The 72,089-nt window shown below is 39.9% G+C and overlaps 1 long non-coding RNA gene across 3 annotated transcripts; it reads left to right on the top strand.

The window, feature by feature from the left end:
• Window positions 1-17,332: 17,332 nt before the first annotated feature.
• Window positions 17,333-66,316, top strand: LOC122225296. 3 transcript variants are annotated; one of them, XR_006205189.1, is made up of 5 exons: window positions 17,333-17,705; window positions 18,722-18,801; window positions 31,390-31,504; window positions 62,554-62,645; window positions 66,052-66,316. It is a non-coding gene; the product is annotated as an uncharacterized LOC122225296 (long non-coding RNA). The 3 variants fall into 3 exon arrangements; XR_006205191.1 differs by lacking the exon at window positions 31,390-31,504; XR_006205190.1 differs by lacking the exons at window positions 31,390-31,504; window positions 62,554-62,645; window positions 66,052-66,316 and adding an exon at window positions 28,346-28,566.
• Window positions 66,317-72,089: the final 5,773 nt, after the last annotated feature.

Genomic DNA, 72,089 nt, shown 5'->3' with positions numbered 1-72,089 from the left:
CCAAGACAAAGGGTTTAATCAACCACTCCCTGGATCCTGCATGCCCAGGGCCTCTAGCTCAGAGTCTCCCTTCCACATCTATGTAATCAATTAAGTATTCAGATGACTTCACCAGAAATTAGCATCTCTCTGTATCATATTTCAATGAATTTTTGGTTGAAACTAATTAAATATTGACTCAGATTAACCTAAATAGGAAGGGAACTTCATTGGCTCATGCATATGAAAAATCCAGAGTCCTCACCTGCTTCAGGTGAAGACTGACTTAGTGACTCAAACAATGTCAATAGAATCCTTGTTTCTCTCTGTCTTTCTGGTTTATCTTCCCTTGTGACATCTGAGTCATAAGATTGTGTTCTTTCATATTTTAAAGATGGAGCCAGCAGTTTCTGCCACATGCTGCAGGAATAAGAATGTATAATGTATTTTTTTCCCAATGTTCACAGCAAAATCTAGAAAAAAATGCTCTTAATATACCAGCTTAAGTTATATATTTATACCTGAGCTAATCACTGTGGCCAGGCAAACAGGGTGTTCTAATTAGTTTAGCCTTGGTTACATAATCCAATGCTGGAGGTCAGGGTAGAGTTGGTTCCCTGAGAAATTGTAGCTGTTGGAATGGAGAAGAGAGGAACTGTCATGTAAAGAGACAACCAGCAAAAGGACCAGGAAAGGTTTCTGTACTCACTGGTGAGCAATTTATTCAGGTTGTGGATGGCACATTAAAAAAAAAAAAAGTGTTTTTTATGCTATCACAACTCTTGCCACCTTCCACTGGCCACCAGAGGATGTAGTGCCTCAATACCTTAGAAAACTTACAGCCATATAGACTTAACATGCCCCACATCTCTTGTAATCTTTGGCCACCTCAAGATGTGTTAGCTGCACTGCCATCTGTCCTTTCATGTACTCTTGCTTCATGCTTTATGCCTGGTCAAACATTCCTCTTTTCTTTCAGTCTTTCCTGCTATGCCCTCTTAAATCTCCACTAGATGAATAACATACTACCCTGCCTCTTCAACTGTTTCACATAATCAGTCTCAGCATTTCTGTATGTCTCTCTAACATTTTTGAACTGAAACCTAAATCTCCTAAATTCTAGGTTTTATGTCCATTATCTAAATATTTGTTCAAATTTTCCACTTGAATATCCTAGAGATACTTAAAACCCAGCATGCTACAAATAGAAATCATTACCCCTCACCCAAATTCACTCCTTTCCCTTAAATGGTTTCAAAGTTTAATAAATAGATAGATAGATAGATAGATAGATAGATAGATAGAGATATGAATTATGTATGTGTATATGTACATCATAGTTACATATTTAGACATGGTTTATTTGAATTGAAATGAATTCCAAGAAAAAATAATTTGGTGGTAAGATTTTAAAGCTGTAATATTCTTGATGTCTTCATACCTGGTATTAATGTAAGAATATTGAATTCTTATGTTATAAGTCAAAAGAAGGTATTATTAGCGTCTCAAAGTGTGATCATAGCATATGTGTTCTGCAGGATTTTAATAGAAATGCTCAGAAGTGTTCCAATCTAAAAAGAGATAGGGAACACTAGGTTAATGACTAGGTTGCTCTACTGAAGGATTTCTCAGGGTTTTTAATATATTAATTCACACTGTGACTATTTCAAATAGGGAAAAACTACATCATTTTCAGACTTTTTTTAAACCACAAAACCCTCTCTCCCACCTCCATCTACATTCTTCTCTACACAAGTACATACACACACACTTTTAGATTTACATACTATGGGATATACTTTAAGAAATATTTGCAGTGGCTTATGTCCTCAACAAACAATATTTACCTTTTCCAAAACCCAGTCTTTTATCTCAGTGATTAACAAGTCACTTCATGGTCTGAAATGAGCTTTACCATCTCAGAAATTCACATCCTTTGGAGTTTATTGAGAGAATGAAGAAGTTACCATTACATGAAATAAATAGAGAAGAAAATGAACAGTACTGGGTAACATGAGTTGGAATCACTGAAGCAGACCAGAGAAGGGTGTAGCAGACACTTGTTGTCCACTCACCATCCATTTCCACTTCCTCCTTCTTAGGGAAACCCTGATTTTGTTTAGGTATCAACATCTTCACATGAAGCCTTGCACCTCTAAAAGGTGACCCCATCTCCAGCTCTTGGGATGGGCCTAATTGGTTTTTTATTAATCGATTTTCCCTTGTCTGTGATTGGTTCCAAGAAAGGCACATGACCCAATCCTGCCCAATGAGACAAGAGGAAAAGACCGCAGAGGGGCTTGTGGTAAAAGTTTCCTTCCTCATAGGAAAGAGAGGTATGAAGAAATAGTTTCTCTTCTTTTTCTAGATGTTGGGTCTTGAGTAATGCCTGGAAATACCATCTTACTTCTAACCTGAACATTAAATTAACACCAAGGATAAGACATAAAGAACAAGGATCTTTGATGATAACACTTAATCCAAACTCCCCGAAGCCTGCCTGAAAGGGCTCGATTTCTGACTAATTTTTGTGTCCATCTGAGTCGAAGTTTCTGTTGCTTGAAATAGAAAGCTTTCTAGTTGAAACTGAGGGTGAGATAAATGTATGATGAGATAAATGTATACTAGAAGTCTAGAGGGGGCTTCTAGTATTTTCTACTTTCATCTTATATCTGTGGCTAGTCAAAACATGCTCTCCCCAAAAATCTTGAGTTGAAACTCTATGGAAATATTATGTGGTGATCTGAAAGATGTTGTCTGGTGAAGACCACAGTTGTTAACCATCTGGATCTAGTGAAGACCAGGATAGTGGAAAGGTTACTGTAAAGATCAAATACTGGGTCAACAGAATAGGGTTTGCTTCTGAGTTCTGCATGTTACTGACTGTGTGACCTTGGATAAAACACTTAGCCTCTCAGAAATTCAGTTGAAATTTTAAAAGGGGGATAAATAATAGTATATATCATAAAACTTTTTTATGAGTATTATATAACGTGACCCATGCCAATCCCCATCACATAGTAACTGTCAGCTTTCGAAGAGCTGGCTCTCAACTGTTTAGGGAGAAGAAAGATATTCATTGGTCTCAGGAGTCAGAGAAGGTTATTAAAATGAATAATGTCTATATTACCTTCTTATTTCTTAACCTGTAAGTTTCATGAAGGTAGGACAGAGAATATGTTGGATTCATTTTATGTCTTCCAACAACACTTAGCCACAGAAAAAGTATTCAGCAACCATTTATGAAGCAAAATGACATCCTGGAGCTTCTGAAAACTTAACCCATTCTTAATTCTGTGTTGTGGAAGTTTCAAAGCATAGTTGTAAATTCTTTAACACTCTTCCCTTCAAGAAGTGATTCTATGTTAACTTTTGGATCTGGGTGGGCTTATGACTTGATCAACAGAGTACAACAGAAGTAATGTGATGTGATTTCTGAGGATGAACAATAAAAAGTCATGGAGACTCCACGGTGTTCACTGGAACACTTATTCTTAGAACTCTGATCTTCCATGTAAGAAGTTTGACTACCTTGATGCCACCATGCTATGAGAAAGCCCAACACACAGGGAGAGGCCAAGTGTATGGTCTCTGGTCAATAGTCCTGGCTGAGATCAGCCTTCAAGTTATGCCAGCCTAGACCTGAATGATGAAGTTTCCAGATAATTCTAGTCCTCAGTTGTTCTAGTCATCCCCAGCTATTTGAATGATCTCAGTTGAGACCCCAGACACCATTAGGCAGAGATAAGACATCCCCACTGTGCTTTGTTTGAATCCTTGACACACAATATTTGTGAGAATGATAAAATTGTGCTTGATTTATGCCCTTCAGTTTTGAGTTAGTTTGTTAAGTAGCAATAAGTAACTGGAATACCTGTCATTCTTAGTTTGATTTCATAGCTTAAGTAGCTCATGGCCCAGGATTCCCTTTCAAGACAAAAACACATATTAATGATTTTAAGAAAAGTTTGCATATTTCATGACTCTCTCTTTCAAACTTTTATGTAATTGGAGATGCTCTGGTTAGAGATGGTGCTTGATATCTTATTTGGTTCAATGTCCTTCTTCTAGAAATCTAAGGAATAAGATAAAACTCTTGATATATCTGAAAACTTGACATTTTTCTGAAATTCTCTCAATTCAGTGTTATGTTTCTGTATATCTGGCTTGAGAAATTTTAATTGCTGGGCAAATTTTAAACCAATTTCTTATATAATGAATAGCTAAATTAAAGTCAGAGTATGCTTACCCTCTAGTTTTGCTTTTCATTATCTTTGCTCTCCTACATTGTAGGCAATGTTGAATAGTGCCAGACTTTTTAGCATCTGGAAATCATATAAAACTCAGTTTATGAATAAAAATATTCTACCATTTCCTGGTCAATTTATTTTGTTAAATACCAAAATTTGGCTTATTCCTTTGTAAATGATGAAGAGGAGCAAACCCTAATGCAACTTTCAAAAAATATATATGTTTTTTAAATGACCATTCTGTTGCACAAAATAGTTCCACAAATTAAGTAATTTAGAAAATCTGTTTCTGACTAACATCTAGTTCTAAAAGTGAAATCATTCATTGATTTGTTAATATAAATACTCATTCAATAAATATTCATTGAGTACCCAGGATGTATTAACCAGTATGTTGGGTAATGAGATTTCAGAGGTGAGAAAACCCAAAGATTTCTCTTAGAGGGATTCTAAAGAGACACAGAAAATGTTTTCCTGATGATTACATTCCTTGAGCTTTCAGTCCCATTTCTGGAACAGCTGCAGAAGGTTCTCAGAAGCATATTTGCAGTATCTCCAACAACTTTGTCACTGTTGGCAACAGGCAGGAAGAATCTTAGGTGGAGCTGTTCTTTTAATAAATTAAACAATGATCAGAACTTTGTTCACTTTTTCCACCACTATTTGTCATCTCATTTTCAATTCCCATGAAGACACTCTGTGTGTGATAAGTGTATACAGAATCCTACATATAACAAAATAAAACATGCACATATACAGAACACAAATATATATACTGGGTGAAGCATAATTCACCACATAGTTTTAAATATGTGTATTCACCCGGTAAAAGATAGTGTCCACTTTGAGCTTTGCAAGAGATATCTGTTGTTTTGCCTAACCAGCACATGTTTGTTTGTTTATTTGTTTTCCTGTAGCATCATCCTAATTTTCCTTGGGGAAACCAATGCTGTTCATTCTCAATCTGTGTGTTTTGAATGTGGTGAACCGTGCTGCCCAGAACCAGAAATGGGCGTATGACATACGCAGCCAATCAGCATACCTCAATCTTTAGACCACAGTTATTGGCTCTGGAGAAGTCATCTGACTCAAGCTAGTCCAATGAGAGCTTTATCCAAGTTGCTCAAAGGGCTTGTATAGAGGCATTTGGTTTCCCCTTTAGGGTTAATAGTAGATTGTGATGTACCTTGGAGCTTCAGGTTACCTTCTTGTTACCACATGGGAAGATTCATTCAGAGAGTAGAGCCAACCGAGAAGGCAGAGCTAAGAGGAGGAGAGAAAAATCACACCCCATGATGTTAAGCTTTTATCCCCCAGGCTGAAATTTCCTTAATTTTTTTTCCTTTTTTGTTATTAGCAAATCTGTCACTTTTAGTAACTTCGTCCACCTCTGTAGATGTTTATAAACTAACCAGTTTATATATAGTACTTAAACACTCACTTTGCTTTAATAAGCTGCCTTTCAAGCCATTAGAGAAAGATTTAGAGGTTAAAGAATGATGTGGTAGGTAATTTATGTTTGAATCAGCCTCCTTTTTTATAGACTATGTTAAAAACTACCTATAAATATTTCTTCTTGGCATCTTCAGTAATCTTAATGGGTTAAGTGCCCAGCATGTTCTACATGTTGCTCAATTCACAGCGATCTACCTGAGCAGGCATGGGCTTCTTTCTCATTTACCATTTCCCTTCTCTTATTTCCATTAACACTCTGAGGTCTGACTCTTCTGCAGTACAGGATAGTGGATCTCCAAGAAGTTTACACACACACACACACACACACACACACACACACACACACACACACATTCCTGGTCTTAACTTTCTGCTTCTACCCCCAGGATTTTGATTTCTATAAGCCCAGATGGAAATCCCATAATATACGTTTTTTTCATTAGAAACCCAGTAATTCTAATCCACATAAACTACTCTTTGAGAGGTACTAATTTAACTACCTCTAGATTAGAATCTCAGAGGATTATAGCTGGAAAGAACTATGATGTAGTCCAGTCTTAATCTCCAACAGCCATTTCACAGTTGTGGAACTGACTCAGACCCAGAGGTGAATGCAACTGGTACCAGTAGTAGAATCCAAGTCTCTCAACTCTGTCCAAAGCCTTTTCCCCTGTGCTTGTGTGGTCTTCACATTCAAACTCCAGGCAGAATATAGTTGTGCTCTCCTCTGCAGTCTGAACTTAAGATACATTTTTATTTATTTATTTATTTATTTATTTATTTTTATGTTTATTTATTTTTGAGACAGAGGGAGACAGAGCGCAAGAGGGGGAGTGGCAGAGAGAGAGGGAGACACAGAATCTGAAACAGGCTCCAGGCTCTGAGCTGCCAGCACAGAGCCCAATGCGGGGCTCAAACCCACGAACCGTGAGACCATGACCTGAGCTGAAGTCGGATGCTTAACCGACTGAGCCACACAGGCACCCCTTTATTTATTTTTTAAAGTTTATTTATTTATTTTTGAGAGAGAGAGAGTGTCTGTGTATATGTGTGCAAGTAGGAGACGGGCAGAGAGAGAGAAAGAGAGAATCCCAAGCAGGATCCATGAGGCTCAAACTCATGAACTGAGCCAAAATCAAGATCATGACCTGAGCCAAAATCAAGAGTCAGCTGCTTAACTGACTGAATCACCCAGGCACCTTTAGATTACATCTTTAGAAAAAGAAAGAGGATAAAAAAAATAATGTGAAATCTTTTCACTGATGTTATGCTATCCTGCTGTGGTCCTTTGTCAGTTATTCTGTATATGGGACAGAGAACATCTATAATGATAATATGCTTATAGTTTTCTGAGGATATAATATATGACAAGCACTATTTGCATAGTGCTTTCTTTTAATGTAACATCATTCTTTTTTTTTTTTTAATGTTTATTTATTTTTGAGAGACAGGGCATGAGTGGGGGAGGAGCAGAGAGAGAGGGAGACACAGAATCCGAAGCAGGATCCAGGCTCTGAGCTGTCAGCACAGAGCCCGATGCGGGGCTCGAACTCACGAACTGTGAGATCATGACCCAAGCTGAAGTCGGACGCTTACCGACTGAGCCGCCCAGGTGCCCCTGTAACATCATTCTTAGGAAAGAGACACTAGCACTGATTCTGGGTGTGAAAAGTGAGGCTAAATAATTTGCCCAAATCACCAAGCCAGGACTCAACTATGATTTCAGTCCTAACAGACACTAGTAGCTTGACCTACTTTCCCCTCTCCTTCTTTATCTTTCTCTCTCCCTCACTCCCTACCCCCCAACCCTGCTCTCTTCTATCTTCTTCCTTTTCCTCCTCTTTTCTCCTCCCCATCTTCCTTTTTCTCCTTCTTCTCTTTCTCATTCCTAAGGAATAGACCCCTGACCTCATGCAGCAAACCTGAAAATGCACACCATTTGTTATAATATAGGAGTGGATGGCAGGGTGCACTATGCCTACACAGCAATTTAGAATGGGGTCAAAAGCTTTGTCTTTGTCAATAGAGGACAACGTGTTTTAAAATAAAGCCCCAGAAAGCTGAATTGCCAGGGACATGTTTGATATGGAGCTTGAATCTCTTAAGGTAGAGGAAAAGTCTGAGATATTCCTAATGATGGTGATGATTATGGCAGTGATGATGATGATGATGATGATAAATAATAGCATTCATTGAGAGCCAGTGATGTCCCAGACACTGTCTTAAAGGTTCTGTATACAGTATTTCTTTTATTCCCCACAACAGTCCTAAGATGTATGAACCATTATTAGTCTAATTGCTTTTTTTAAAGTTTATTTATTTTGAGAAAGAGGGAGAGAGTGTGAGTGGGAGCAGAGAGAGAGGAAAAGAGAATCCCAAGCAGGCTCCATGCTTGTCAGCACAGAGCCTGATGCGGGGCTTGAACTCACAAACTGTGAGATCATAACCTGAGCCTAGATCAAGAGTCAGATGCTTAATCAATTAGCCACCTAGGCACACCAGTGTAATTGCTTTTTTAAATACACGGAGTCAGAAATTGTTTCAGGAAACTGCCACAGTTCTAAGTGGTGAGCTAGGAGTCAAACTCAAGTAGTTGAGCTCCTGAACCTATGCAAAATAGGATAATGACTAAATTAAAAAAAATTGAATGACTTGCCCAAATCAGGAAGGGTAAATCCCCAATTCAGAGTCTTTAGGAGTATCCAGGAAGACTAAATATTTCATGCTTCTTGTGTATCTTTCCAGATTCCTAGGACAGTGTTAGTATGGAGAATAATGACAATAATATTGATTACTAAAACATTCTGATAATGTACTCTATATGGTGGACACTTTAAGTCCTTTGAAAGCATGATGCTGTGTAAACCCATAGTCACCCCATGAGTTGGATACTGTTATTAAATTCCACTTTCAGATGAGAGATCTCATAATTTGCCTAATATCATTGCCCAAGCTGATATCAAAGCTTTCCCTCAGACATTCGAAAGTACTTGTTACAAAGCACTTGATCTCTATCTCTTCTAGGTCTAAAAGTGCAAGAAGATTCTACAAGTCCTTGTCAGACATTATAAGAGCTTGGTTATCCTCTTACAGAAATAACCACAGTCTTAGTGTGGCTCTCAGTGGCTGTGAATACTTCCAGCATATTGTATGCAGAGTTGTCATTAAACATTTTTCTACTGCACCAGAGTACATTGGCACAAACCCAAGTGTAATCCATAGCACAGAGTCCAGAGAGGGTCAGGCCAGGACTCACTTCATCTAAATAGGAATGAGCTTTATATTGTATTCTTCCTGAGCATTCCTGATATGGAGTCCATTGGAAATAACCAAAAGCCTCCCTTTTGGGGACTGGTTTATAATTCCTCAAACATGAATTACCAAAAAGTAAACATTTAAATCATTTAGCTATATATCCTGCAAATATAATTTCAATAGCTTCTTTTCCATTAAAGCTTTGTTCTTTTCTCTCTCTCTCTCTCTCTCTCTCTCAATTCCTAACAAAGCAGCTCCCTAGCTGATTTCCTGTCTGTGGTTTTGAGTTGAGTTGGAGTATTTGGGTCGAGACTGCAGCCCACGGTGAGCTCTCTCTCTGTACCATCTGCACACCTCATTTAGCACTGAATCATACATTCTTCTGTCTTAATGTGTCTCTTGTATTGCAGCTTGTATCGTTATTTAAATTTTTGTGTGTTTAACTCTTGTCTCCTCAATTAGCTTATGAGTTCCTTGAGGTCAGGGACTATAATTTATTATTATTATTATTATTTTTTGCAGCCCCCACAGCACTGTTGAGTACATTGCCAATGAAACCTCCTGAAGGAACTCTCTCACATGCTGTCTGAGTTCTCTGTGCTTTGCACATTGTGGAGACTTCATAATCTTCATCAAGTTGAAGTGCTGTCTTTGTTCAAGTGATAGGTCCCCAGGACAGTGATAGGTCCCCAGGAGGGGTCAATAACAGATGGTGGGTAATGATCAGACTGCTTTGGCTTATATACCAGCTCCACCACTCATTAGCCATCTGACTTCAGAAAGTTTTTAAACCTCTCTAAAGCTAAGTTTCCTCAAATATTATGACGCTAACAATCATGCCTACATTCTAAAGTTGGTTGAAGGATTGAGTAAGCGAACACATGTAAATTGCATAGAAGAGGCCTTGGTGTTTTGTAGATGATCAGTATGTGGTGGCTGTTACTGTCGTAATTACTGTTATCAATGACCTGTAGCCAAAGACTGCTAGGAGCACACTTGTAGTTGAACAAGTTGCGTTTATTAATCATTATAGTGGCAGAGAGTACACATCATGAGGAACCATGGAGCATCTCACTAAGAGGGTGTAGGATTTGGGCTTGTGGTAAGTGATTTGGGAGAGGGTTTAAGGAAGCAGGAGTATGCTCTGGGTGGGCGCTGTCAGAAAGTAGGGATAATCCTATGAGTGGCTACCTAAAGAAATCTTCTTTAGAAGGAGAGATAAGGTAGAGGTTAAGTGTCTAAATAAGTCTTATAAAGAAGTAGGAAATGACAGACAATGCTAAGGCTGTATTGGTTAAGAAGCAATAGTCACTTATTAGCCAGGAAGGGGTGAAGTTTGGTTATTTTGGTGGTTGGACAATGTTCATGTGTTGACTTTATTCAGATGTGATTATGGAGTGGTCTTATTTTTAGCTTTATCCATCATGGTCACCAGAATGGTCTTGTCTGGGGGTTATGCTCTATGAAATTGTTTATGTTCAGTTGGAGAACACTGTGGCCTAGCTGCTAGTACTAGGTCAGCTCCTGGTTGTCTGAGGTGGCTTGTCTCTTTCTCTGTGTGAATAAAGTAATAATGATAGCCACCATTTAACGAACATATTTTATTTTCCAGACGTCGTGTTCTAAGTGTATGGAAGAGGGAGTGATACACTCATTTGTTCAATAAATATTTATTGAATATCTCCTCCAGTATGGAGGCATCATGCTAAAACTCTAGGTCTAGAGTTGAATGAGTGAAATAAATTAAGTCCCTGACCTCTTGCAAGTTATGTTTTGTGGGAGGGAGAAGCATTAAACAATTAAACAAGTAAATACATAATTATACAATCAGATAAAAGGTAGGAAGATAAGGAACATATCTCTGTGGTAGACAGTAGCAGTATGAGGGTAGGACAGATATTAGCCCTAGGTAGGCAGGGAAGGATCTCGAAGAAGCAACTTTTCAGCTGGGACCTAACAGCTGAGAAGGAGACATCTTTGAAAAAAAACAAGGGAAGAGCATTCCAAGCAGAGGGAATAGAATGTATAAAGGAACTATGACTGGAGAAAGCTAGGGAAATCCTGGAAAAGGAAAAGGATCTAGGGTGACTAGGGTATAGTTTGAGATGAGATGGGAAGACAGCTGGGCAGATCATTTAAAGCCTTATAAGTTTAACCAGAGAATCCAAAATCCTTTCCTCAATGCAGTGGGAACTCATTGAAGGCTTTTAGGTAGGGGGTGAGTTAATTTCAAACTATAGCCTCAGAAGGGCTTAATGGCAGAGGGGCATTTAAGTTGGGCCATGGAAGTTGGATATTATTGACAAATAATATTTGACATTCCAAAAAAAGTAGAGCGTGTGAAAAAAGGCACAGAATAGGGAACCTCAGAATATGTGTTGGGACCAGTGAGTGATTCCATGATGCTGGAGAGGAGAGTTTATGATGAAAATGGAGGGTGCAGTGGAAAAGCAATTCTGGAAATTTTGCTTGGAGTCAGGATGTGGGCCTTGAAGACCAAATTTCTGTAGAGAATGAGGAGTCATAACATCGAGAGACATAGGATTGACAGATGGCACAAAAGGTCTAAGTTCTTCTCCTTTTTGATACTTTATTTCTATGGATTGATTTGTAAGTATTCATTGGCCGTTTTCAGATAAAACCCAGTGATAACAGAGCCAGGAAGATAGATTCAATTTGCTTACAAATACAAACAAAACAAATACAAGATTTGAGGTTTATGGTATTGAAGAGATTCATTTTTCTGTGTTGCTAATGCTTTATATAGTGATTATTGTTATTAATGAAGTAGCTCTTCTCAAAAACTCTCAGACTTGTAGGTTTTAGCTGGTACTAGAGAAGGCTAATCAATATTCTGGAGAAACATGTGGTTTTTCTATTTGCACAAGAAAGACTTTTGAGGAAAAAGTCTTTTCATAATACTGTCATTTTTGTCAAAATGACATTTTGACAAAAAAATGTCATTTTTGTCAAAAAAACCCAACTTTTTACACCTGAGTAGCTTTGTCCTTAGTTTGGACAAAATACCAATATGGCTGTGGGCCTACTGTCTCCTCCTGTGATAGGACCATTTGATATTGTAGGGTGGGAGAGGATTTCTGGAATCTCGTGCTCTGTGGACTGTATTATTATAATTGTTAGGATTCTTTTTAATTATAACAAACCTATTTGATATAGCATAGGAGAAAAAAATTTTTAATAAAAATAGGGGACACCACTTATTACTTTTGATCCTACCATCTATCCACCTTACATATGATAATCATATATCAATGCCTTCTGGTAAATCACTTTTTCCCCATTTCAATCATGGACTTCAGTAGAGCTGGCTTTTCCGTTGGCATAAGTCTGACCATGTCATTCAGTTCTGCCAGCCAGAACAACACATTCCTCCAGACCCAACACCTCCAGGTGTTGGCTAAGTGTGGCCAGTTTTAGCCATGGAGAAGCCCAATACTTTTTCTGGCAATCCTGCTTAAAAAAAAAAAGGTCTCAGTTTTGTCACAGAGAATAAACCTAGCAGAGAATAGTGCTGGGAAATCCTGGAGGACATCTTATGAGTATGAGGAGTGAGCCTGCCAGAGAGTTGAGAAGTTCCATCAGGGAACTAGAGCTGAACAATGGAGAAAATGAAACAGTTCATTGCTTGTATTCTCGATCAAGCAGTGCCTGAAGCTGATATATTCTGAATTGTTCACTCATATGAAACAATAAACTCTCATGCTTAAGTCAGTTGGGGTTGAATTTTTCTATTCTTACAACTGAAAAATGCAAGGGGGTGACGAGGATTTTATGGAGCTAAAGAACAGGAATTTTGATGAGGATCAGAAAGGGCATGAAAGCAAAAAATAGAGACCCATGCAGAACCCCAAGCAGCTTTCTTACTCTTTCTCTCCTTCCTACTTCTGCCTGGGTGCCTTTTTATCCTTTTCTCACTGCAGACTGGCTTCCTCTCTTCAACAGTTGCCTTTGCAGCACCTGCCTGCCAACAGCTCCCCAGCATGCATGTTACCCCTCAGTCACTGGAAGAGATTAACAGAGTCTCTCTAGATCCCAATTCCAAATTACCTGGGGAGAAGGTCTGAATGGCTTCAGTTAGGTTGGGTAGGCTTAGGAATAAATTCTATTATCTGAGCTCTGAGCTCTATTATTATCAGGGCTCTGGATGGAAAATGTTCAGCTTCAGAATAGATTTATTATCCCCATCCTGACTCCACCCCTCATTTGTCAGAGGTTTGGGAATAGGCAGCATGAATGGCATGTTCAACATTGACAGAGATGGGCAGTCATGTCCATCAGTGAAATGTTTCTAACTTTGATAGGAGCTTTCTATGGTCAGTCTTGCAAATCTGGACAAGAGAGATGAAGGTCAAGTATTTTCCCAGGACTAGGGGATTCTTAGGACAAGGGACTTTAGTGCTAAAAGCAGGACAAACTTGGACAGTTGGTCACCATAGATTTGCTGGTGGCAGGCTGAATCTTAATCCTTAGACTAGAACAGAGTGCTGGCTGCATGGTACTCCAATTAAAACTGTGGTTTCAGCCACCTTCCCCTTGTTCACACTTCTAATTATTGGCATCCTGTATCTTGTGTCATTGGACATAAATTAGCAATCACTCATTAGAATTTCTGTCTAGCTGATTAATGCACTATTGATAGGTTTATTGGGTTCTTAGAAAAAAAAAACATTTTCTAGTTTTGGCCTGGGATGTAGGGTTCAGTGGAGAAGAGGTAGCTGTACAGAGCAGAGGCAGAGATAGCATATCTTGGTGAGACTTTTCCTTTGAACCTCTACAGGGCATGTAACTGTCAGCAGCACTCTCTGGAACTCCAGGGACCTTCTAGAAAAAAGAAGGATGCTCAGTTATGGTTCCACCACCACCACCCTTTAACATTCAGACTTATATTACCATCATGGAATATTTCAAACTAACAGTCTAGTACTTTAATTTAGGAAAGTGGCTTCTGACCTTGGCTGCCTATTAGCATCACTTGGGTAGCTTTCAAAAAAAAATTCCAATGTCTCCTCATTCCCCCCAGACTAATTGATCAAAATCTCTGGAATAGGAGTTCAGATTTTGTCAGTTTATAAATGCTATCCAGGTGATTCTAAGGGGCAGTGAGGATAAGAATTTCTGGTGTAAGGAACTCTTTACAAAGAATGGGCTTTCTTGGTTGCTGAACCAAACTCATCAGCAAGGCTGCATCCTTGTTTTGATGCTGGGTGAAAAAAGCAAAGCCATTCCTGGGTGTCCTGGGAAAACATTTCAGTCTCTTGTCCCAGGGTCTCTGAAAGCCTGTCTCCTGAACTGGCACTCCTCACTCCACACAGTGCTTAGACACCAATGTTAACCTTTCTTTATCTTGTGCAAATGAGGCTAAGTAAGTAAGGAGAAAAATTAGGTCTGTGATTCACAAAAAGTATTGCATTGCAGAGCGGGGAGGAGTCCAACCTCCTAACAATGTAGATTTTCCAACTCCCCAGCATGTTTCAGCTGCACATTGCGTTCTGGTCAGCCATGGCCAGAGAAGTAGGCATCATTTAGTATGCACTTGGTTACTGGAGTCCCAGCCTTACCCTTGTGGATTAGAGGGCAGTGTCTAGTAAAGAAGAATATTATGAACTGGATAAATACTTCAAAAGGTGTCAAATACAGTATTATCTTTACAAAAAGAAATGCCATAGGTGGAGAAAAAAGGAGCATTGATAAGGTCTCATCACCTATACTTCTCATCAATGAAACCTAACACTTCCTCTAAACCCTCCATCCACAATCTGATGTTCTGTGTGATGAAAATGAAACATTTGGATGAGGACAGAAAGAAATTAGGAGAAATATGGCAAGAGAAATGTGGGAAAGTGTTGGAACCTGCTTAGAAACAAAATGTTTGGAGCCTAAGTTGTCAAAAGAACAGAAGGTGGGAGAAACCTATCTTTTTATCCCAACTAGTACCATAAACTTTAGTGGGGATGGAGAACCTGACTTTGTTTGAACAGCTGGAGTAAGGAGTTAGTATAGTTCACTTGATCTGTCTGGGTGTGCCCCTCTGAAGAGTAATTAAACCTCTAGCATCAGAGAATGACTGGCCTGCTAAGGGCCTTAGTACTTGTTGACTTTACTCACTCACCTTACCAATGGACTAATGGGGAAACAGAGGCCTCAGGAGAGCCCCAAAATTTACCCATTTACCCAAAATGTCTTAGCTAGTTAGGGGTGAGGCAAGGATTAACTACAATATCTCCTGACTCTGGAGACAGTGAATGTTCTCCTTAGAAATAGACTTACCAGAAAGAGTCACAGTGAATTCCCACATCCTCATCCACTGCCAAGTGGACCCAACATACCCTCTTTTAAGACAGAAGGACATTCCCTTTCCAACTGTGACTCCCCACTCCCAACAAAGCCCACTCTAAATCAGATTGTGAGATAACCCCTGAACCTACAGATGGATTTCATTTTGGAAGAAAGCATCACACCCATAATGCTCACAACAAGATTACACTGAGGACTTTCTCCAATTCTGCCAGTCTGCTGTGTGGCTATTTATTATATCATCATATGTCATTTTGGATTGTTCTTTTTTCTTTTCTTTCATTCTTTTTTTCTTTTTCTGAAACAGTAAACCATATTATTTCAGACTAGTGAGACATGTCCATATGGACTAGTGATTATGATAAATTTGACCATGGCTTTAAAGAAAAGTGTTTTCATTATCTGAAAGTATACTCCATAACCCCAGTTAGGAGTTTATTTTTTATTTTTTTTAATTTATTTTTGACAGAGAGAGACAGAGCATGAGTGGGGGAGGGGCAGAGAGAGGGAGACACAGAATCTGAAGCAGGCTCCAGGCTCTGAGCTGTCAGCACAGAGCCCGATGTGGGGCTCGAACTCATGGACCGCAAGATCATGACCTGAGCCGAAGTCAGACGTTCAACCGACTGAGCCACCCAGGCGCCCCAACCCAGTTAGGAGTTTAAATTTCTTACAAGAAGTCCTTAAAGTATCTGCTTTAAGTAACATACATTCAATAATTTTGTGTGTGTGTGCTTGCTATATGTTGCTATGGTCGTTGTTGGAATTAAAAGGTGCAAGCAGTTAATTTCTGCCCTTAGGAAGTTTGCAGGAGAGTAGGGATAGAATAATTAGTTAATTAATATGATAGTTATTTGTAGGATACCAAAGTCTCTAAGATGGTTCCTAAATGGGTCTTTTTCATGCAGTTTATACATCTTCCAATCTTCTGCCTCAGAATTTTCTTCATGCTTCTAATGCCCTCAGCAAATCTTTTCAGTACAGAAAGCATAAAGGGCAAGATCTGCCTAGCTCCAGTTCCATAGATTGCAAATCCTGACTCAGTAACAAGGTTTGATGAGGTATTCCTTGCACACAGCAACCCCTTGCAGAGCACATAACCTTTCTTACACCAAAATAACAAATAAATGCATGTATTTGCTGATCTCATAAAGGCAACATATCTCATTGTCCTAATCTCTGCGAAAGACATGAGGGTGTGTCTTCCTTTGGCTTCATCTCTAAATCACCTCCAGCCCTGAAGTTCCAGCCTGTCCCCAGGCGGCAGGGTGAAGGGGCTCCTGTTATCTGGCTTTGCTGATATGCCAAGCTAATGGCATGAAGCTCTCTTGGCCGTCCAGAATGGAAGAAACAGAACACCAATTTAAATCATGAAAAAAGTCAGTGAATCTATCATCATTAATCTTGCTGTCAGTTTTAATTTTGGGGACATTACCTCACTCAACACCAGTTGAAAAGAGCTGCCAAAACCAATGATGTCATCATCACTAGCTGTGTCTGACCCTGCCTGCTGATTCTCAGAGCTCGGAGCAAGTTAATAAATCCCCTGGCACTTGGACACACAGTGGAGTTTTATTACAATGAAGGTATAACCCATGATGTTGTTTCAATTAAATGGCCTGAGAAAATACTTTCCTGTGTTTAGCAAAACTGTAAAACATAATTATCCTCATGCAGTTGGGTCTGGTCATTGTGCTGACGTGATGATTATATATTCTCTTCCCCACTCCCCCCACCTCTCTCTCTCCCTCTCTTTCTTGCTATCTCCCTCTCTCGTCTCTCTCGCTGTTTTGCTCTCTCTCTTTCGCACACACACACACACACACACACACACACACACGTGCAAGTGTCAGAGAGGAGTGGCAGGAATTCCAAACATGGCTCTAAAGACAGCTGAATATTCCACACAAATATCTTTTCTAGGTCACCACCTAGAGACCTGGCTCGTAGCTGCATAACTACATAGCTACACTGAGGCATCCAGGAACCTTTTGTGTGAGAAGCAGTTGAGGGAATTCTGGGGCTTGGCATTTGAAATCTTAGTGAGAGCGAAACACTGACTCTCTTAAAAAGGGGCTAATACACGGGGGAAAACCTGCAGACCAACAGCTGCTCACTCCAAACTTGGACCTCGTTGCTCTTCAAATATTTATGAATAATTTCCTTCGACATGTTTGCTAACTGTTAAGGATATTAGTTTTTGCTGGTTCTTACTCACGACCCATCTGAAGTACCCTGGCCTGAGCCTCTTGTGAAGTCATCCTGCTGAACAGGAGCCATTGTCTTAGGGGCATTGCCATGGCGTCGGCACACGGGGGCCATAAACACAGGCCTTGGCGGATCCCTGCCATTTCAGCTGGAGGGGCACTGGGCTGTAAGGTGAGAAGGCTCCTTCTTTCCAGCCCAGTTTTCTTTGAAGCAATGCAGCAAGTTTAGAGGACATTATACTTGGTACATGATGTAGAAAAGCAATGTTTTCAAACACTATTTGGCAGTGATTATCTCCATTCTTAAGCGCTTCCTATATGATATTATGCATGTGTGACTGCATGAATGTAAACATACACACGCACACACACATTTTAAGGTTTTCGAGTGAAATGAGCTTTGGTAAACAGCAGAAACCTGGCCTAGTCTCCACGACTCCTCTCCCCCTGACTTATTCCAAGTGACTCCTCCTAAACTCTTCTCCCCCTCCCCCAGCAAGCTCCCATAAATGGCCCTCATCAATCATGCCAAATGATACAGTTGGCTTTGCACAGAGCACAAATGAGGATGAAGGGAAGACCCCCAAGCTCATTTTTCATGCCCATCTCAAATCGGAACTGATCCTAGGTCTCCAGGGGTGAGTGAACAGTACACAAATTCACTGTCCCTTTTGCCCTCCCTGATGGAGGCCCTTGGAGATTCTTCATTATTATTTTTAATAGTCTAATATAAAGTATATCCATTCACAAGATACACTGCCTGATTTGAGAATCCATAACTGCATCCTGTTAACAATTCCTACTGTTTATGGAGTTTTGTCTTGACATGCTTGTTAAACCTCAATAAATATGTTTTTAATAACCATATGGTATTTAACATATAATAACTGTATTATTAGGTCTAAATTAAATTCTTGCTCATGACACTAACTTTAAAGTGTGACAGTCTTTTTCTGGCTAAAAAGGAATTCGAAATATCTACTGTGGGGACACTTCTTTTGGAAAGAACAGAATGGTTAAAAAGTATGTGTTTTGATGATATGATTAAAGCAAAATTACATTTTTTTAAAACTCATACATGAGGGATCTGAGTGGAAATAACCTACAGTGGAGTTGTAACTATACAGGAAATTGACTAGGTAAAGGATCACATTTAGAACTCAATTATTTCATGTGTGATGCTTATAAGTCTCTAAGGTATGCTAAGAGAGTGGCTGTGGCTTCTCTCTCCTTTTGTTCATGTTCCTTTGCGCTGCCCAGCATGAAGGTGTTAGACAGTGCTGATTCTGGGCAAAATAATGAAGGACAAAAATGAGGTTGCAATGCACTCCTCTTTACAAGTAACCTTTTACCCTTTTTATTGTTTTTTGTCACTTCACTCATTTTGTCCCTTGGTCATTCAGTTTCCCACATAAATGCCTGAAAAGGACTTATATGTCCTTTCATGCTCCAATGCTTTCCTTAACACTTTGACAATCGCCAATGTGGAGGGTGAATGGACAGAAAGAGGCTTGCAGACAAGTGGCTGGGGAGATGCCTGCCATGGTTGTATTTTGGCTTATGGAATCTGTTCAGGCAGGGAGGCTGCCCAAAGAGCTTTGGAGAAGTAAGAGGTGGAAGGTGAGTGTAAGTCTTAGCCTAGGAAGCACCTGCTCTAGGGGGCTGTGTGAATGCAGTGCAAGGGAGAGGAAGTTCCAGCCAGTAGTGACAGAAGTGAAAGACAGACCCTGAGGACAGAGGCCAGCTGCTGCAGGAATCAAAGGATCTGAGCTGATACCAGGAGAGGCTCGGTGAAGTGGGTGGCCTCTAAAACCTTAGTTGGGTAACGTTAAGCCCTGTGAACACAGAGGTCCCTTTAGTCTAGACAATGGTTCTGTGGTCCCTGACCAGCAGCTACAGCATCTCAGAGGAACTCATTGGAAATGCACATTCTCAGGCCCCACTTCAGCTCTACGGAACCCAAACTCCAAGTTTTATAAGTTTCTCAAGTGATTGAGTTGCAGGGCACCATTTAAGATCCTCTGTGCTAAAGTAGGCCTCCTCAACCTTAATAGTACTGACATTTGGGACCCGATAATTCTTTGTTGTAGGGGATTGTCCTCTGCATTTTAAAATATTTAGCAGCATCCCTGGTCTCTACCCACAAGAAGCCAATAGCACCCCATCCCTCCCCAGTTGTGAAAACAAAAAATGTCTCCAGGCACTGTCAAATGTCCTTGGGGGAGCAAAATCATTCCCCCTGGTTGAAAATCACTGCTCCAGAAGAAAGAACAGCATATGAAAAATCATGGCATTAGGAATCTCAGGGCATGTTTGAGAAATAACGGGTGTTCCAGCCCAATGAGCATTCTATGTACGAGTGTAGAAGAGTTGGAAAATAAGCTGTAGAGAGAGGCTAGAGCCTGAGTTTGGGAACCATCGAACACTGGGTAAGTTTGTTTGGACTTCATTCAGACAGCACTATGAGGTCACTCAAAGGTTTAGGTAGAGGGTGGCATAACTTAAATCTCTGCTTCGGGCTACATTAGATTTGAGCTATGGCTTTTAAGCTATTGTGAGAGATATATTTACATAATGATGGCTCAGGGCATATACATACACCTTCAGCAAAACTTTTAGAAACAAACAGTCTGACTTTTTCCCCCTGTTTTGTTCTATTTTGTTCTGTTCTATTCATTTTATTTTTAAAATGCTTATCATGTCATTCTACATGATTCCATATCCCACTAATGGGCATGGCCCACTGCTTGAAAAACACTGGGTTAGAAATTAAAGGCATTGGAAACAAGGCAGGGGAGAGGAATATTTCAATTATCCAGGAAAAAGATAATGCTACCCTGATACTAGGGTGGGAATGGGGCAGAAGGAAGAGCTGGAGGGGACATTTCAGATATAGAGACTTTAAGGAAGAAGAAGTCAGAAAAAAATGTCATAGATTTTTGTAATTACTATTAATTACTTTAGTGCAACCAACCTATCATATGCCTAAATGATAAAGTTGGGGAAGGTTGTTTTTGTTGTTATTTCTTTAATAATTTTTGGCAAGGAGGGGATAATGTTTCTACCTATGGGACTGAAGAGTTTGAGCTGCCTAGCACAGTAGAAATGTCCAGTAAACCACAGGAAAGGTAAGCTGTGGCACGGATGAAGGTCAGAGGTGGTGTCGTGGATTTATGAGTCATGCCCATGCAAGGCCTGGTGGATGAGGTCACCAGAAGAGAGAGAATGTGGTTTCTGAGACTAATAGCCTCTCCCTGTATATTGATATCTATCTGAGTAATAATATTCATTTCTAGTGTAATAAAGACCCACTCAGCAGATGGTATCACATCATAAATAAGTCAAGACAAACTCAAGATGTGATCCTTGCCCTTTGAGAGGCTATAATTTATTTAGGCCCCCCAGTTTGAGCTGAATCGTATTTTCATATTTATTGAGCACCAGCTATCAGCCACACACTATTCTAAGTGCAGAGAATAAAGCAATGGGCAAAATAAATATTCCTGCCAGCATAGAGCTTATTCTCTAGTAGAGGGATAAACAAATAAATGAAATATACATTATTTCAGATGGTGGTAAATGCTGTGGAGAAAAATAAAGCAGGAAAAGGGAATGGGTGCCAGATAAAGGAATTCCAACTTTAAATCAGGGATTCCTCTTGAAAAATTGGCAATTAAGCCCCCTGGGAGTCCCTGGTTTCTTGGGATGACTGACATGACTAGGGATAAAAGCATAATGAAACTAGTCCTGATGGTTTCAAAGCAAAGCATGATAGAAGGCTGTGATGGACATGGTCAGGAGGCAGGGGGTGAGGATCTTACTAGGAGCACTCAGCTCTGGGCTCCTCTCTTCATTCTTGCTTTGGAGGCATAGAGGCCACGGAAGGGATCCCCCCAACATTAATTCCTAACTTCTTCATCATACTACACTCCCGTTTATTAACTCTTCATCCCCAAAGCTCCTTTCCATCTTGGTTTTCATCTAGAAGTCACAAGACTCTCTGAACATGGGCATCTCAGAATTTAATCACATGACCAGTGAGAGACACTGGTTTTTGTTCTAGATGTGTCCACTCATAGCTGACTATGGAACATTGGTTCTATAGGATAAGAGCTATTACCTGAAAATAAGATTTTATGGTCAAATATGTTTTGGAAATGCTGGGCTAAACAAGTATAAACATGTTTATATTAAACAAGTATAATGGAATTCTTGACTATAAGACATCACAAAATCTTCAGTGTGCTATTGGGCATTGCAAATCTCCAAGAAGGAAACAGAGTTTGCACGATTTTCCAAACTTATTTGGTCATGGAAACCCTTTGTTAGGGAAAATCTCTCAGGGGACTAGGTATACACTTTGGGAAATAGTCAATTGGCTGTATTGTATGATGATGGGCAAATTACTTAGCCCTCCTGAATCTTACTCTCCTCATCCATAAAATGAGAATGTTGGCCTACTGCCCAAAGAATGTCAACGGTACCACAGGACTCTGTTGTTGGCCTTGAAGTTGTTCAGGATTTTATCAGTGACCTCAGTGAAGAGAAAAGAGATAATTATCACATCTGGAGATGACACAGGGTTGGGAAGGGTGACTAATAGGTCAGATGACAGAATCAAGACTTAAACTTATCTTGACATGTTAGAATGATAGGCCAAACTGATCTGCAGAAAATTTAATAAGGATGAATATATGTTCTGCTTTTAGTTTCATAAAATTGATTTTTAAAGTATAAGATGTGGGAGAGTAGGTTTGACAGCAGTTTATGTTTAAAAAGAGAGAGAGAGGGAGAGAGAGAGAGGGAGAGACCTGAAGATTTTGATTGATCACAAGCCCAAGATGAGACATCAGGGCATGTGGCTGCTCTAAAAATGAAACCAATGAGGCTTTATTAACAGAAATAATTCCATTCTGAAGGAACTGTGGGCCCCCCTGGGGCTGGATCTTCTGATTAGTTGCTCCCTGGAGCATTAATGTCTAACATTTTTTGAGTGTCTGTTAAATGTTTGTCAGTGTATCATACATGTTGTATGTGTCATCTGCTTTGGACACACAATAGACACATGAAGCGCTATTATTATAATAACCATTTCCATTCTACACGTGTGGACACTGAGATTCAGAGATCACACCAAAAGTGAGTTATGGAGCCTGGATTTGAAAGGAAGTGGACTACATCCAGAATTTGAGTTATTCTGGTTTATACTAGGTTTATACTAGGATGGCCAGAGATCTGGGAATCATAAAATTTGAGGGAATAAATGATGTTGTTTAAAAGGATGAAAGAGCCAAAAAATGGGCACAATCTCCTAACATACAAAAGCTCTTCAATTGAAGAGGCATCAACTCTTACTATACTACTTTATTGGATGGACTTAGAAATGGCTGGTGGAAGTCACAGAGAGAAAGATTTCAATTCAATATAAGGAAAGACTGTTTAAGGGTTAGAGTAATCCAAACTGGATTGAGAAACCTCCTTAAATAGCATTCTCTGTCTCTGTCTCTGTCTGTCTGTCCCTCCTCTTCCCTCCTTCCCTCTCTCTCCAAGTGGTGGCTACATAATCACAGGTTCCAATTCTTGGTAAAATGTTGAACTGCATTAACTGGTCTAGTAATTAACTACTCCAATAACTCAATCTGTATATGATGCTTGAGAAACTTAGGGATGCACAAAATAATGTGACACAGTCCCTCCTTTCAAAGAACTTCTTATCAAGTCAGGGAAAGAGACATGTAAACAAATAAAAGGTGATCCTGGACCTACAGTGGCTTAACTTGTGAGCTCTGCTTTCATGACCCTTTTTAGCCTAAATAACACCTTCTCAGAAACTACCAAAAATTGTGTGTGGGGTACAATGGCTGCCAATGACAGTCTTTTGACAGTTAATGGTGGTCAGGGTCTAAGGCAATTCAGGGCACACTAGTTGAAACGGAAGAGCCAGAGATCACTGGTGAAGGGCTGGGGTTAAAGGGGAGGGAGAAATGGAAGCAGAAGCATTAACCGGTGTGCTTTCAGAAGCATTAACACATATTGAAATGTACGGTTTTTGAGAATGATGATTCTAGTTGTGAACACCATGCAGGTCATGGCAGCAAAGAGGAGTATCTCATAGGAGAGTAACCAGGAAAGGAAAGTTTCTCCCATCCAAGCTCATTGGATTCTTGTTTTGAGGAGCTTCAACCATTCTAACCCCTGATGAAACTTTTCCTCAAAAGAACTTTTCGAACATAGCCTTTGTGTTCAGTGTTCTATTTTTATGTAATGAATGCTTCGCAAAATCATTTTTGCAACTCATTTATTTTATATTAGGTTTGGAATTTTTATAGATTTATGGAGTAAGGCAACTCCTGTAACTGAAACATATGTAGGATATGATGGGGACACCAGGGAGGAGATGACCTACTGCCACCAGAGGGGTTGGGTGGTCAGAGAGGGTTCATGGTGAGATGCTACTTGAAATACCAGTAGGAATTGTTTAGGCAGAGTAGAGAAGGAAGAACAAATACTAGCAGGGGAAGTAATGAGATCAATATCACAAAGGCCCACAATAGTATGGCTGCATTTTTCAGATTATTCTATGACTAGATCATTGTTTAACAGAATTATGAGATAGCTATTACCTAAGGCATACAGAATGATTTTAAGTGAGTGGCACAAACTTATGGCATCAAATAAGACTTTATCTAATAATGAAGAATTATTTCTTTATGATTTGTTTTAATCCTTCTGATTATGTCAAGGAGAAAGTCTTAGATTCATGCATGCATGCATGCTCACATAGCATTTTAACAAAGAGAGAGCAGGTCCCAAGTTTACCTTTCTGTGCCTCAGTTGTCTCATCTATAACATGGTGGTGACAAGGTGAAAATAAGTACTATTTCATAGAGTTGTGAAATTAAGTGAAATATTCTATGTTTATAAAGCATGCAGAAGAAGGCCTGGTAACATACTAAGGTCTCAATAAATACTACATGTTATTTTTGTTTTTGTTGCTATTGTCTTCCAAGATAAGCAACATTTATCTGGCTAGAATTTAATAATATGGCTTTGTTTGTATTAAATTTAATTTTGTAGTTAACAGTTACCTTATGTATATTATAACTGATACTGATTTCTTTTAAATTAGATTCATAGAAGTAAAGAATAATTAAAGTGGTACATGGAAAAGGCACAAATCATGCAGGCAGAATGCAAATGAACACAGTTTGGAAAATACAGACCTGGATGATCTCTAAGGGTCTTTGTAGTTCTAAAAGTCAAAGATTGCACTGATGGAGGGAGGCCCAGAGAGGATAGAAATTTTACCCAAGGTCACTGGGCTCATTAGTGGCAGAGCTAGGAGCAGATCCAAGACCTCCAGATGCTCAGGCTCACGTTCTTCCCTCTGAGTCTTGCTCGTGGTCCAAAGCCCTGGGACTTCTCAGCTAAGAGAGCCCTGTCTTGGATTTGCCCTGGAGAAAGGGGCTGCTGACAGGGGTACAGTCCTACATAAAGTTCTGCTCACTCCTGACTGCAGCAAACCCTGAACCATGTCCTAAAACCAAGCTGCCTGCCGGAATCTTGCTGCATTCTTACCGAGCCCTGACACCACGGTCAACACTGGGAATTTGGGTGGGCCTAGAGTGCCTTTAGTATTACTGCTATAATTCAAAACATCCAAATTATTATTTTCTCCACAAGATGAAGCCAGGGGAGTGCTGTTAAGTGGAGAGAAAAGTGTTTGTTACGCTAGGCGTTCCAACAAAATGTCCTCCTTTGCCATTAAATCATAGCATTTCTAAATGAAATGATATTTTGCAAACTTTGGCAGCGCCTGAAATTTGGACATTGTGCAGATTTTTTTTTTCTCTTTCCCATTTTGTGCTTTTTCTCCATGTAATACAGAGAACTACTATTTTCTGGCTTTACTTTTCTTGTTTGTCTTTCCTTATGATTCAAGTTGTCTACTTTCCCCAAAGACTTCAGAGAACTTGATTTTCTGCCCATAACTTATCATTTCCAATAAATAGTGAGGTGAGAAATAGAGGCTCAAGGATACAAACCATTGCCCAAATTGGTTGTTTCTCAGTATCCCCCTTTCTCTAGAATTAATTATGAAGGACTTTATGGAAAGAGATCTGCTTGTTACCAGGATATCCTCAAACAAAAAATTAACGAGGGTGGCATACACACACACACACACACACACACACACACACACACACACTGGAATATTACTCAGCCATAAGAAAAGAATGAAATCTTGCCATTTGCAACAACATGGATGGAGCTAGAGAGTATAATGCTAAGTGAAATAAGTCAATCAAAGAAAGACAAATACGATATGATTTCACTCATATGTGGAATTTAAGAAACAAAACAAATGAGCAAAGGTGGGGGGAAATAGAGAGGTAAACCAAGAAACAGACTCTTAACTACAGAGAACAAACTGATGGTTACCAGAGGGGAGGTGGCAGGGGCAGGGGGAAATGGGTAAAAGAGGTGATGGGGATTAAGGAGTGCACTTATGATGAGCACCGGGTGATGTATGGAAATGTTGAATCACTATATTCTATACTTGAAACTAATATTAAATTGTATGTTAACTAAATGGAATTTAAATATAAACTTAAAAAAAATGAAGTGCACGTAAGATTTTTAAAAACTAATGAGAGTATATCAACATGGCAATTAAGTCCTCAAAGACTAAAATTGACCAATAAAATCTATGAAAGTTGGCTTCATCCACATTAAACTCTCTACTCTTGTACATTCTGCGTGAGCATTACTAATGTGTATTCACCCGTTCTCCAATCACCTCTGCTTCCATGAGGCAGCTCTGGGTAGAACTGACTTCCTCAGGTCCCAGCTTCTTTTTCTTTTCTTGGTCTTCTCTGACACTGCCTGCAAATTTCAGGAGAGTGGCTTTTGCATCCACAGCCCCACTGCTGGAGCTCAAAAACTCAACATAGCTGCTGAGGAAACCCATTGACAAGGCTTGGGTGTGTCTGGGCCTATAGCTGGCCTGCTTTCCTCCTATGAGACCTGAGGGGCATTGATCGAGTAGGACTGAGGTTGCAAGTCAGAAAACTCTCTGAGAAATCTGGCTTACATTAAAGAAAATTCCCCTTGGTGAATTGAAAGGCGGAACTTGACTGTTCTGCTCTCTGGCTCAGGGAACACACCATACCTCTTCCTTCAGAATCTTTGGGCAGTGTCTCTCAGTAGGCTTGGCTGTATCTCTTTTGGGCCCCCTGTTTCTCCCTTTCTTGCCAGCTCTCCATCCTCAAACAATTATTTAGACCTATAACCTAACTTTGGAATGTTTGGACTCAGGGCTCAAGGAACAGAAATAATAAATAAGAGCAGCTATGTTCCCTGGCTTGGCCTGAGACTGATTCTCATTACTTGAGTATCTTGGTATTCATTCATTTACTCATTCATTCATTCAACAAATATTTATTAAGAACAGTGCCCAGCACCATTCTAGGGATTATCTGTGAACAAAAGAGACAAGAATCTCAGTTTACATTGGAGCTTACATTCTTGGGATCAGCACCAGCTTCATAATTTGCAGGGGCCAGCACAAATGAAAATGCAAAGTCCTCGGTTCAAATTGTTAAAGATTTCAAGACAGCAACAGCAAAGTATTAAGCAATATGTGAGAGCCTTCTAAGCGTGGGCCCTAATGTGACTTGCACAGGTTGCCAGCTCTGGTAGGGTTGAGTGGAAAGTTAACATGTATACCACTAATGGAGAACAATGCAAAGGATGGAACACAAGAAATCTGCTATCTACAAGAATGACAACTGTTGGATTTTCCTTTGGTGATTCAGGGATCAACACAGAATTTTGCTGGGTCTCAGGACATTATCAGATTATCATTTGTCATTGCACAATTAAAGCGTTGGCTTTGTGAGCTCTGAGTGTCAGGATGATGGCTTAGGGACAATCAGTGTGCTTGGGGATTCTAAAGGAAATAATAAGCTCACAAAAATTATACATTTTAAGATTAAACTGAGTGGAGTTACTTCTCATGATTACCTCCCACAACCTTCTGAAAATCCTTTCAGTATCCAAGTGAATAAAAGTGTGCATGCCATATGAATACCAAAATTGTTATAGCTGTAGATATCAATTATTCTGGTAATTTAGGACAACCTGTTTGAAAGAGACCCCAGTGGAGTACCAGTGTGGTACATAGGTTCAGGGGTTAGTTTCTCAGATGATCTGTATAGGTCCTCAATGTGATTTTGAATGCACTGACTGCAGATATCTGCGGATGGCTATTCCATCATGTCAGGCCCCAAGCTTGTGCCAGATCCTTCCCTTACCTCCGTTCATGTTTCTCTTCCATCCAAAAGTAATGAAAAGAGAGCCAAGGCTCTGAGAGTCAGACTCTGTTAATTTCATTTCTGGAGAAAAATACCAAGAACATGATTCCCAATTCCAAGCCCAACTGACAAGGAGGGGGATTCAAATGAATGATGTGCTGGCATACTCCTCCTGGGGTTTTGTGAAAATAAAAGAAGTCGTGCAGTCTTTGAAAACGAATACCAACTGAGTAACAGCACTATGTAGGAAAGGTTTTGTTCTCAAGGTGACCATTTCACAACTTGGACTTTTGGGGGGCTATTCTGTTTAACAAGTGATGTGCTCATCATAACTGTGTAATCAGGTGTGTAGAAAGATCACTGAATGAAGAGTCAGAATAACTGCTTTTGAGTCTTGTCTCTACCATTAAGTCAAGTTTCTAGTTCTCTGAGCCTCAGTTCCCATCTGTAAAATGGGGAGCTAATAATTTGTTACTGAATTGCAAAGTTCAGATTAACGCTACATATGAAAGTACTTATAACCTTCAGAATGCTTCACCCATGTAGGGTTGATTATTATTGTTATTAGTTTCTATTTTCCAAGATGAGCTCTTTAGATGGCAAACGTGAAGATGGATGAAAGCGACATTGCAGGTGGAGCCCTCTGACTATTCCCTCGTGGGGAGAAGCAGATAGAGTACAAGATTTTGCCTCGCAGTAATGGTTCAGGGCAGCTGAGTCCTGTCACAGAAAATTTAAAGGCCCTCCCCTTTTTCATTTCCCTCCAAGAACTTCTACCTGTAGTAATAAAAAATCCTGTGTTCGTGTCTGTGTCGCTTCATTTTGGGAACTTGACTTTTATATGAATCTCTGTCCCTGTGTGGGGCTGCTGAGTATTATTTCTGCCTCATCTTACCAGTGAAGAAAGGGAAGTATATGACATTAAATGATTTGCCCAGGTCACCCAGAAGTTTATGAAAGAGTCCATTGTTTTCTTCGTTCTCCACCTTGGTCACCACAAGAAATCCCTGCAGAGTGTCCGGGATAGTCTGATACTCAGCCTTAATTCCTTGCCAGGACCAGAAGCCATGGTTATCCCTGTAGGGACATGCATTCGACCCTCTCCCTGTCCCATATGACTGGCAGACCTTCTTTCCTGTAACCAAGACATTGTTAGCACACAGGGATTATAAGCAATACTTGCCCTATGCAAACCCCTTAAAGCTAGGTACTGACAGACACTAGAAGGGGACCTGGCACCCTACAGCAGAAGCACAAGCCTAGGGAGCAGCACTGGAGGAACCTAGAAAGACCTGCTCTAAGAGCCATTTGCACCTGGTTTTGAACCTCAGGCTAGCCACTTACTAGCTGTGTCACTCTGAACAAGTTACACAACCTCTCTGAACTTCTATCTCTTCACTTTTAAACTGGAGTCTTTAGTATCTACCTCAGGAGGACTATTATGAGAATTCAGTGAGCCTCCACATGCATATATAAGTGTGGGCATACACAGAGGATAAGATTGAAAGAAAGAAGGAAAGAGAAGGGGAGACTACTGGCATATGTTTAACACATGCTGGTAGTGCAAGAAACATCATTTCCAGCTCCCTTTCCTCCAACTGGCCTGTGGTTTATCTCAATGATTCTTGGCTATATGGTGCTTCTCAAGGGCTATCATAAAACACTATGGTTTTAGGTTTGAATTAAGTACTACATTGTTTGCAAGGAAAATTGTTCATTAGCACTCAGAGAGGAAAGTTATTTTATGACTTCTTAGAAGAGGATTGGCCCCAGAGCAGGTAGGCCACAGGCATTGTATCCTTGTAGCTCCCTGTACTCGCCCATCATAACCCTCAAGAGGGCTCGTTTCTATTGCTTACTTCAATTTTTGTCTTTCCTGCCAAGCTCTCAGCCCCCTGAGGGCAGGGGAAGGGTCTGTTCCATTCATTATTTCTCTACTCACACCAAGCCTCCTACCTGTATATTCTAGCAAACCAATAACTGCTACTCATATCTGATTGTATGAGAGGCTAACAGGAATTAAGTTCATGGGTGGTAGGTTTAAAATGGATTATTAACACGCTAAGTAGATTTCAGGCCCATTTCCTCTTTTCGATATTAGTGTGCAAAGGACAATCCAGTTCTCAACAAAAGTTCCTTGTTAAGAGAAGAACCTTGGTCTGGCAGAGCCATGTATTCATTCATTCATTCATTCATCCATTCCACAAAATTCTTCTAGCATCAACTACACACCACGGAGTATTCCAGCTGGGATCCATACATAAGTGACCTCCCAAAAAACCTAAGTCCCTGCATTCCAGTAGATTACATTCTAGTGGGCGAAAACAGACAACAAACAAAAAAATACACAGTGTATCAGGTGGTGCTGAATGCTATGAAGGAAAATAAAGCTGGAATAGAGAGCCAGAGAATAAGAGAGGTGCTGTTTCAGATATTTCAGGTGCTATCTCAGTTTTAGATAGGATAACAGGAGAGGCCACAGACAAAGGGAAGTTTGAGCAGAAGCCTGAAGAAGTGAGGGACTGAGCGTGTGGGTGTCAGAGGCAGCATGTCTGAAGTAGGAGAGTCGGCCAAAGTTGACAGTCATGATTGGCTTTTCCTCTGATGGAGATTGGAAGCCATAGGACTAAGGGAAAGCTACGGGAGCCAGTATGGTGGTTGCAAAGAAAATATTATGCTTCTCAGAGCTTGCTCAGGGCAATCCTGGCTCCTCTTTCAAGCAAACGCAGGTGACCATTCTTGTCTTTGGGCTAGGGAAACAATTGTGGCTTTGTTTTATATCTTGGCCAATATTCTTACAAAGGTTTTAACGATGGAAAATGCAAACCTGCAGATATGATTCCCACACTACCTGAAGGCCAAACACCTATTTACGTTACCCAGGTTGCCGCAGGGCCTGGCCGTGACTCCTTCACTCTGGGAGGCTACTGGCCAGGAATAGCTTTTGGGAGCCAACCAAGGCAGATGCCAGCCCCCCTCTCCACCATCACACCCAGGAATCCTTCACTGACAAATAACAGAAGAGCTAGGGCAGGGAAGAGAAGCATGCCACTTGCCCACCAAACACACACTACAGCAGCTAGACAGTTAATCTTCCATCTAAAGAAATTTTCAGGCAGCTTCAAGATACATATTTCCAATTTCTCCTGAGAGGAGAAACTGATGGGAAAGTCGCACCTCCCAGTCAGTCCCCAGTTCACAGTGAAGAGCTTGAAAAATCACACACAAGGAGATGTGAAACCGATAAACAGAGCTGAGAGCTCCTCTGAGAAACTCAGAAACGCAGTGGCAGCTGGAAAACCTTGTTTTCCTCAGGTTTCCAAACTTCCCTCAACTATCTTCACTGTTGGTCTCCGTCTGGTGTGAAATGATTAATTCTTTTAAATGATGTAGGGCATCATAGAGATCCAGGGCTTCTTTGCTCTGCTCCGAGACTAGAAAGAGACAGATGCCATCTCACTACCTTCTGGTTGGTTTTGTTATATGACCTCTCCCCCATAAATATTTATGCTGGCAATTTAAAATGACCAAGTGATGCTCTATTTACCTGGGGCAAGCTTATCCTCGTTCATTCATTGTTTTTCTTGTACACCCTATCTGCTTTGGCCACAGGACACACTTGTCTGCTGATCTAAAGATAATACTCATATTCCCTAGTCCCAGGGGATGCAGCGCTTGGTAAAAGTTGTAGGAGCTGACCTGGACCAAGGGGCTACAAGAAGGTCAAGTAGGTTGAATGGCTTTTTAGTTTTGAAATTGTCTCACAGTGTCTTGTGAATTATTCATTGATCCAAAATTATTTGTATTAAGTGCTGAAATGTGCTGTGTTGGGGTTACAGAAATGAATAAAATGTGACCCTCAATCTCAAGGAGATCACAAATTGGTAGAAGCAGAATATGAAAATTGAAGACTAATGTGACAGTAGTGTGGGTGGTTAGTGGCCTACCCAGAAGTTTGCCCCCCCTTCCTTCCTTCTTTCCTTCCTTCCTCCCTCCCTCCCTTCCTCCTTTGCTCTCTCCCTACTTTCCTCTCTCCCACTGTCCCTTCTGCCTTCTGTCCCACTCCCCTCTTCATTACATATTATTGATCATTTAACCATAGCAATTACCAGTTGACAAATAGCACATAAGACCAAGTTGTTACCCTCAACACACTGACTCTTTAGTATTACCCAATGTCTTAGTGAGAAGTGGTTTACTTAAGGGGACCAGTGGCTCTCAAATTACTGGGCTTTTTTTTTCTTTATTTTTTTACCCCGTCAGCCACACTCTCTAGAAATATCTCAGCAGCAGACCGTAAGCAGTTTCTGGGAGTAGGAACTCAGTTATTCCAATTCTCTTCTACTTTCTGTTTATCTGGTACAGAGTAACAGCTCAATAAGTGTTGAATGAGTGAGTGAATGAATAAATAAAATATCCCAATTACCACAGAGTGGCTGGGAGACTTAACATCCCACGGGAAAATTGGATCTTTATTGGTGGCCAAACCAGATAACTCAAACCACAGTTGGAAAATTTACTTTGGTGTTTTGAGTTGTATGCCATAGACATAACTCAATAAAAATATGTGGCTCTCTTGCCCAGGAGGTTTCTAGACCCATCTAGGAATGACACTCACTGAAAATATTTTGGCAGCTCTTTTGTCAACTTCTTTCACCACTTGAAAGCTGAGTTTTAGTAGCAAGAATATTTTACCAACTCTTACCTGGAAGGTTCTAATGATGCCCAAAGGGAGCCTGGAGATGACTTGGTGGAGTCCACTGTGCTTCCTGTCCATGCTAATTTCATGCCCTATTGCTATACCTTTAGGACTTAGGATCCTGGTTTGCTCTATGTCATGTGCTTGGTGTGGTGAAAGTGGTGGAAGAAGATTAAATTCGAACTTAAAGGATCAAAGGGCAAGTTTGGAGATAGGCAGTGTGATCTTGAGTCCTGTATTAGTTTCCTGTTGCTGTTATAACACGTAACCACAAATTTAGTGGCTTAAAACAATACAAATATATTCTCTTACTGTTCTTAAGGAAAGAAGTAAAAAATGAGTCTTATGAGGATAAAGCAGAGTGTCAACAGGGTTAGTTCCTTCTGGAGGCTCCTGGGTGAGTTCATTCCTTGCCTCTTCTGCTTCTAGCTGCTGCTGGCATTTCTTGGCTTCTGGCTGCATCATCCCAATCTCTGTTTTTGCAGTCACATTGCTTTCTCCTCTACTGTGGTCAAATAGCCTTCTGCTTCCCTCTCACAAAGACTTGTGTGATCACATTGGGCCCCTCAGATAATCCAGAATCTCCTCATCTCATGATCTTTAATCACACCTGAAATGTCTTTTTTGTTATGTCAAGTAACATTCACAAGTTCCAGGGATTAGGAGGTGCGTGTCTTTGGGGGAAGGGTCATTATTCAGTCTACCATAAGCCCTTCAGTCTTGCTGAAACTATGTATGTAAATTATGGAATAAAAATGAATTGTTACATGGTGTTTTATATCACTCTTGTACTGTAAAGACTATTAAAACACACAGTTTATTGCTGTTGTTGTTATTGTCATTACCACTACTCTACTGAAGAACCCCACTACATTTGCCAGTCAAAGAAGGTTCATGATCCTCAAACAGGATTCTTTTAGTGAATTCTCCCATCCCTACCCAGGTCCCAATAAACTGTGAAACTGCAAAATCTGTTTGATTATTACATTTAAGGTGCAACTTACATTCAGTAAAGCACACAAATTTTAGCTTAATGAATTTTCATGTATGTTTACCTTCGAGTAAACAGATCCAGATCAAGATATAGAAAATTCCTAGTACCTTAGTAAGGTTTCCTCAGGCCTCTTCCCAATCAGTTCCCCCAGGTACTTAATGGTCCTGTCTGGATGGGGGTTTTTTCATTCAAAAATTTGTCCTTGAGATTCCTTTGAGTTTTTGCAAAAACCAGAAGTTTATTATTTTTTTTCACTGTGTGAATATGCCATAATATATTTACCCATCCTATTTTTAATAGACATTTGGGGTATTTACAATTTGGGCTATCATGAATGAAGCTGTCATGGAATATTTTTGTGCATGTCTTTTGTTGGATATAAGCAGTCATTCCCAACAACCAAGGAAGTCCATCATAATGGAGGAAAAATAGGGAAATGAAAAGCCAATTTCACTTTTAAATACAATGTAACAAATAACAAATTGAATCCAGACCTAGATGTGGAGTTTTATAAACACAAAACAGGAGGGAATGTTCCTACCCAAGTTAAGGAGGTTAGCTCAGATACAGTGGAAGAATGTCTGAGAAGTTCACAGTCCATTTCATGGCCATGATTTTGTCTGGGACAAAAACTTTGGTTCTCTGTAGGGGCTGCAAAGACCCATCAAGTGCACTTGCTGACCCGTATCAGTTAGGACAGAAAACTCTGGCAGGAATTGAATCAAACTCTGGCATGTCTCTCTCTCTCAAAGGTGGTTGGGTAGGTGGAAGAGGGCATGGTTCAAAGGCAAGTAGGGAGGACTGTGGTTTGAAAAGAAAGGAGGAGCCATTGGCAGCTTAAGGTCATGGAAATGTGGAAACAATCCATGTCAGTTTATTTTATGATCATTCCTCAGAGTTTCCATCTCACATTGGATTTTTTTCTGGGGCAGATTAAGAAGGGGAATCAATTAATGTGAATCTCATGTTACTGTAAACAGTTGGAGGTCTTAATTGGGCCGGGAGTGAGCAGGTGGTCCTTCCCCAGTCAGCTATCCTTTCACCTGTCAGTCAAATGAGGACTGGGCCTCCATCATTCATTAGCAACCATTTGTCACCTCAAACAGAGCTTTGAAAAGATTTCTTTGAACTTTGTTTGGGATTGATTTTCTGCATATGCTGAGCTGTTACTGACAAACTCTGGGCAACTGCTCCTCTGTAACAAATGCATTAAAAGAAAGGGTGAGAGGATTTTAATAGCCTCCAAATTACAGAGCCTAGAAGGCTGGGATTCTTTCTCCACCCCGAATTCACCTCACCAACCCTTCACTTCCTGGCATTGCATTACAATGAATAACAAGAACTTTATCCTTCTTAAGAGAACTGTCTTACACTTTTGCTTATTTATTTATTTATTTATTTATTTTAATCTGCCACTAGTTCCAGACTAAAATTGATTCTTAATGATGCTTAATTAAGAGCGGACTTTATACCTTGGCTTTGTCTCTTACTTTTCAAGGAACATTCAGGGAGGGTATTTGCATTATCAAGGGCTGGTTTGAAGCACTACCCAGATGGTCCTAGAGATGCGCTTTTAGCCTCTTTCTTCCATTCTTGCCCCTCTTAAGGTCAGGGGCTATGGCTGGTTTGCTCAATACTAGATGTCAAGTATGCTCCACTGTGTCTAGCACAGAGGTGATGCTCAATGAATATTTATTGAGTTCATTAACTGATTCAAAAAAACAACTAGTTGTCACTTTTGCCTTGTAAGGTAAAGACATGTTGTAACTTTCTGTAGCCAAGGAGAGTAGCCATAGTTCATCAGCCAAATAAATTGTTGGAAGGATCCATCTTCTATTTATTGATTTACTTGTTTTACGAGTATACGAGTAAAATTTATGCGTTGTGGAAATTTTGGAAAACATACATAATTCTGATGAAGTTGTGATATCCCCTGCCATAGAGCAGGGTCTTATTTAAAGAAACATGAGTGATCCAGCCAGAAATAACCATCTTTACCTACATTTCTGTCATATGTGGAAAGCCACTGAAGAACTTCCAACACGTGAACTCTTATTTCAATCTCTTCTTCCCCCTATTTCTTCTCTGGTACCAGAAAACATCCAGAGTCTCCATTTCTCTTCCTATCACTCTCTCCTCTTTCAACCTCTCCCTCTCCCTCCCACGCCCTCCCCAATAGAACACTCTTGCCCTGCATGATGGCTCCACCCATCAGCTTCCCAGTCCCCTCGCTTTTCCCACCATGGGAGGCTAGTTCTGCTGTGGCTCTCAGTACATTTTCTAGAGATAATCTGTCTAAGCAACTTCAGTTCTTTCTCAGAGATCAGGGAGGATGAAAGGGTGGATTTCTCCTGTCACACACACGTTAAGAATTATCATCCTATCTCAGGCAAAACTTATTAGAAAATTCAATTTAAATTAAATCTCACCATATACACATAACCAGTTTGTACTTTTTTTGTGACGATACTATAAATTACAGTATTGTATTCCACTGTTTAACTTAGCATTTTGAGCGTTTTCCCATGTAATTAAATAATATAAAAAATGATTTATAGGTGCTGCCAGTACTCAGTCTTACGGAGGCCACATTGTTTTAGACAATTCTTCTATTGTTGGGCATTTGGGTTGATGTGAGGTTTTTATATTTCTCTTCAATTCCATGCCATAGGGAAGGCATTGGCTCTAAAAAGTGGACTTTGCCAGAAGACAGGCACCAGCATAATGAAAGGGGGGCACTTTCATTATGGACCTAGGTCTCAACATTTACTATACACATTTTCCTCTTGCTGGTTTGGCCTCCTGGGGGTCAGAAACTGAAGCTGTAATCAGTGGAAGCCAAGTGTGCGGGCTGCCAACTTGACTCACATTAGGAAGTTCCCAAATCTCCTGGGCTGTATCTTTCTTTAGAACCTGACAGATCCAGGCATAGTGCAAATTAAATAGGATGAGCCAAGCCAAATCTCCCCATCTTTCAAATTTCTGAGCGTAGGTCTGAAGCAGCAAGGGGACTTTTAACACTGACCTCTGGTAAAAAATGATAACACACTTCTGTTAATGGACCTGGAAAACCCCCAATAGCTAGAATCGGTGTGTGTGTGTGGGGGGGAGGGTATTTTGCATTCTCAATTTTATTAGTTTGGTTCACTCTACCAGATTTTTATACTCTGTTCCTTAGGAACTATGGAATGCCTATAAACCCAGAAAACTGCACTGAACTTTGGGAACTGATCCAGTTCTGGTTGCTAAACAGATAAAAAATAGAAAAAAAAAAAAAAAAAAGGAGCTTGTCAGAGGATAAGCCTCATTTCAGTGCTTGCCAGTCTTCATATGTGAAGCCCTGGGACTATTCTGCCTCAGTTTATTTGTAAGGAAGATTAACAAACAATCGTCTTGGGGGGCACTCGCCATGTGTCCTGAACATCCCACTGCTAAGTAAGCACGTGCTGGCTGACACCGCCTTTCAGTGGGCAGAGTTCTTTGGGAGTCAACGCAGATCCATATGGAAAGCTGAGTTCATCCCTTAAGATCCCTTCAGTGTTGGTTTTTGGCCAGGATCATGTTTTTGGATCACCAGAGAACACGTGCTTTTTGGTGTATTTCCTCTGGCTAGCTTTATGCTTTTTGGTTAGGGAAAGGAGGCAGCGTGTCATCCCCCTGCTTTGCTTACAAAGGTGGCTGTTCTGGCATTACATGAAAAATGAAATAATGGGGAAAATGTGACCAACACTGGGATGGTAACGTTAATAAGTAATCAGGCCAAGGTGTATGCGAGACAGGTGTGAATGGGACACCAGTACCTAATGGCTGTCTCTTCGTGGATGGGGCCTAATTTCTTGACACTAAACATGGACAAACCAGAGGTTGTGTTAATTGGGAATGACAGCATGTATCCTGTCTGTGCTAGTGTTTTGTTGAGGTTGACAAAAGTTGACTAAGCCGGGTACATTGTGCTAGGAATTGGGCATTGTTTTTGACACTGACCTATCCTTCTCTACTAATATTAGCTCTTTAATGAGGTCATGCTGATATCAATTTTTAATATATAAAAAGTTGTAAATATCTGACCTTTTAGCTGCTGAGGAGACCTTCACAATCTTGTCATCATCTGCACAGATTCTTGTTTTTCATGTTTTCCTCCTATCTTCTTTTATGTCCATGCTTTTATATTTGTCTTTAAATTTTTTTTTAATTTAAAAATACCAGAATCAATTTTCATGTTGGAATTACATAACATTCCATTGTTTTAAGAGCCACTCTATTGGTCAGCTACCTTGAAGGATGGGACTTACATTCTTCCCATCTCTGTGTTAATACATTTATATTGTTCTTTCTTTAGTGGTACAGCAACTTTGGAACATTGTAGAAACCATAGGGTATTCTTGTAACACACTGTGTCCAGATCACTTACCCAATGAGGACCAACACAAAAAACACTCTTGTAAAGGTTTAGTCTGTTATGATACTATGGCAGATCTTTCTATCTCCTGCACTGAAGGCAGTGTTGAAAGCAATCATTGGAGGTACTGTACCTAAGATATAATGCATCTGTATCTAGCTTGCTATTTATAATTTTAGCACATCCATGGTATCAGAAAAACAGAACAGCTCTGTTTAAAAATCCTTGGCAATCTATGGTAATCTTCTTCACTTACCTCATCACGTTTGCAAGGTAAAGTTGATATTGAAACTAAACTCTGGGAGTCCTGTCTTAGTATCACCAAAGAGTTAAAGAATGAAATTCATAGCTTAGATTTTTCTCATCTGTACTTTGGGAATAAGATTTGAACACATAGCACCAGGTACTGGCAAAACTGTAAGTTAAAAATGACTAGATGGATAAGGTATCAGGAGTTCAGATGATGGCAGGAATTGATGAGGTGGAGTAGGTAGCTTCACAGGACAATTTGGAATGAGAGAGGAAACTGAGGCAAAATTAATAATGGCTTAAAGTATTGAGTCTTTTGAGAATATTTCTATTTAATAAACCAGAAAATCTTCAAGAACCAAAGGACTGACTCTATTACAATGGACTATCAGGCCAAATGACAAGTGGTGAGGATAATTTGGGGTCAAGGATTTTAGCACAGAGCCCGTAAGGCACTGAATAAGCTATCCCTCTTAAAATGCCTCTTTAAACTGAGTTTTGATAGGCAATGCCTTTGGGCACTAAATCTTTGAAATAAGGCAATTTCTCAGAAAGAGTAATTAGTGCCTTGCTGTGGAACTGCCTCTGGGGCCTATGCTTTGGGACCACTTTAGAACTGAGGCTGCTTTGTCACATAGTGCTTCAGGTGACTGTCAGAAACAAATCCTCTTTATGCATCCTTTTTCTTGCAGCTGATGGTTTTAATCTGGTGAAACCTGGAAGCCTGATAAAAGTGAGATTCCCTTGCTTAGAGCTGTGATGGCATCTGCACCAGAGTTTAGTTGGAAGTGGTTAGACCAGAGCATGCGAGGCACAGGCTCCTGACCAGACTCACAAGGATGTGGCTGGAGATACTGAGAGTTCTCAGTGCTGAGTTGTCATGGGCCATTGTCATTGATCCCAGATGCCACTGGCTACTTTGGGAGATAGCTGATGGTGGTACCTGTTAAGTCTGGCAGTAGAAAATGAGCAAAAAATCCAGGAAGGTAGGTAAACACCATCCTTACCATATTCTAGAGACTTCCTGGATCTAGCTCTTGCCTGCTTATCCACCCCATCTCTCACTACCCTCCCCTCATTTATTATCATCCAGCCCTAATGATTTTGGAACAGGCCACCAGTTGGTTTCTACCTCAGGACATTCAGACTTACCATACAAGATGAACCTCCATCCTGTGTTTGGCTCATTGTCTTCCTTCAGTTTCATCTTCTATATCACCTCCTAAGATCATGCTCCCCCGATCACTCTCCCTAAATTACCCTAATATTACTTTAGTCACATGGATTATCTAGAATTATCCCATAAATTTGTTTATTTCTAGCTTATTTCTAGAATATAAATTTCTTTGAGAGCAGGGAGTGTTTCTGTTCTTTTCACACTGTCTTCCAGATGCCTAGAATGGTACCTGCCATATAGTAACTGCTGAGTAAATATTTCTTTCATGGATAAATAAATAAGTGGACAAACAGGGGAGCCAACATAGGAACTGAGAGGTAGAGAAAAAGAAAGCTTTGGGGTATAAGGCCATGAAAAAATAACAAAGAATTAAGCAACAAAATAGTTATTGGGACCAAGTAAAATGTCAAACTCAGCTTAGTAATAAATACTGACCTGATGAAAAGCCACTGACATAGGTCCTTAAGTTTGTTCTAATTAGCAGTCACTTTTAGACTTACAGCCTGTAGTATGGCTGAGCCTGCATGAGGGTTAAGTCATTTTTAGAGTTGCGTGCCTTGAGCTAGAAAACCAAGTGGACATTACAAACAAAATTGGAAACCAGATCAGCAAATCCCAGACTGGTATTGGTGCTACCACATCCCTCTCTGCACAGATGGCAGACATCGCTAATAGATGACAGAATCTTTATTGCCAATCTAGCAACCACCGACCACTAGAATGTAAACTCCATTTGGGCAGGACTTTTGTCTATTCACTGTTTTATTCTCTGCTCCTAGAACAGTGCCTTTTTCTTGTAGAAATGCAATAAATATTTTTTGAATTAAATATTTGATGAGTGACTCAATCAGACTTGACAAATGAGATACATTTTATTTGCCATCCCTGACCTAAAGCAAAAAAGATAAGGAATTAAAATTGGATTCAGAGAAGTGTTATCATAAAAGAGTAACAACTAATCTGGTCATTCTGAGAAGTGTTTCCATGCTGATAATAGGCACCTGCCTCACCATCTCCCTAAAGTACAAAGCCTGGGGTTGTTCCTTCAGTTTGCTATAAATTTGAAGCAACTCAGCTAAGATCCAAGATGCATTCTCTTTGTACCAAATTATACTACTTAGCAAAAAAATGTGATAGCAGTATATCAGGTTATTGTCATACTGCAAGGACATCCATTCAACATTTATTTATTGCCTACTATACACTTATATTGTCCTCCATGATGAGATTTTTGAGCCTAAATTTCTACTTCCAGAGAGGAGAATTTCTCCAGCAAACATTTCTCAAAAAGTCACTGTTCAAAAAGAGATTTGTCTGGCAGTGATTTTATCTATTAACATACTGTTGATCCATCACAGAGGCTATAGCTGAAATCGTACATGGGTTTCATAATTAAGAACATGATCTCTTTTTAATTCATTCATTTATACAATCAATATTTTTTGAGAACCTACTATGTGTCAGGCCTGTGCTGGGGATACAGTAATGAAAAATAATGATCAATAATAAGAAAAACCCAAATCTTTTTCATGTAGATTATATCTTAATAAGGAAAATGGACAGTTAACAAATCAAAGCATAAATATATAATACAATCTCAGTAATGACAGAAAACTTGTTTCAGTCGAGTAGTGGAAACAGGAACTTGATTAGAATGGGTTCAAAAAAGAATGAGATGTTAGGACATAAAATAGTGATATAGGACAATTTTTAAAAATGGGTTTTGTTTTATAGGGAAGCCAAAAAAAAATGGTTGAAGGAGTAAGAGTATTAAGGGCAAGGATTTTATTAAGGTGAGAGATTGTTTCAGAGCTGCTGGCAATGACCCACTGGATGAGGGAATTTCACAAAAAAGAGAGGGGATAATTGCAGGAACAGTGTCTTAGAGGAGACATGAGGGGGCAGGAAGTAGTAAGCACATAGCTTTTATTTTGAGGAAGGTTAAGGCCATTCTATACTTGAGTGCTAACTCATCCAGGAAGAGATAAAATTACCTTACTCTCATCCCCATCTGTGTTTCTTCATGCCAGCCTACCGTCAGCCATATTGGAGAAACTGAGGCAGTTTAGTAGCTGGCTCATGACTGAACCTGGGGATGCCAAGAGAAATGAAGCAGAATTCTTGCCTTCAAGGACATCTCAGTCTAGTAGACTTCTGGAAAAATACACCCCTCTCCTCATATTAAAGAGAGGTTTTCTCCCAGAGAATGACTTGATCACTTAATTGATTTTGTTGAGTCATTTTAAATCCAGATTTTTATTAACCTTTCTTTCTTTTACACCCATTCTTGAGTATCTTGCCTTGAATTCATAAACTCCAATTAGGTATTCTTGGCTAATAACTTTGCCATGAAAATATCTCAAACTATTAAAGTCTTGAATAAAGTATTCTGTGCTTGACACTCCCCACAAACCTCATAGGATTTGAAAAACTTGAAGTATGCAGAGGGAAATCAGACTAAACGCTCACATATATTTTATTAGAAACATTTCTTTAAAAACATGAAGACAAGGGGGAAAAAAAAAGACCAAATTCAATTTTCGAGCCTGGCACTTCAAGTTCTCTACAGATAGCTCTATTCTAAACAGTAAAAATAAAATCAGCTTTGTTCCTGAGCATATGCTTTTGACATTTTTTTTCCTTGAAGTCTGTGAATTATTAATAAACTAATTTCTCTTTATAGTTCAATCTTTGGAGATTTAAAGTGTTCACTCAAATGCACAGGCCAGAGATAGAGCTTCAGTTCCAATCAGCTCCAATCCTCTCCAGAGATGCTGGCCTTGAGGTATCTCTGAGTCTTTGATATCAATCTTTGATCCGACTGGGAATTTCTGATCATTTCTAGAACTAGTCTGTTAATACCACTTAATGCCCTATTTAAGTTGGACCATTCTGCCAGCTGATTTTATGCTTTCACTTTGCTCCTGAGATACTTTATGTGTGTGTTTATGGCATACATATGTACATATATCTCGCTATATAGTTGTACTTGATGGATTATTTCTTGGCAGGTTGTATTAGAAGGCAGAATTTTTGATAACAGAGGATGTCTAGTATATTGGCAGCTCTTGTAATGAACCACATTGGAGCTAAGTACCACCGAGAGTTCTTCTGCCCTCTCAGTGGAGCTTAGTGAAGAGAACTTTGGGCTCTATAGAGAAAATAAGTTTGCAAAACTCAGAACTGTATGACAGTGGAATAGGTGAACTCTGGATTAAGTTCCTTCCATCCATCCTGCACCGGTGACCAATGGTCAGGGTGAGGAGGGAGAGAGGATTCCTCCATTAGCTGAAGCCACTTCCAACATTATTTAATTCTATTCCCTCCTATGTCCTCAATGTATGAAAATTATTCTTTTTTGTTGTTGTTTGTTTTTTTATTGAGGGAGAAACTGAGACACTGAGTTTAATTGACTTGCCTCATATCCTGCATGCTATATTAAGGGACTGAGCATGCTTTCCCATCTATTTAATAGACCTTAGGGGGGATTCAGATTCTGGATGAGGTCTTCTGCCTCTCTGATCTCTGGTCTATATTATTGATCCAAAAGGAAAAAAAAAATCTAGCAAACACAGGCCAAGCCTTATGCACCAGTTCCTTGCCCCTCGCTCCCTTGATACTCTCTGAGGGAAGTGGCTTCATACTGAACCCATCCCTGCCTTTTTCCCTCTTCCCTCTCCCTTAACAACCTGCTAGATTATTACCAAGATACAGGGATCAAGCGAGAGGATCGCCAGGTGACCATGTCGAAAGAGCCGCTTAGCAGGAGCACCAAAGAATTCAGTCATTGCCAACATTGCCAGCTCATGCAGGCAGCAAACTTGCCTCCCTCCTGAGAGGCCTGGGTCAGAACCTGAGCCACAGAAGCAAAGGGAGGAGGAGGAAGGGAAGGCAGAAGAAGAAACGAAAGCTTTTCCTTTTTTATTTTTAAAGCCAGTTCTATTCTGGGACTTTATTTACTTTTTTTGTTTGGCTCCAGGGGTTAAAGGGTTCACAGTAATGGAAACTGGAGGCCACCACTTTATTACTCTTCCTCTGGACTCTCAGGACTGGTTTACTTGGTGCTGAGTATCAGCTTCGTCAGTTTTTCTCACCCAGGACCTCTGCCTCATCCGGCCCTATGAACTCCCTCTGTCCAGGACCTGGGAAAAGTCAGCTCAGCTGTAGCCATTGCCAGCCTCAGCTAATTGGAGGTTCAAGTGGTTGTCCATATGAAGCAGCATTTGCGTTTACCAGTGTTTACGCTTCTCCTTAAAGACCCAGAAAGCTTTGGGATGAAAGAAAATGCTTGTCAAAGAAAAACTTTTTTTTTTTTCATATTTTGTAGTATTTTTAGCCTTTCCAGGTTTCCTTTTAAAGATTTTGGTTCTCCCTCTTCTCTCAAACTCCTGGGCTTCTTCTAAAGAAATATGTCCTTATCCTACCATTATACATATTGCAGAAATGTGTGTCAATAGCATGTCACATTTCTTTGTAGAGGTGGATTTGATATAACATGCATCAGATCCTTTTCTGGAAGGAAGAAGAATATGTCAAGAATGGCATAGAGAGTCTGAATAGGCACCACATCAAGGTTCTCCAGAGAAATAGAACCAGGAGCTGGCTCACATGATGATGGGACTGGCAAGTCTGAAATCTATAAGGCAGGTCAGGAGACTAGATACTCAGGCAGGAATTGATGGTACAGTCTTAGGACACATGTTTTTCTTCTCTGGGAAATCTCAATTTTCCTCTTAAGGCTCAACCATACGATCTAACACTAATCTTCTTTACTTAAAGTCAACTGATTGTAGATGGCAATCACACCTACAAAATTCCTTCACAGCAACACCTAGATTAGTGCTTGATTATTTCACTGAGTTCTAAGCCTAGCAAACTCGACACATAAAATTAACCATCACATGCACCACCAAGTCCTTTCATTTATATTTAATGACTTTCTCTAATTCATTCACTTCCCTCTATAATCCCACTCACAACCCTAATCCAAACTGTTGTCATCTCTCCTGAAGCAATACAACTTCTTAATTTGTCTCCCTGGCTACACTTTTCCCTCCACTCTGCAAGCAGAATAATCTTTTCAACATGTAAATCTGATCCTGTAGCCCTCTGCTTAAAATCACTCCATTGCATTTGCCTGGATCTAGGATCAGTCACCACTTCTTAGCACCATGGAAGAAGCCCTGAAATGTTGGGTTCTTCCAATTTCTGCAGGCTTCTCCATGTTTTGTGCATTCCAGCCACACTAGCCATTCAGTATCTTGTATCCATCCCTTCTGCCATATGGTCTTTGTTGGCCAGTTGCAACCAAACTGTTGCTTCTGCTTGACAGCTTGTTCCCTCCTCCTGGGCCTGGGTAACTCCTACTTATGGCCATTAGTCAACCTATTCTTTTCTCCACTACCCTGACCAGATCAAATCCTCTAATTATATATTATCATAGCCCACACCTCTTCTTTGGAAGATGCATTACATTAGACAGATTATATTCATTTGTATGATTATTTGATTGATGTCTATGTTATCCCTAGACATTGCTCTGTGAAGATAGCAGTGATGACTAACTTGCACACTGCCACATGGCTAATGTCCAGTATGGTGTTGATTCATGGAGGGTACTCAGTAAATATTACTGACTGAACATAGGGATGAATTGTCCAAGTTAAGATGGAGGTCATGAAAGGATGCTGGTTACATCCTGCCCCTTATCCTTACCCATTTCACACTCTTCTCCCCACATCTTGGACACAGCTACAGTTTCCTCTGACTTACAATCTTACCTCACAGTTGGACACTGAGACTAGGAGTTTCAAAAATGGCCAGGAAATCAATGGTAATTACTGCATATCAACCTATTTGGCTGCTCCCTTGAGCTTGTTTGGTACCTAGACCCCTCACACACATCTAGTGTCTTTAGTCCACTACACATTTCTATATTATTTTATTTTATTTTATTTTATTTTATTTTATTTTATTTTATGAGAGAAAGAGAGCACAAGTGGGAGAGAGCAGAGGGAGTTAGAGAGAGAGAGAGAGAGAGATGGAAAATCTTCAGCAGGCTCTATGCTCAGCATGGAGACTGATGCCAGACTCAACCTCAGGAGCCTGGGATCATGACCTGAGCCAAAATCCAGACTCAGACACTCAAGCCACTGAGCCACCCAGGTGCCCCTCCCCACCAACATTTTTGTAGTTTTGAAGATAGTTCTAATATTTTAAAATAAAAAAATTTGGGGCACCTGGATGGCTGGGTCGGTTAAGTGTCCAACTTCGGCTTAGGTCATGATCTCACAGGTCATGAGTTCGAGCCCTGCATCCGGCTCTGTGCTGACAGCTCAGAGCCTGGAGCCTGCTTTGGATTCTGTGTCTCCCTCTCTCTCCCCTCCCCTACTCTCTCTCTCTCTCTCTCTCTCTCTCTCAAAAATAAAAAAAAAAACATTAAAAGCATTTTAAAAAATAAAATAATAAAAAATTTTTATCTAAAATATAAATTTATGACTTTCCACTAAAAAAGAACAAAAAAGTTCTATCTACCCTGGGCCTATCATCTAATATGGCAAAAATGAACTTGAGTTGAGTAGCCACTGTCCATGAGTTGAGTTGAGAAAGGACAGGTGTCCTCCCCTGTGTACATTGGAGTTTGAGGCTCCTGCTATAACTGATGACAAGCTACCAATAAGCTTACTTTTCTCTCTCCTTCTCCTCTATTCTGCAATAAACTCCAAGGATCATGTTGGTGGAGGCGGGGGTGGGGGGGTGGGGGGGGGGGTGGGGGGGTGGGGAATGCAATAATTTAAAAACAAAGAGCCATCTGATGTCCTGTCTACTGATGCTCTCTGCTATAGGCTGTGGCTGACCAAGGCAAGGCCAGCACTCTCTATTGTTCACTTAAAAGCCTTTTGATTTGGGTGGGCCAAGGATGAAGCAAGGCTGTGAATTTACGGGCAGTTTCTCTACAAAAACTGAAACAATTGCTGTATCCGCTTTTGTCTGTAGAATGGGAGTGAAAATACTTAGCAGAACTGACAGCCAAAATGGCACAGTATGAAGGCCATGCACACGAATTTTTTATGGCCTTACTTCTCCCGGGAACTTAAGAAAATTCCCTGAGCTTGTGACCTTCCACTGGATGCAATACAAAGGGTTGTTATTTGCTCGATTCTCATGCTTAAAGGAAAAAAAAAAAAAAAAAGGAAGTCCAGATGAAAGTTAAAAATAGGGCATGTGAATTTAATGCAACTTTCTCTGGGATCATAAGTCTGGTGAAAGGAAATAAAGAAGGAAGAAAAAATAGACACTATATTAAGTGAGCTTCCTGGAAGAATGTTATTTGCTCACAAATATTTATCCAGAGAACTCCTCAGACTAATTCCTCATTAACAAAAGTGTCCTGGAATGTAGGTGGAATCCATCCGAACATCCTCAAAGGAAACTTGATAGCTCAGAAAAATCCCAGGCTTAGAGACATTTTCCCTGTTCTGTAGATTTTTCCCAACTACTCTTATCCCTTACTAAGTATTTTTTTCAGAATATCTAGAACACACACGTATAACACTCCCACCTTTCTGGAAGTCGGAATTTTGCTTTGGGTCATATGGCTGAATCAGAAAAGAACACCCTATCATTTCCAAATTCCAGGGTCCATAGTAAAAGGGACCCTTCTACTTAGCAGACAGGATTCACAGATAATAAACAAACATTGTTTTCTGCAGTTTGGTCAAAGGCAGGGATGATGAGTCTAAACTTCCAATTCTGCCTCTGAAGCATTATTCCAATCAGGGAATTATGCTGCAGGTGGAGACATGTCCCTGGGAAAGAAACCATCTGCTTCCATACAAATGTCATCAGTAATAAAGAAAGATGGGGGAGCCATGTGATTGAGGAATTGGATCGCATCCATATCAGATCTGCTTTTCAGTTGTAAAAACAGTTAAGTTACCCTCAATTATTCTTATGCACTATGTGAAAACCTTTTCTTAGCTTTATCAAGGTCCAGAAAGAGACACATGAGCCTGGTGACTGTTTTCGAAAATGATCATTTCTGAATTCTGCCTCAAACTCCATATGCCACTTCCTGGTTCAGGAGCAAGAGGCTTGGGGGAAAATAAGTTTAAGCTCATAAAAACACTCAAAGGGCATACTGGTCATCAAACAGCTCTGAGCAAACTGCATTTGCAAATGAATCTGAAAACATGTGGATTCAATTTTCCTTGAAATGCCCAGAGGTTAAAAAATTAAAGGGGGAATGCTTGGCAGAAAAAGGCTGGGGTTTGGCTATGTGCACCAGTTTCTGAAACATAAATTGATTGTTTTGCCAGAAAGAAAATATTACCTGGTCCCCCTTCTCAATCACATCTCTAACTTAATTATCAGTGGCCCCATTTCTCATTGTGCCTGCAAAGTGGACAGGAGACTTGAGCTCATTTGAAAGAAAGCAAGTTTTGTTCATTCCCAGGGTGGCCTTGTATGTGGCCGACCCAGGATCTCAGTACTGTCATGGGTTTCAACTCAGTGACACAGTGGCAAGAAAACCATCTGCTAGCAAAGTCGTTTCTCCTCTGCCTATTGCCTCCCATCTGCCTCCACTCATCAAGTTTTACCCCTCTTTTTCCTTCCGCCAACCCCCTAAATAATACCTTTTTTATGACCAAATAAACACAGGCAAATGTGGAACTGCTTTAGAGCAAATCCAAACTGTTTTAAAAGATCATGAAAATAGAGTGGGTGGGGGAAAAACTACATCTGTGAAAAAGCAGTGATTAGCCTTAAAACAATGTGAGGCCAACGGCACAGAGTCCCATTACAAGATGATGTGTGGTGCCTGTAAGTGGCTGTTCCTGGTCTCTGAGGTAGCAAAATTGTCACATGTTTCTGTTGTTGCCATGGCAATAATCTGTAATTGTGCAGAAAATCCACAGAACTCACAAGCAACTCCTTAGTGGATTGGGCTGAAAGAAAATCAAACCCGTGAAAGCCCTGAATTGATGTGGTTATGAGAGTGCGTTGGCCAAGCTGGTCCAGTTTAAGCTGACCTGATTTTGCGGATTTCCTTCCCCTGGCCCCTATCTAGCTATGGTGAACTCCCTCTTTATGTATATTTTTCGCACTTTTATGTTCCTAGCCGGTGAGAGGCATAAATCCTACTCAGCTAGGGAAATGCTTCAGCTCATTGCTTAGAATTCTGAGTGCACAGTTTGGGATCTATAGGGTGGGAATTAGGGCTGCCAGAACTTCTAGACCTTGGACTAGCACTGAAGATGGAGGCCTGATTTGTCCATAAAGGTGAAAAACATTGAGTGTCCACAAGGCCAGGTGGATATTTCCCCCCAACAGGGACACAGTGGGGAGGAGATTAGTGCAGCAAGGATGTGTTTTTCCTGGGGTAGCTTGGCAACTGAGTACACACACATGTACAACACACCCATCTGAAGGCGTGCCAAGACTCGCCTTCTTTAAGGCAAGCTAATACAAACCATGCCCAAAACATGGCCAGGAAACAGAAGGTAGGTAGCACGTCTCCTTTCTGCACTAGATGCTGTATGACGTTTATGTATGTATCAGCCGTCAACCCCAAATGTTTGAGGGCATGAGTGAGTGTGGGGGCCCCTGTCAGAAAATTGAGCAGGAAGAGGGGCCAGACAAATCACTCTCATGTTCCAAACTTCAGTGAGAATCCCATGGGAACGCAGCTTCCAAGTAGATCCCATGAGAACATCTGGGATGAGGATACTCACGCCAGGCCCTAAACCCAGACTCGTTAGTAATAATGCCTCATTTTTTCTCATGTATTTATTTATCCTCTCATATACTGTGAGTATGATTTACGTTCCTTCTACAACTTTTCCTAGTGGGAGCCAGGAAAGCAAGGTGGAGAATGAACACCAAGCTGTCTATTAGGAGGCTTTCTCTTGGATACCCTCTCATTTGAGGTTACTCAATTGCAGGCAACAGAAACTCCGTTTGCTTAATTTAAGCAGAAAGGAACGTATCATAGGAGAGTGGAGGGCTCATGGATTTTGGGAAAGGCTTGAGAATCAAAATAGGAAACAGGAACCTAACAGCTTAGGATTCTAAGTAGCAACAACAACAAAATGAGCAGTTTGATCATAGTTTGTCCCTAGAATTCTTAGCTTCAACTGCTTTACTCTTCTGTCATTTTCTCGAGATTCAAAATCTTGGGAAAAAGAGTCTGAATTGCCTAATTGAAATCAGAAACCCAGTTCTCTCTCTTGGAACAGGCATGAGAGGGAAAGAAGGGAAAGTGTAGCTCTTAACTTAGAGTCTCATCAAGATTCCATAGAGTGGGAGAGAGATACTTTCTCAAAACAAATCCTAAAGTGCGCTCAGGAAGGGAGGAGACTGAGGATTGTGATAGTTGAGGTGTTGGCTTGGAAGAGAGAGTCAATGACTAATGTTCAGCATTGTAGCCTGGAGGGAACGTTGAATAGTGGAAGTGTCGATCAACTGACATACATCCGTATGCCTGAGCAGAGATTTGCTAAGGAAAATTGGAACAGAAAGGTTAGGTAGACGGGGAGTGAGTGAAGAAGAATCTAGAAAATATTTTGTTTGGCATCTGAAAGAATTTAGAAAAAAGGTTGTTAAAAACAACCTGATTTGACACCAGCCATGCTAATGGGGTAGACTTCCTGCTAGTCAGAGCTCCCGGTTAATGTCCACTTCTCAGCGTGTCTGATTACGGGTTGAAGTTGACCGATCAGCAAACTACTCAATTATAAGCCCATCTTCTCCCTGTGGTGCCACTAATTAAAACAGGAACCATGTTGCAGCTCACACTCTCCATGCAGTTCCACCTTCCAAAAGCTGAATCAGTCACTACAATTAGCTGTTGTCAGTGGAATCAGCCTGCCTTTCCCTTTTTCCGATCCCGTTCCTGTTTGGTGTGAATTCATCTCTGAAAAACCTTCCCTTGGGGTGATTGGTCTCCCCCCATACCCTCAGCTGTGAGAAAGGAACACATGTGGCGGGAGCTTTGAAATGCAACCTCAAGATGCAGCTATGTGGAAATCTCAGTGTTCTGGAATGCTCTGACCTTTTGTCCTGCCAAGTGCCATTCTTTTTTTCTGCAATCATGTCGTGAAGGGTATTCCTACATGAATTTAATTTTTAAGAGGAGAGGAAGAAGAAAAAAGACATGGCTCAGTATGGATCCATTTGCAGGAAAGTTGTTCTTCAGGCAGCTGGGACAAAGAGCAGCATTTTTTATTATTATTATTATTTTTCTGTCTTGATGAACATAATGGACCACTTGGGTAATTTCAGCTGTAAATGTACTTCTCTATAACGGGATGATGCTTCCATGTGTAAGAGTGGAGAGAGAAAAGATGTTGAGAAGCACCATGGTGACAGGCTAGCAGAACAGGGGCTTGTTCCATGACTACTGAGCATATCCTAAACTCTCTTGAATGCCAAGTCCATGGCTTCCCAAACAGAGAGAGGAACTTTTGTGAACTTCTCAAGGTCCAGTTCAAATCTCCATTAGTATTAAAATCAATACCCCTGGCCGGAAACAAGATGACATTTCTGGCATCCTTCCAGAGAGACTGCCAATTAGCCTCCAGCAGAAAGGTCTCGGCCCGCACTCCTCTTAATGTCCCTTTTCCCTTGAAGAGGCAACTTTAGGTGCCTTTGTCTTTTAGTACAAACTTTTCCATTCAGTGTTTGATGACTCCGATGTTTTCTCCCCAAAATAAACTTCTAAGTTTCTCTATCAAAAATTTTTCTTCTCAAAACAACTGTGCACATTGAAAAGTTTCTAAGAACATCCCTGCACTCAATTGTAGAGGGGCAGACCAATCTCAGGGTCACTGCACAGATACAGTATCATAAATGAGAATAGAATGTAGCTAAAGGTTTCCTATAAAGCAATGGTTAAGTGCCTTGACTCTGGGGTTAAAAAGATTTTCATTTCAATTCTGAAATCACTAATTAATTCATCTCTGGGTGTCAGTTTCCAAATCCATAAAATGAAAAGTATAATAATGCCTACCTCATATGGTTATTGGGAGGGTTCATTGAAATGAGGGTTAAAGTACTGGGCATAGTATTTGTCACATAGAAAGTGCTCAATAAATGGTGAGAGTTATTACTGAATAATTTGCACCTTGGACAGCATTCCCAAGCAGGTGACCAGTCAAAGTGGGCAAGGAGGAAGGAGTGTCTAGAGCTCTGGAACCCTTATGATATGCTCACCATGCATTAGCATAGGACTTCTGATGGTCTGTGTGTCTCCATATTACCCAGATCTCTTTGTCACTTTGTTTCTACCACTTACATTTTGATATAATCATGCCTTCAGTCCTGAATCTCCTACCTTGGGGAAGATGTCCACAATGGGATATGGGGAGCTGCAGATGACTCAAAACCTCACTTATTTATCAGTGTTCTTTATCCTATGTGACTTCAAGTTACTAGTCAGATGACAAAAATGGAGCAGGAAACACAGACACACACATACACACATTAAACCAGAGTCATCCTGTTCCACAAATACATGTTCTCAAAGCTAAACACTCAGTGACTATCCACGTATCTGTTGATGGAACATCTTGGAAATGGAGATCATTTTGTATATTCCACATTTTAGATTGATTTAGGTTGGGATGACAAACTGATATCAGCCAAAGTTCAAGTCAGCTCAGAGATGGAGAAATGGGGTCCACAAGTGGCCAGTTTCCTCTAACCCAGTGCCTCTCTGACCGTTCACACTCTAAGCAGGGGACAGGGCCTATGCTAACAAGGAGTTTTCAAGGGAGGACACAGTAATATTAGGGAGATGGTGGGTGGGGTTCAGGAAATAGCATGACTAGCTCTTACACAGGCTCAGGTTGCTCACTGTCATATACAATAAATCTGCTGAAAATGTTAAGGCAATTAAATAAAATAAAGAGAATACAAATGTGGAAAAAAGCTATTGTAATTGGATATTCCAGAACTTGAGACCCAGGCATAATGTTTTTATAATAGTGTATATAAGACAGTGTTCTATTCAATAACATAACAAGGATTATGTAATTGAACAACATTATTTCAAAATATTTTCTGGGTTGGATCTTATGTCCCAGCATCTCAAATACACACAGTTCTAGTTATGGGAATCTGCAGTATTAGGACAATGAGCTCCAGCCCACAGAACATCTGGCTTCAACCACTGTTCCCAATCTCTTGTTTTTATAAGCAATAAATTGGGAGAGCCAGGTTTGCATGCTTGGGTGATTTGATTCACTTGATGCACAGATAATTTTGGCCACTTGTTATAGCTAGTAGTCATAGGTACCTGACTTCAATCCCTAAAAGTAAAAATGGTTATAGTCTTTCCAGTTAGTCATTTAAGGATATTTTAGGTCCCTGTTACCTACATAATGCTTCATGATGGGTCATGATTAAGTCATTTACAAAAATATTTATTAAGAACCAATGATGACACAAGTTCCCTGCTCTCACAAACTTACAATCCAGCAGGGGAGACAGACATTAGATAAATCAACACCTAGATGATTATTTGATTACAGTTGTGAAGAATGATTCAGAGGAGAAGGATGAGGTGCCATAAGGATGGATGCTCACTTGGTCTGGAGGTCACCAAGTCTTCTCTGATAAAAACAACACTTAAGACATCTAAACCAATGGCTGTGTTGGTCAAGGGAAAAGGGAAGAGGTAGGAGAGGAGAAGTGAAGTCTAGAGTTGCAAAAGCCTAGAGGCAGAAGGGATAAGATATATTGAGGAACTAGAGGAAGGCCAATATGGTGGGAGTATGAGAGTTACAGGGGAGCTTGGCAGGAGATGAGAGGGAGGAGGTAGGCAGGGCCCATGCTGAGGACAACAATCTTATTTGCAAAGGTACCATCTAATAGAGAAGCAGCTGCTTCTCCAAAGTAAATTTTGTTGATTAGGCTCTCAAAAAATATTTATTTAATGTATAATTACTCCTTGCAATTTGTTCCCACCACTGGTGAAAGGAAAAAGAAACAATTCAATATCAATCCTACTCATTGGGGGTTGGTACAAAGCACAACACATTTCTGTTACCAATATTTCCTGAGTTTCTGCCATTCATGGGTTAGTCAGGATTCTCCAAAGGGACAGTGCATATATCTAGGACTTAAGAAGAATTAGGGGTGAATATGGAGACCAGGAAGTCCCAGCATCTACAGTTGCCAAGCTGGAGATGCAGAAGAGGCAGTGTGTGGGTCCAGTCCCAGTCCAAAGCCTGACAACCAAGATTACCAACACGTAAGTTCGAGTCTGAAAGCTGGCAGGCTCGAGACCCAGGAAGAGTTGATGACTCAGTCTGAGTCTAAAGGCCAGAAAAAGCCTATGTCTAGCTCAACAGTCACACCGGAGGAGTTCCCTCTTACTTTCATTCTCTTTAGGCCTTCAGTTGACTAGACGAGACCCGCCCACATTTGGGAAAGAAATCTACTTACTAAGTCCACCAATTCAGATGTTAATCTAATCCAGAAACATCCTCATGGACACAACCACAATAATGCTTAACCAACTGTGTGGGTACCTTGAGGCCCAGCAAGTTGACAGGTAAAATTCACTGTCACACAACCCTAATGATTTTTGTCACACTCATGTGACACCCATATCCTAGTTTATATAATATTTTTGTTTAAACAAAATCCTCTTTTTCTTAAACACATTTATTTGTAAATGGAACTTTAAGTCACCACTGTAAGTGCCATGTCAATATTACCTGCCATAAGTTGGAAGTATACACAAAAATAGAGTTGTATCAAAACAGTATTAGTATGTACTCGAAAATCATCGTGGTCTACTGGAGTTCTTAGCCTGTGGTCTCCTCTCCATTATATAAAAAGAGAGATTAAAAAGAGATGGAATAAAAGAGATGTATAAACACAAAACTGAGACTTTTCCCCCGACTCTGTTAGTTGGTTTCAAAGAGAATTGAAAAGGAAGCAATTTTCTCACTGAGTAATACAGTGTAAGTAATGTCATGTCAGAGTGCCACATAAAAACATCCACAAACCACTGGTGGCACGTGGCCCACACTTTGGGAAACAAAGTTATTTCCTAGATAAATGTAAGCCAAAAGTGTACAGTCTCAATTCATTGAAGGAAGGCAGGCCAGTCCTTGCCATGGCAGTGAATGTGTCCTCTGCTTTTTGGAAATGAAATAGACACTTTGATAAGTTAGGAAGCTTTTTTATAGATAAAAATCTCAGGGATGCTTTATATGGACCAGGTCTCGGTGCAGGTGGACCTTGAGACTAAAGGGATCGGCCAGAGGAAGTCACCTCAGAGAGGACCTTGCCGTGGAATCAGGCCAACCAAGGGTCATGGAGAAGGGGTGGATGGGGTGTTGGGTGACCACTAATAGAGGTCAAGTGAAGCCTGACAAGCAGCCACAGAAGACTCTTAATGCATATTCTGTAAGCAGAAGCTCTTAAAATTGTTGATGCTGATGTTATCATTTTAAGTAAACGTGCCAGCCTGTTACTGGCATCAGCAGAGTCAAAATGTTGGCAACAGAGACTGGGAATCAAGGACACCATCTCTGACCTGATGAGAACTCATGAGAGCCAAGGAAGATCCAGGTTTCAGAGGGAATGGCCTATTAGGCTGTTATTCAGTCAGAGCCTAAGGCATTAAGGGAATGAACAGGAAGAGTCAATCATCAAAACTAGGCATTTGGCCCCCCATTAGGCAGGAGTTCTACAGCCCTTGAAGGTCAGTGCAGAGGAGAGGCTGACCAGGTGTTAGTTTCTACAAATACAACATAGCTAGCCTTGGCCAACAGTTCCCAAAGTGCAGTCCCCCGGTCACCAGCAGCAGTATCAGCTGGGAACTTGTTAGAGAAGCTTATTCTCTGACCCCACCTCCTACTGCATGTACCAGAAACTCTGGGGTGGGGCTCAGCAATCTGTGTTTGAATACATCTTCCAGATGATTCTGGTATATGCTACAGTTTGAGAACTACTGGTCCAGGGGAACGAGGTGAGTCTAAGTGTGCACAGCTAGAGGACAACAGGGTTGCCTTCCTGGCAGGGACACACGGGTGTCTCTGCTCAGGACACCAGTCAGGACACTGTCCAGCTTTTGTTCTGATCTCTCTTCAGTTGGTAGTGGCTTCTCACACTTCAGCAGTCACTTTGTCTGGCCCGCTCCTCTCTTTGTGCACACAAATAAGCCTCACGGTTGCAACAGGTAATTAGAAGGCTCTCTCATTAAATCATTGTTAGCATTTATCCTTTTTTTTCCTCTCTTTTAGATAGAGACTTCTGGGGGAATTTCTCCTAGTTTATATGATGTGGTAGATAATTTTATGAACATCTCCTAAGGTTCTTTGGTTTGGTTTGGTTTTAAAGCGAGGGCCCCTCTGTACTACCCCATTGCCTAATGAGGCACTCAACTCTTGCCTGACATTGGAAAAAAAGCCTGCAGCTTCTCTCTCCCCAACATTCATGCAGATGTGGATTCGTTCTGGGAAAGAGGGTGATTTTGCAACAGAGGAAAAAAGACCTTGGCAAAGGGAGGCAGCACAGGAGGCAGCAGGAGAGGAGTTGTGGCCGAAGCACAGTCTATGGATCCAGACAGACCTGGGTTTTCTTGACTTTGCTAAATGTTAGCTGCTCAGCCCAGGGAAGTCACGTGAGCTCTCTGTGCCTCAGTTTACTCATAGTAATATAACAATTTCATAAAGTTATTGGGAGGGTCCAAAAAGACAGTGTGTGCATATGAAATGCCAAACTTACATTAGTTGCTCAATATAGAGATGTCATAAATTTGTGTTATTCTCTAATTCTTTCCCAAGTCTCTCAGGATCCACAGAAGGGTAGTTTACTGGGCACGATCTGACAGATAATAGCCAATACTTACTGAATTCTTATCAGTTAAATGATTTTACTGCATGTAACCAAAGTCTGACTCAAAGTGGTATAAATGACAAAAAATTATTACATCATATAACAGGAAATCCAAAGAGGGGTTGGATGATACAATCAGAGCTCCAGCCCTCATGTTCTTGGTTGTACCTACTCTGTATCTCGGCTTTCTGAGACTGGCCTCCTTTGTGGTCACAAGATGACTGCAATAGCTGACGTTTAGGGGCTTCCCTGCTCACATCCAGCAAGGGAGGGAAAAATGTCTTTTGTGACCAGTCTTATTGGACCAACATGGGTCATATGCTTTTCCCTCGAATAAAGACATGCACTGATTGGCTATGTTTCAGAGGTCTGGGGCTCTGATTCAATCGCTGGCATCCAGTTATAATGATTAGTTAGTCAAACCAGAACCCTGTCTGAAACTTGTGGGATAGTACCAGCTTCCCCGAAGGTTCTTGCACCGAGTTTTGAAAAAAGGATGAATAGCTAGAAATAAAGAAAAGGAGAGCCAGATATGTTCACTACACTCTTCTACATCCCAGGGACTGTGCCAAACATTTTATATTTATTCTTATTTCATCTTCACAACCACCCTATGAAGTTACTCTTTTCACAGTTGAGGAAGAAGAAACACAGAAGTTAAAATCACTTGCTCGATATCGCTGGTAAGGTTGACAGACCAGAATGCAGGCTCTGGCCTGAGTGCCCCCAGAGCCATGTTCTTCACCTTTGTATTGCCTAGTTGGCTGGCCTCTTTGGCACGGGAGCAATACTTTAGCCTCACAGTGCAGGGTCCAGGGATCCTGGCACTAGCCCAGTGAGGTGGACTCGTTTTTACCCCATGCAGAGGAGTGATGGGAACACTCTGCAAAGAACTTGAGCTCAGCTCTCAGGTTTCCACAGTTATTTGTCTGTTGTTACCAAACACTAAAGACTTTAAAAATGTACTGTGGTCATATAGGCAGGAAAAATGACCTCATGCTTGCAACCACAAATCCAAAATGCTCTGGAATCTGTAAGACGAACTGCATTTTAATTAGAAGAGAGAAAGAGCAATGAAGACGTTTCTTGGATATTTTTTCAAACCCTCCCTTGGCTTGCCTTCAGGCCAAAATGTGACAAGTGCCCTAAATCTGATAACAAACACACACTTCTGAAATCATTGTTAGCTTTCCTAAAAAGAAAAAAAAATCACATTAGTTTCCTGTTACCAGTAACAGTTCAAGAATGTGCAGCCTTGAAATACAGCACATGGGAACACAGGGAATCATCCTCCATTAAATATTAAAAAGTAAAAGTGGAGTTCTCAGCCCATTTTCCTCTTTGCTTAGAAGGGTTTTTTTTTTTATTATTATTACGTTAAGTCCTAAGAACCTTGAACCAGGCAATACTAAAACGACTTGTACTTTATCCCTAAAATCTAGTCAATGGTTATTGTCCATGTGTTATTCTTAACCACTGGGTCAAACTTCCTAGCTGTTGATGAAGTTTTCCCAACCGACAGCAGTGAATGATAACGCAATATCAGTGAGCTACTATATCCCATGATTTGTGTATAGAAACTCCTGACCTTTGACACAGTAGCCTCTTAATCAAAGGGTGATTGCAGGGAAACAAGAGAACTTTTTACATGTTATATGCTTACTATAACGTACACACGTATAACGTATAACGTTCCTGAGAACTTTGTATGTATTATTTTATTCAGTACTCTGAACAAACCAATGTGATCTTTTATCCCATTTTATTGATGAGCACAATGGGACCTAGAGAAGTTAATTTACTATGGTTGACAAACAATATGGATTTGAACTTCATGAGTTCACTTACATGCGAATATTTTTTTCAATACAGTACAGTACTGTAAATGTTTTCTCTTCCTTATGATTTTCTTAATAAAATGTTCTTTTCTCTAGCTAGCTTTAGAGTAAGAATACAGTATGCAATACATATAACATACAAACTACATCTTAATCAAGTATTTCTGTTCCTGATAAGGGTTCTGGTTCACAGTAGGCTGTTAGTAAAGTTTGGGGGGAATCAAAAGTTATACCCAGATTTTTTTGACTGTGTGGGGGATCAGCACGATAACCCCATATTGTTTAAGGTCAACTGAATATGTAAGTTAGAATTACTTCAACTGAAAGCAAGAGAATGTATACCTGAGAATGGTTAACTCAAGGATTTGCAATCTCTTTCTGTAAAGAGCCAGATAGTAAATATTTTAAACTCTGTAGGCTATAAGATGTCTGTCAGGATTGACAAGCTCTGCCATTATAGGATAAATATATCTATAGATAATATGAAAACAAAGGTGTGGCTGTTTCCAATAAAACTTTATATATAAAAGAAGGCATTGGGCTAAAGTGGCTCTCAGAGTTTGCAGAAAACTGGCTTCAAGCAATGCTTCTCAAACTATCTGGGACAAACAACTAGTTCATTTTTTCCTCTAATTTCCAGTATATCATGGATTGATACTTTTGTAAAATGTGATAAAATGAATTAACAGAAAATGAAATAAGAAGATATTTATGTTCAAAATTCTTTTGTTTAGATTCAATAGACATAAAATTACTCCATCAAACTGTTGCGAAATTTATAAATGCTCCCAAATTCTGAATTTAGCATGAATCAGTAATAAATAGTCCATAGATTGGCACTATTTTATGATTGACATTTTGAGTAGCTGTGCTTTAAAGATTAGGATATTTATTATCTCACCTAGCAATAAATCTAGAGACGATCAGGGTCAACGGCCTAACCATGTTCTCAAGGACCCAGGCTCTTTCTACCCCTCAGTGATGGGATGCTCAGCATTGTCTCTCTTCTTTGTTCAAGATGGTGACCACAGTCATCACTGCATTCTCACTTCCAAAGCAAGAAGGTGAGGAAAGGAGGGCTTCCACTTGCTCTACTATCTCTTTTATTAGGCAAGGCAAACTTGCCCCAAGCAGCAGTCTATTCCTGTGTTTCACTGGCTACGGATAACATGAAATAACTACATCAGTCTCTAGGAAAGAGTAATAGGGATTCCATGGTTGGCTTGGTCCAATTGTGATTTGTCCCCTCAGGCTGGACACAGACCCACCTGACAAAAATAGGACTTTTTAAACCAAGGAGGATGCCAGCTCCAGGAATGTGTTTAAGGAAACCTTGCTATTAGTTATATCCTGGGCCTGCAGTCCTGATCTATTACAAACGGTGTTCCTTGTGCTCCGGTAGTCTGTTCCAGGGAGAGCATTCTCCTTCTGCTCTGGTTCTGGCTTTATGATCTGTGTCCAGTTAATCACTTGTAGGAAGCTTTAAAGATTATAATGTGCTTCCATGTATATTATAAAATTTCAATGTCCATGCTTACGTGTTTGTATGGATGTTGTATCAAAGGATGGAATTTAAGCCCACCAATCATGCTTGAGATCATACAGCAAGAAGAGGCAACATCAGAGCTCTTGCCTAGGGCTTCTGACACTCTTCAGTGCGTTCTTCTCAAGGTATTTGACCATTTGTTCTGTGCTGATCAGTCAGTAGAATCAAAACCACAGCCAACTAATCCAGGCAAAAAGTCACACAGACAATTGTTAGTGTGAATTCCCTGGTTGTGTCATAGAAAAGACCCATTTTTGACCATGTTGATCTGGATAGTCTTGTGTAGGGTGACCAACTGTCTTGATTTACTTTGGACTGAGGGACTTCCCAAGATGTGAGACTTTCAGTTTTAAAACCAAGATAGCCACAGTTTTTCATTTTAAAACAGAGGAAGTTCCAGGAAAACCAGGACAATTTGGCCATCCTTGTTTCTGACCCCTGTCTTTGCCATATTAAATTCATAGGCCCCTAGTTTTCCTTGCAAATCAATAAACAATGAATCTAGTTTCATCTTGTGAATGACATTCCCCCCACAATTAAAATATCTAAATTCGGAGAACCACAGATACATCTGAGATATTCTTTACTTCTTCCACAACGTCCATGATTTCCATGGGAATATTTTGGAAATATTTTTCCTTGATTGTGAAGAGAGACATACAGGAAGACCTTGTCAACATCTTTTCTGCTTCTTTTAGATCTGCTACCGAGGCCAACACAGACACATGGCAGAAGGCCCTAGAACCCACTCATTGAGCTGAATGTATTTAAAGGTGCTTCAACCTTTTCTCTGTTTATCTACAACTTGGAAATCATGTTGTCCCACACATTGTATTAACTATTCTGGTGGCTTAAAAAACAAAATCAGTCTGAGCAGTTAAAGAGGCCTTAATGAGAACCTTTACAGCTATGAGGCTTGCTTTTGTCTTATTACAGAAAGCAGGGCTGTGATTTGTCACTAATTTTCATTAGAAATTACCTAGGGCCCTTTAAAAAATAAAAGTAAATTAACAAATTCCCGAGCCCTACACTATGCCTGTATTGGAAGCTGAGAATGGGTAGGAAATGGGGGATGGGTTTGGAGCCCAGGGACCTTTACCTTTCACAAAGTTCCTGAGGTATTCCTGACATGCTGCCAGCTTCAAAAACCTGGCTAGAATATGTCATTCAACCTGTCTGAGTGACAACTAAAATTGTAATTATTCTGTTAAAAGAAAACCTTATGAAATTGTAAAGTTGCTCAGTTTTTCCTTTCTTCCTTTCTTTCCCCTAATCTTCCTTTCTTCTTCCTTTTCTTCCTTTTCTTCAATGGTAGCAGTTTACATGCATGTTGGGAGCAAATTTAGGAAATGTTTGTGGAATGACACTTAAAGATCTTTGAAGTAAATTTAAATATGCCTTCTAAAAATTCAAGCTATTTTCTACCTAATGCCTGTAGGGATATGAAGCTGGAACAAAAGCTTGAAAGAAATTGATCTCCAGATTTATCCCTAGCAAGGGACATCTCACACTGCCTTATTCCTCCACTGTCATCGTTCCTCGGGTCTTTTCCTTCTCGCGCCTTCATTGTCCTCACCCACCTGAGACTGCATGGGCAGAGAAGATTTGATTTACATTGCTCATTAGGCCACCAGTCTCTTGGCTGAGCCAGGCAACAGGAATGAAAATTAGTGACAAATCACAGCCTTACTTTCTGTAATATGACAAAAGCAAGCCCCATAGCTGTAAAAGTTCTCATTAGGGCCTCTTTAACTGCTCAGACTGATTCTATTTTTTAAGCCACCAGAATAGTTAATACAATGTGTGGGACAACACGATTTCCATTGGGGCACAATCAAAAAGGAAGCTACTTTCCGCACTTTGTTTAATCTCTCTCCTTACATCAACCTGAAGCAGTGCAGAGGTCCCCCTGGGATTCCTGCTCATCAGCGCTGCCTCCTACAAAAGGGAGATTTTGCCTAGACAGCTCCAAAGAGTCCTGATTCAAAGGTAGAACAATTAGTACACATTAATCATCACAAGGATGGTACTAAAAGCATAATCCTCTTAGAACTGGAACAAATTAAACTGAAAGTAGCAATATAAAATCAAGCAAACACACACACACACACACACACACACACACACACACACACACAAATGCAAGGAAGATGAGAGGACACTGCTCTGAAGTCCCAAATCTCACTGCCAAAGGGGTCCCCAAGCATCCACCATCTTTGGTATTCATACAAAAGCTACCCTGCCTACTTCAGTTCCCTGTAAAAAACAAAAGCTCTCCAAGCAGGGGCCATGTAACCATCTCCTCACAAATCTGGATTTGTGAACACCTGGAAACTACAATTATAGTCTGATATCTAATGGGTTTTCTAAAGGTGGAAATTTCCCCCAAAATCCTGGAATCAACCCACCAAAGACTTCTCCAAGAGGAGAGAAAATTATTATTCTGCTTTGGAAAAGAAGGATCTTTGCTCAGATTTCTAAATGAGGCCAGCCTTGGGCCAAAGTTTGACTTAGACAAGGAATGTCTGCTTCCTTCACACCCCTCTTTATGGCTTTTGTTTTTTTCTCTCTTTGCTGAGCTTTCGCCCATGAGATGAGAACTGTCTGGGAAGAGAAGACACATACTACAATAAGTAACAGTGCTTTCACACCCTGTAACAGCTGGAAGGCATGTAGGGTAGGTCCACCAACAGGAAAGATACAAAGATATTACTTATAGTCAATGACACATACACTTGGAATTCAGAGAAGGGTGCAAAAGTAACTTTTCTACTTTTTTCAAGTTGCCCTTCATGGGCCCTTTGATGTTTTCCTTTGTTCTCTCTCTATCTCTCCATCCTTTTTACACTCTCCCAGGTTCCCAACCATGTCCCAGTACCCTTTGTCATAGGCAGTCCCATTTCAGATTAGTATCTTTGTTCTTTGAGCCAACAAGCCTCATTTGCTCTGGACCTTCAGAGTATCCGAGTAACAACTGGTACCAATAAACTCATGAACTTTTCTCTCTTGCTTCCTCATAGCACAAATGATGCATTATTAGAAGACCTCCTTCCCACCAAAATTAAGATAAGGTGAATCAAAGGGAATGAAATGGACAGAGAACCCACCCAAGGTGTGTGGAACTGGGTGTTTTATTTGCATGTTCATAGAGAATTATCAAAAAGAGGGCAATGCTTACAACAAGGGATTATTGGTGGATTCTCATGACAGTGTGGGAACTATTGAAGATAGACGTATCTTCCCAGAGCCTTTATATCCCTGCTTATGAAGTTGGAACCTTTTCCAGATATAATCAGATTTTTTACCGTGAGAGGAACCCAATTTACAAATTCAATTCCTTTAATTTATTTTGAAGCTCATGCTATTAACTAAATGCTCAAGAGTTTAAATTATCTGTTTTTTCTTCTCACCTTTGCCCACTTTCTTACTCTCGGGATATCACCACAGGAGACAAATAACATGATGCTAGGAGGAAGGCCAATAGTCATTGGCCTCAGTTGAGGTTCTGGCTTGCAAACTCCCCCAGAGTCCTCCTATCTCAGTTCTGCATGTCTGTAGGACATACTAGGGAGGTGTTTGATTTACCCGCCCGTGGCAGAGTTCAGGTCATGTGATTATGAACTTTGTGCCATTTCCAAAATGGAAAATATTCAGTTTTTGATGAGATTATTAGCTTTCCTCCTGTCCGGTTCCAACAAATGAAAACCAGATTTGCATGTATAAATAACAATCAAGCGCTGAAATGATTTATTTAGTAAAGTTACTGTTTTGGAAACTAAATCGATGTGTCATGTCAAGATCCAATCTGCCCTTCACTCACATGGCAAAGGAGACTTCTCCGGGGTCTACTGGTAAAAAAAAAAGTTGGAATCCTATTAATAGTTTACTCCTGCCACGTGAGAATTACAGTGGAATCCAGCTATGAGAATAAAAGCTCAAAATAATGTTTCCGAGAACATCCTGATAGTAGCGTGTGCTATTTCTTATTGTATTCAAGACACACATGAATAACTCTCCCCCAGAAGAAAAGGAAACAAAGCAAAGGGCAACATATTTTCCCACTGTGTAAATTTCCTTCCTCAAGTAGAAATAGTTAAAATTAGAAGGCAAATCCTATGGTCATTACATGTCAGAATGCTGACATGATGACAACTTCAAAGGCGTGTCGGGCTACATTTGGCGTGCTCTTTTTTAAAAAGACAATAGGCATTGAAAATTAAGCACTGCATCAAAGCCTCCCAACTCTATTGAGACAAGTCTATGGAAAACTCAAACCAAGATGCAAGGCTGTTCCTGTGTAAATTATGTGGAGGGTTCGATGCATGGGAATTGCATTGTCTAAGATGCTCTGGAGACAACATACAACCCTGATCTGAGTGGCATGTCAGAGCTAATGACTACAGCTAGTATGGAACCATCTGCAGCTAATTTTAGTCATCCTCATGGCATTAAACTAAGACTTGTAATTTGAATCAACCCTATAAAAGCTCAGAGACCTCACTGTGATGCCACTCAGTCAGTACACAGTGGGCTTGGATAGCTGATAGTGCCAACTTGAAGCCTGTATGAGGGCCAAACACCAGAGAGCAGAATGGACCAGGAGGAAAGGCCAGGCATTAGACCAATTCCAGGTCTATTATTTGTCAGATAAATTGCTTTACATCGATTGTTTGATTTCTTTGAGCCCTAGTTTCTTTATTTACAAGATGGAAACAGTAATAGTTAACTTGAAGGGGTATTGAGAAAAATCAGAAACTTGCATTATATAGTGGTGACTCAATAAATGGCACTATTATTTATTTATTTATTTATTTATTTATTTATTTATTTATTTATTTGCTATAGCACCTAATGCATCCTTTTATAGCAGAGATTATTAATCTGGGGTCCAAAGACATAATATGAGACCTAAACTCACCCACCTCCACTGAAATTATATACAAAGTCTCACGCATATGTGCATTTTTCTGAAGACAAGAGTTCATGAATTTCATAATATTCTTAAAGGAGTCTATGATCAAAGTAAATGTTAAAGTCACCACTTTCTGATTTGGCTTCACCTATGTGTGGATCCTACAGCACACAAAGAAGAAACAAACAGTTTGTGATTCTTTCCGTGTTTAAAGTATTCTGTATCCAGTTGGCTTCTAAAATAAAGTTCTGTGTGTGTATGAATATGTGGGTGTTCACATGGACATTCATGCTTGTGGGTTTAGGAAATGCTAATTTTATAATGAGCCACAAGTTTACTGGGAAGACAGAACAATTGTAAGACCAAAAAAGTTGATGACAGATGTACACATGGAGAGAGGCCTGAGATACTGTGGGAAGAACACCAAGGGAGGAAGCAAAAGGAATGTGGAGGAGAACAGAGCTCGGGCAAAGCTGAGAGCCCACTGGGGCCCATTTTTCCAGAGACTTAGCAGACACAGGATCCCAATGGACTTGTGGGAGGGTTCTTAATAGGAATGTATGATTGGATGCTACATATAGAGAGGGTATATGGAGAATCAGCAGGAAAGAATGTGTGTTATCATTAAAGGTGATACCACAACAAGTTCTGGAAGAAAGAAAGAAATGCCCCAGGTAGGGGCAAATTAAATAAATTAGATAAAATAAGGGATAACCCAATAGGCAAAAGACTCAGAGATTTAGAAGCAGAAGAGAAATTCATAAACTTGTTCCATCCAAGTTCACCTGGCTTTCCTTGACTGAGATGCCAGTGGTTTAACTTTCCCTAGGGCCATGCTGTGCTTGGTGCATAGTGGTGAGGCATGGTAAACATGTCTCATAATGTTGGGTAAGGAATGAAGTTGAGTACTTGAGTTAAAAAAATATATGTATGTTTCTATTCCTACACACATGCACATATATGCACACATACTGTGTGTATGTGTATGACTCAAGTTCTTGATCAAAATTCTTGAGCTTCACTTATGCAGAATATAGCTCTGTATGTGCATAGGTACATATATAAATATAGCCACAAACATGCCTTAGTATTTACTATTTGCTAGGCTCTGTGAAAAGAGTTTTAAAGCTCATTCCCGTTTAATCTTTAAAGCAATTGTATGTGATAGGGATTATTACTGGTTTCCATTTTATGGATGAAGAAACTGAGACATACTATGGGAAGTGATTTCCCCAAGATCACACACTTAGTAAATTCTTAAGCTAGGACTTTAACTGAAACAGTTTGATGCTGGGCACTGTAGCCACACTTTGTGTATATTCCTAGGGAAAATTAAGTCTGTTTATAAAATGCGAGGGTGATAATTTAAGCTGCAGCAAAAGAGAAGGGAACTCAGGTTTGAAGTTTGAGGCTAATTCTGAGTCTCGTGGAACCATTTCAAAATACACACCAATGTGGATGTATGATATCTTAACCTTGTACTGTGCTCTGCCATGTTTTATTACTTCTCTGTATACCAGGCAATAGAACTCCAAACAGAAAAGAACGGTCAGCTTAAGAAAGGAGCATAAAACTATTGAGAGCCCTTTTATTTTTTCTACACTAGCCCCGTAGGTCTGAGAAAGTCAAGGACTTGATATTTACCACTCAGTCGCTCTACACAAATGGAGATGCACACTCAGAAGGCACAAGAACAGAAGAAAATGAAATTCAGCACCTCCTAGTGGTCATAGTAATGTGGAAGGGCATGCTGGAGCTGATCTCTAATGGTGACTGGTTAGTTCTCATGAGAAGTAACCAGCAAGGAGGAAGGGTCTCTTCTGTTATGAGTCTGGAGAACGTCTTGACTTTTACAGATTTCTTGTGAAAGGAAGTCAGTATATTTCATATCTCTGAAGATTAGAAATTTGGTGAATTTTCTCAAAGGTCACAGCGGCTTCTGAATGCCCAATAATTCATTAAGTACTACACACTGTTCTGCCTCAGTTGCTTACATTATCTTTCTTCTCTAGAACGCCTGCAACTTCCTCATCCCTGTGTATTGTCCCCCCACCCTTTTCTTTTTACTTACTAATGAGAACTGCATTGGAACCATGTTATGGAACCATGTTAAGATAGAGACTGAATGGCACACACCTATGATTAGGCAGCCAGGTTTCTGCTGTCTGAATACAGCTGCTGAGGTAGTTGGGGCTTCCTTGGAGAAACAGGGACATTTTAACACACTGATTTGGATGAATGCTAATAGCCTTCCTTCCTTAGGCATGCAAGGTGTTGTTCACTTTTTTAAAGTTTATTTTACTTTTTATTTTGAGAGAGAGAGAACAAGCAAGGGAGGGGCAAAGAGAAAGGGAGACAGAATCCCAAGCAGGCTCTATGCTGTCACCACAGAGCCTGATGCGGGCTCAAACTCACAAACCATGAGATCATGACCTGAGCCAAAATCAAGAGTCAGATGCTTAACCAACTGAGCCACCCAGGTGCTCTGCACTGTTCACTTCTCTGCTGAGATTTTAGATATGGTCTGAGGATATCTTAGAATTCAGAGAATATCTGTGACAGATTGGATGCTAGTAGATATGTTTTTTTTTGTTTATAATATTTTGTTTGTTTATATGTATTTTTTTTCTGGCCAACATGTAATTCTCTACCATTCCTAGTTATTGGAGCTTCTGGAAATTACTCATGCCTGTCATTTTCATCACTATATTCTAAGCCCCTAAAGCAATGCCTGCCATGTGATTGGTGTTCCATAGAAACTTGTTGAAGAAATGAATAGATGGCCAAATGTGAATTTGTATCACTAACGAGGTGGCCTTATCATATCCCAGCCTTGAGTTCCTAACACAGTGCATGGTTATGGCTAATCTAAACAACTATTGTGAGATACTCCTGCAATTCCTGGGTATATGGACTATAAATCATATAGAGGAGTTATCTGAGGCTAAGGGTTTCTCTGGGGATCACACTAGGGCAATGGATGCTGGGAAGGAGTGGGAGGAAGAATCAGTTACCCTTGCTCTTTAGGATCCTAATATTGCCTTGGTTGGCAACACTGTCCTTTGGTTCATCAGGATCTCCTCCCTAGGACTCCTTAACTTACCTTATGCTGTGTAGTAAATTCCTATTCATGTACCCACTCTAGGAAATATTTCCATTTAAACAGGAACTTTACCAATATTGGGCATTAGTCTAAAGGAGAAGCCCTAATAGTGGACTCTTCAGAGAACATAACAAGCCAAAACAGGAGAGATGTTTGGAAGCAAGTGACTATTTTCTGTTCTTATTTAAATTCCATCATTCTGACATCGTCTTTCTCTACCTCCACAAAAAGGGAGTCATTTCCTCAGTCACTATGGTGATAGTTCTTTTATTGGAGGGAGAAAGAGACTCTCAGGAAAGGAACCAGACAGGCCTAATTGAAAGAAATAAGACTCTTAAAGAATACCTTTAGATTCTCCCCTACTTCCTACCACAATTTCAAATCAGCATTCTTAGTAACTTCCCTTTAGAAGAGCTCCACCTCCCCTGTGTTTTTTTGTGAGGAAAAGCAACTCAACTTGTTAAAAAGCCATTGCAGCTAGCGTATTTGAAAACTATATTTTATTTATTGACATTTCTCAAAAAAAAACATACATTTTTAACAGAATTTTTGTTGAAGTTATTTTTAGGTGATATCAACCCTTGGATAAAATGTGACAGTGTGTACACAGTATAAATGAGTGAAGTTCTGCACATAAAAGATGGAAATTAATGATGTATGAATTTCACTGCATGTATTTTTCCTTTGTATAATACCTATATCTAGAACAGTACCAGTTTCTTTATGTCTCGATGTCCTCTTATGTGGCTCTGAAATGAGCTCTGGACCAAGTCAGGTGCTCTGAGGTTTAATCCTGGCTCTGTCTCAAATTTTCTCTGAGGCCTTGGGAAAATAAGTTTAAGTTTTTTAAACCTCGGTTTCCTAGTTTTTAAAATGGTATTATTGTAATTTATAGAATAAAAACACTGGAGCTTTGCAGTCTTAGTTTGGATTCTGGATAGACTCTTACAAGCTATATGATCCTGTGAAAGTCGTTTAACTTCCCTGATCTGTTTATAAAGCAGAGATAATAACAGCACCACAAGTTTACATATTAAAAGGCATAATCTATGGATTCCTGCTTCAAGGTTGGCCATAATAGGGTACTTCCATTGTAATAATCAGGAAAAATGATAAATTACAAAAATAAACTTTTAAAAACAAAAGAGAGCTATAGGAACAAAGTAATGGGAACTAAACTAAAATTTCAGAGAAGAAAGATCCCTAAATAGGAAATTGAATGGTCTCTGGTAGTTTTCTTAATTGGAGACATTTGCAAATTCTAGGATTGGCCTCAGGATTGGACTTCAACCAAATTGAGGGATTTTATGGAGGAAAGATAAATCAGCAGAGGTTTTGGCAGTCTAGAGCTGGCATGATAAACTAGAAAATAGAAGAGTCCCAAACATAAGGGAAATTTGCTGAGTTCTAAGAGGGTTTAGGAGACCCAGGAGTGCCTGGGTGAGAAAGGAAAAGTGGAAATTCCCACACTCTTGCAGTATGTGTAAGTGTGGCCTGTTGTCTTAGTTTATCTGGGACTCAGGGGGCTCCCAAAATGTGAACCTTTAAGTATTAAAACCAAGAGAGTTCCAGAATGAGTTGGTCACCACTAACTGTTTAGAGAAAAAAGTCCTAGTAGTTATGGAGCCTAAATACACAACCAATCTCCTCCTCAAGACATTTGCCAAATATTTAACTTGCATAAAGTCTGGGGCTAAAGAACTAAATTCAAAATATGCAAAGGTTACACTTTAAAAGTTGAGGAAATTGAGACAATCAAAAGCTTGTCAGGGCCATGCTTAAGAACCTGGATGGAGTAAATCTTACTAAAACTGAAATCCAGTCACAACTCAACCAATCCTTGATGGGATTATAATGACCAGCTCCTCACTGTGTAACAGAGGAAAGGAGAAACTCTGACTGGTAGAGAGTATCATATGGAGATCCTATGGTTCTTTTATGTCAATGTTCAGTATAGAATCCTTGGACACAAAAGGAGCAGGAAAATGTGAGCAATAATCAAGAAAAAAAAAATGGGTAGAAACAGACCTGCAGAAATGTAGGTATTGGAGTGTATGTATAAGGAGTTTAAAATAACTATAATTAACATGCTACGGAAAATAGTGGGGAAAATTGACAAAATAGATAAAACATAAGAAATTTTAGAATTTTAACTAATAATGATAGTAGAGAAAAAGAATCGAGTGGACATCCTAGAACTACAAAACACAAATATTCAAACAGCTGTCTAGGATGGCAGAGGATATGATTAGTAAATTCACAACTGGTCAGTGGAAAATATCCAAATTAAAGCATAAAGAGAAAAAAAGAATAGAATGAACAAGAGGAATATGAAAAAAATCAAAAAGTATAAAACCTGTAGTTAGAGTTGCAGAAGGAGATGAGACAGAAGAAAATGTTTGAATAGATAATGGTCAAGAATTTCTAAAATTTATAAAAACCATTATCCCACAGATTCAAGAAGCCCAGTAAACTTCAACGATACATAAAAGCAGAATGAACTACATAGTCACATTTAAAAAATTTTTTAAAATATTTATTTATTTTTGAGACACACACACACACACACACACACAGCACGAGGGGGGGAGGGGCAGAGAGAGGGAGACACAGAATCCGAAACAGGCTCCAGGCTCTGAGCTGTCAGCACAGAGCCCGATGTGGGGCTTGAACCCACTAGACGTGAGATCATGATCTGAGCCGAAGTCGAACACTTAACCGACTGAGCCACCCAGGTGCCCCCATAGTCACATTTTATTTAAGCTATTAAAAATTAAAAGACAATGAAAAAGTCTTAACAGTCAGAAAAAAAAAAAGACACATTGCGTTCAAAGAAGAAACAATAAGACTAATAACTAACTTGTAATTATAAATTATTGGAGTCTGAAGACAATGAAATCACACCATCAAAGTAATAAGAGGGGTAAAAAATTTCCAATCTGTAGCTCTATACCCAACAAAAATATTCTTCAACAGTATGAGAAAGAAAGACCTTTTTAGACAAACTGAATATGAGAGAATTAATGAATCCCATTCAAGCAAATAGCCATTCCAAGAAATACTGTAGGAAATTCTTCAAGCTGAAGGAAAATGATCCCTAATGGAAGCAGGAAGAAATAAAAAAACACCAGATAGGGTAAATAGATGAGTGAATGTAAGCAGATATCAACTGTCTAAAGCAGTAATGAAACAGTCCTGTGGAGTTTGTAACATCACAGAAGAAAGAAAGAAAGAAAGAAAGAAAGAAAGAAAGAAAGAAAGAAAGAAAGAAAGAAAGAAAGAAGAAAGAAAGAAAGAAAGAATGAAAGAAAGAAAATAGGTTAACAATAGCACAAAGGATAGAAGAGTAAAAAACAGTTGTAAAGCTGAAATGTTTCTTTTGTTATTTAGGAGGTGGTAAAAATATTAACATAGACTTTTAAAGTCAGGGTTGCATATTTAAACTTGTAGGATAATTGCTAAAAAAAAATTACAAGAATATATATCTAGAAAGCTAATAGAGGAGAATATATTAAATAAAACACTTGAGGAACCCAAAAGAGGCAGGAAAGCAGAGTAAAGAAATAAAGGATGTATGTGAAACAGAGAAATGAAAAGCCAGTGAGTGTCAGTTATTACAATCCAGGTAAATGAATTAAACACTCCTAAAAAATTGAATGTTTGGCAAAACCTTAACTATATGCCATTTATAGGAGATATAAGTTAAATGTAAAATTGCAGCTGGGTTGCAAATAAACAGATGGTAAAAATATGCATCATGAAACACTAACAAAGCAAAGTTACTGTCACCATATTTATATTGAATAGAATATTTTAGTGGAACATAGCAATTGTTCAATAAATTGTTAGCTCAAGTTATTAAAAGAAAATATGTTATAAAAAATCTGAAATTGAATGATTTGGAATTCTATAATATAACTTAGGGATGATCTTAAAAATTTTGTACTATATTTCTTCCAAGCTACTTTTCAGAATCTGCCATAAAACTTTGGTTTTATTTGCCCAGGTATATTTTTCAACTGATTATATATTTGTTGACATGTCACCACAGTTAAAGCAAGACTCTATTTGTACATTAAATATTTTCAATTTGGGTTCTCTAAAATACATCAGGTACATTTTAAGGGGAGGGCTATGATATGCCAGCATGCTTGAAATTCAGATAGCCATGAAAAATCAGAATTTGGAGGTTCAATCCTTAAATTGCTAAATCCTCTGTGTTACAGACATTGAAACTTAAAAATCTAAAGCATTTATTTTTTTTAATGTTTATTTATTTTTGAGAAAGAGAGAGACAGACAGAGCACTAGAGGGAGAGGGGCAGAGAGAGGGAGACACAGAAACCAAAGCAGGCCCCAGGCTCTCAGCTGCCAGCACACAGTCCAAAATGAGACTTCACCTCACGAACTGTGAGACCATGACCTGAGCCGAAGTCAGACACTTAACCTAATGAGCCGCCCAGGTGCCCCCCAAAAATCTAAAGAGTGTAGGTCTTTGCAGGCATCCACTTATTTTGCAAGTGAAAGAAATGTAGCCCACAA

Source organism: Panthera leo, chromosome A1, assembly GCF_018350215.1.
Source record: "Panthera leo isolate Ple1 chromosome A1, P.leo_Ple1_pat1.1, whole genome shotgun sequence".
In the NCBI taxonomy this organism is placed as follows: domain Eukaryota; kingdom Metazoa; phylum Chordata; class Mammalia; order Carnivora; family Felidae; genus Panthera; species Panthera leo.
This window is presented reverse-complemented; position numbering and strand designations above follow the sequence as displayed.